Here is a 62,145-nt window from a genome sequence, read left to right on the forward strand (position 1 = left end):
TGTAGCGGGGGGTTTATTGGTGGTTAATACCGGAAAACGGGATTTACCCTATAATGTCGATATCGAGAATAACAGAACAGGCTTCACATATATTTTGTTGTGTACTTTGATATTCTGATTTGCACTTCCTGAACACTTAAGAGTGTTGACCTATCTTAAATAATTTGTAAGCTTCCCTTCGGGTGCCCCTCGCTTAATTTACATGAACATGATGAAAGTATAAAAATACGACGGAACCGGTGAACAGGCAACCGTGCAGGGCACAAGACAACTTTTGGGGACAGGTATCCATACCCTCAGGAAGGGGAATTTTCCGTCGTTTTGAGACAAAAAGGGGAAGTTTTTAGCCATATAAAAATTACTACTTTTCACATTATTAATACTGTTTTCAATCATTTCTAACTAATGTAACTATATTGCAGCAGTAATCTTCCTTAGAGGCACTATAATATAACTTTAAAGAGAGTTCATATCTAGTTGTGTCAAACAACCTATTATCAGGGGAATTTTCTTCTGAGAAAGGGAAAAAAAACATATTATTTTATGAGGGGAATGGGGCCCATATTCGGCCCCAAAAATGGCCAAATGAGTGCCCTCCTAACGGAACCGGACAAATCGCCTGCAAGTAACTTCATCTGTTTTTTTTGTTATTACCGATATATTTGACAATAAATAAATATTGATTTTAATAAAGGACTTTACACCTAATTAATATAATCTATAAATTTACAGATTTTTCAGTCTGTAAATTTACAGATTGTGTGTATGAAAACTGAGGCCTAAATTAAAATTAAGTTTGTTTGACCTTTACCGACCCAGTATTTTTACATTGGGTAGGTAGGTAGGTAAATAATTTTATTATATTTTAGTTTTTTTTTAAATGTTTGTTGTCTCAGTAATAAAGTCTATTTATTAATACCTATTGCTTGTAGATAATCTCGGAAGATGCTCTGTTAAATGTATACTTGTAATAAACCCCTAGCCCTATTCATGCACACACAATATTGGCACAGATAAGACAAAGTTCACCAAGTCTTTGAGTATCTTTCATTTCTATACTTTTTCTTTATATATATATCAAAAGTGTTTTCACTACATCTGCGCTTAAAAGTACAAAACGATATAGTCGCGAAAATACGCGATATTTGGCATCTAAACACACTATTGAATTACAGCTTATTTTCAACAAGTGTTTGATGCTTAATTCAATACATAATAACTTGTAATGAGTTTTAGAAGGTTTTAAAAATTTTACAACGGTTATGGCAGTATGCAAGCAAAAGTGATGATTTTTTAGCTTCAAGCTACTTGCACGTATTGGTCATGTTACTAAAAACAGAAACAAGATCACCATACATTTATTATGCCATTGTCCTGGCAAAAGAAGTATAAGATTTTTATAGCTCTTTGTTCTGGCATTACAAAATTAAAATATTAAAACTATCTAGCTTGTCATATATATTTCAACACATTTTTTGTCAAATTCTTGAAATTCGAAAACTGAGATTTTCTCACTTCGAACAAATGCATTTCAAAACGATCTCTGATTAAAGACATTTTGAAATCAACAATTAAGTCAGTTTATAATATATTTTCACAGATAATCAAATTTCCCACCACTCGCCTGTCAATTCCCGTAGAACTGTCACTGTTATGAAAGCAGTATTATGTACAAGCAAATTTCAAAGTAGACAAATAATATTCTCATGTACATTACGTTTCCTTTGTAATCAATCATATTTGTTCTTCTTAAATTTCCTTTTCACAGCAGACATTTTTCTTTCACTGTATTTTTGTAATCTCCACCACCTAGTTGCTCTCCATAATAACTGCATCGATAGTATTAATAATCACAGTCTAGCCCCTACCGTATTTTCCAAAAGTGTTAGGACCACAGGCACGGGTCCAGTGTATATTTTTTTTTGTTTGATATGATTTTTCTCACACAAATATACTTTATATATGTTAGTCAAATGAAAAAAAAAAATCGATGACAAAAAGTCCGGTCACAATATCACATACATGGAATGTATAAAAGGTTAATTGTGTGAAAAAAAAAGGATTTTTTATATTAAACAAACAAAAAAAGAAAAATAAATAAATAAATACTGGACCCGTGCCTGTGGTTAGGACTAGTTATTTTCACTTTCTCAAGACTTATTTCCCGAAAAAATGATTATTTTGTAAAGTGTCCCAATAATATGGACACAATAATCATAATCCACCCAATGTTGAAAGCGAAATAAAAAGCATAAACGACTATCGGAAATTATTCTGTTGATAAACTTAGTCCTTGTCCTTGTTTTCATTATCAATTAACACCCCCCGAGATTGTCATTGAATTACGTCATGTTTTCGCGCCTTATGACACATCACTGTTTGATCGTACCGCCTCGGTTCTTTAAATTAATCAATAAAAAAGTTTCTTCTTTAATTTCTTAAAGCGAATTCAATATCCTGTATAAACTGACAGGTAAATGTGTCAAACGATAATTGTGGATATCCTACCTCTGTGAGCTATTTTGCCGCACTAACATAAAACTGTTTGACAAAAGTCGTTTTACGTCATGTATTTAAATTGCTGACGCTTTTTCATTATTTAAGATTTTTTATTCTGTTTTTGTTTTTTTGTACCTTCTGGTCAAACGTCTGAACTTTATGCCCATAGAATTTATCATTTATTTACTCTTAGAAAGAAATAAGTAATTAAGATCGCACTGTTTGAAATTTTACAAAGAACTAAATTTAAATTTGACCGTTTTTATAGAATTTTGCCTACATTCCTGTCGATATCTTTTTAAAATCGTTATAGAATTCAAACTATATTACTTCTTAAGCGGTGCTAAAAATATTGATACGATAATAACAAAAAATGAATGCACTACGCGCATTTTTTGTGTATGTGTAAACAAAAGTAAAGTCGAGCGATGGAAATTATATATTACGATAGCTCGCACGTGCTCGTGGAATGAAAAATTACCGGCATGACGTTTTGGTTTCTTTACCATGTTTACGTTTCGCGGGTAAATTAGATACTAGATTTGTAAAATTATGTCCTTTCGTCAGATTGCCTTCCGGTTATAAGCGGTTTGATTGTCGTCTGCATCCTATGGCCTTAGGCAACGTTATATCGGCATAGTTGACACGTTTTTGGAATACACGAGATAATAAACAGTCCGCTTTATCGATTTTCTACTAGCTGACCGTGGGTTACTTTCTCACTTGCCATAATTATGTACGCATTTGTTAAATAAAATAATCGCCTGTTTCAAGTACCAAAATAAGTTTTTCCCTTTGATAAGAAAATAAAAATTTTTTTTTTCTCTGGAATGCAATAAAATTATTTGAGTCGGGGCAATTTTATCGGGTCGGTAGGTAAAGGTCAAACAAACTTAATTTTATTTTAAGCCTGATGAAATTACATTTATTCTCAAAACCGCAGCTTGGAATTAGTTGGTTTATTTACAACATGCATAAATAATGGTCATTTGTGGGTTTCAGCCATTTTTGTTGACTGAGTTTTTGGCCTTTTAAGAAAAACCAAAGTCAAGAGAAATGACTGAAAGTTGCAAATGACCTTTATTTATGCATACCATATGTAAATCCATTAATTTCAAGCTGCAATTTTGTGTCTAAATATAATTTTAGCAGTTTTCAAACACTTGATCTGTAAATTTACAGATTGAAAAATCTGTAAAGATAACCTGTAAATATTCCACTTTCCTAGACCTGTTTAATTTACGCACATTGATATAAAAAGTCCGTCGGAACTAGCGAAAAAACTGTATCATACAGCCTAGTCCAAATAATTGTACTCAAGAGTTAAATATCGTTATATTTTTTTGACTTGTCGATATCCGCCTCCGAGTACAAACCAGAAAAGGTAAAGAATGTGATAGCACTGTCCTCTTCTTTGCGTAAATAACACCCAATGGAATCCGTTGGGCGGGAATTATGTTAAAATAATGCAACGGATAAAAAAAAGAAATACATACATAGAAAGCCTGTAATTTTTCCTTTTCAATGATGTATATATTACCGAGATTTCTTGAGAAAAATTCAAACTATGGCAGTTAAAAAAATGCCAAGGTTTAACACGAGTGTACTACATATTGGAAAATGGCCGATCACCGGTAAACACATTACTGCACGAAGCGTTTTCATTGGTCACGCCTCCGACCGCCATTACACGAAGACAACTGAAACGTTACTGGTTTCCCAGTAGTTACCGGACCCAAGTAGTTTTCCGGACCTTTCACATTTCGTGCTGTATAGACTTTATGCCGTAGTAAAACATCTGGGTAACAATATCATATTATCTAGACATTTGTTGCCTTTACCTAGCAGTGAAAACCTAGCATTACCGAACTAGTTTATTATTTGAAAATCCCGGTTGTTTTAACTTAATTCGATGTAATGTTTACAAAAGAGATTGTCAAGCGCAGGGGAACTCCAGTAACAGTGCGCATGCGCAGAAATTGAGGCCCCTTGAAGGTAAACATCAGTCAACTGATGCTCCCATTTACAGACGATACAGTAAAAAGATACTGATAGTAATAAGATAAAACAATGAAAGTCAGAAAAAATCGACCTTTTCACTTAAATACGGCATTCAATCATCGATTAAAAATAGGAACCAAAATAGACAGGGATTTACCTACGATACCGTCTATCAATAAAATTTTAGCATCAGTGTCCATGCCCGAGTGCTCAGGGCGTTAGACTACCAATTCTGAGACCGGTCTTGTTGTGTTTTAGAAAATAGTTGTTAATTGTATTAAAAGTTTTTAATTTCTTTTTTGTAATATTACCAGTTCGCTCAATATGTCCCGTCATTTTAGCGTGACGTTTCAAACGTCATTCAAACGTAATAAGATGTAACTGTAATGAGCGTATTATAAATCTAGTATTTGTTAAATTCTTGAAAAAATACTTTTCAAAACATCATCACACCTTAGAATTATGTATTGATTTTGAATATATATAACGAAATCGGAAATGTTTGCTTTTACAGAAAGGTTACAACTTTTACAATGAAAGGTCCGGAAAACTACTCTGACTAACTGAGATATTAATGGAATTAATTGCTCCTTTTGAGGCCTCATCTACATTTGTGTTATGAACGCAAGTGTAATACGAATTCTGCATGGTGTTAACGAAGAACCCAGCTTTTTTCTGTGAAAATTTTATGTTTCTACTATGTTTTGTTTGAAAGTTACTGACAAAAATTAGCGATTTCGGTCCGGAAACTACTAGGAAACCAGTAGAGGTTTAAATTTTTTACAACAGAAATTCTTGATAAATATGTCCTTTTCTTATGTTTTTTATTTACTATTTATGATTTAAAACAACAGGTAAGCTGTTAGGGCTAAAGAAAAATCGTGACTACCGATAAATCGTAATTTCAATCGGCCACAGTTTCCACCACAGTTTTGATTGTTTCTGGTTGAGACCTCTAGGTAGACAACGTAAAATATCAAAATGTAAAATAGGTCTACCCGAGGTCTCATTATTTAGACTACATACAGCCTGTCTGAAAACATCATTTTATGCCATATAAGATTAAAATGATATTGAAAGTGATAATTTCCGAGATGGATAAATATACCTTTAAAATTTACAAACATAGAATCTTCGTAAGTGACACGACTGTGGTTTTTCCAGATAATGGCGTAGTTCAAACAAAGGGAAACAACTTGATAAAAACGGTTGTTTCTAATTCCTGTACTGTACCCGTACTGTAAACAAACGGTTTCGTTCAGAGAATAGGAAAGTTCTGTTTGCTTTGTTAATAAAAGGCTCGAAAGCTTAATTTACCATTCTCAGTTCAGTTACATTTGTTTGACGCTGTGGTAACACCTATATTGTTACATGGCAGTGAAGTATGGGTATAGAAAATACCAAAACACTGTGTCAGTTTCAGTTGAAGTTTTATAAGTTAATTTTAAATGTTAAAAAGTCAACTCCAGACTGCATGGTTTATGGTGAGCTTGGTGCCAAACCTGTATCATTATTGGCTAAACATAGGGTGTTGTCCTATTGGGGCAAACTGTTGAATGCTAAGGATGACACAATTTGTAAAGTTCGATAGAACTGTTCTGGGTCTTTATAAGGTCATAATAAGCTAAATAATTTTCCCTATATATTCTATATAAAACTGACCTTTTTTAAAGAGCTACCAAACATAACTAGACCCATTTCAGAGAACAAATCCTTACCTCATTTTAAAGAGTTATGATAAAACTGATATAAAATGAAGAGAAAAGTAGGGGTCATGTATCTTCTAAGAGAGATTTTTCTGGTCACATTTGCTTACTGTAAACTGACATCAAAATCACACTGCTGTGACCTGGAAGTACTACTCATACTAAAATTGAGCTTGACTTCACCAAATACAACCTGCTCTCCCATTTTTCCTACCAAAATGTCAAAAATATACCCACAATGAAATTTAAACAGAAACTAGCTTCAATTTAGACATCTGTTGCCATGAAAAATTAGTGTTCAAATACCTGGCAGCCATTACGCGACTAGACCAGATGGCTCCCACGCTGGTTCCTTTAGTTTAGTTAGGCCTATAATGGCAATGTATTACAAATCCCATGGGTTACTTATGTTCACAAAACTTTAGATGAACTTGGTTTATCGGATGTGTTTTATAGTCAGTCAGTCATTAGTACAAATAGTTTCAAATCAATGGTTAAAACAAAGAACTATAAAATACATTAATTTTTATTGCTCTTTGGTTAAAACCAGACTTACTGATCAGTTTCTTCAGAACTCGGTTTATAGAATGTATAAAGCTGAGTTTGGTTATGAAAAGTACTTAGATATTTTACCTAAAAGTTTAGTACATGCACTCTGTAAATTTAGAATTATGAATCATAAATTCCCTGCTGAAAAAGGTAGGGTTTTTTGGCATTAAACGGGGTAAACGTACTTGTCAGCTTTGTAACTATAATTGCTTAGGTGATGAATTTCATTATTTGCTAGAGTGTCCATTTTTTGAAAATTTAAAGAAAAATACATTTCAAATTATTATACAATACATCCAAATTCTCTAAAGTTAAGTTAAAGCTCATGAATGATAGTAGTAAATCTAGATTTGTTAAACTTGCTTTGTTTTGTAAGAATGTTTTAACTTGTTTTAATGAGACTCATTCTCCACTGACAAAACTGTATTTAACATATTTTCTGGTACATTTTTAACCTGTGCATTCTGTACGGCTACTTTGTGCATTTATACATTCCATATTTAGTCTTGTTCATTCCTTGAACAATACATGTGCTGTTTCATTTGGTCTCATTTTCTCACGTCTTGCTCCTGTTTTTCATTTTTTTTGCTTCACGTGCTTGTAATAAGCCTTGATATTGAATAAACTTGAGAATGAAAGAAAAGTACAGAAACTTCTTTATTTTAGCAATATACTTCGCAGTTATTCTTTTATTATAGATAGATCTACGAAATATTGTAAATGTAAAAAAACCACCACATACTGAGTAGGCCTACAAGCTAAAATATGGTACAAGTTAACACAGTAGGGTTTCTTCACTAATATGAGTCAATAAGTAATAGTTTACTTACTTATTGGCATTGTTTCCTAAGGTTGAACTACGTAGTTGTGAACCGCAACCACCACAATAACGAACATATTGAGAATTTCATGCAGAAGTGAGAATTATAATTATAAATTGATTGGATTTTTTTTTTTTGTTTAACATGGGTTGTTTTATCTTCGTTTATAGATAAATAGATAACCGATCACTTGAAGAATGACTTTATGGCCTCTTCAACACGTTTAATAAAGTCGATAGTATACAATTATCGACTTTTTCATAGGTTGATATCAGGATTTATCAACCCGAAAAGAGTTATATTCACCGAGCCGAAGGGGGCTCGGTGAATATAACTCTTTTCGGGTTGATAAATCCTGATGTCAACCTATGAAAAAGTCAATAATTGTTTTATTACATGAATAAATGTATAGTCAGTCTTGTTATTACAACTGTATCTTTAATAAAGAAATAAGGAATAAATTTAGACCAAATCAAGTTGATATTGGTTTTCCAAGCACCTACTTCGATCTTTTTTATTTTCGTACTATTTATAACCCAAGATAAGTTGATATGATATGTACTCATTACTTTTCGAACCGTTTTCAGCCAATCAGAGAAACAATAGAATACAGTCATGTAATAAATGCCAATATATGCTTTTATTCATTTAAACGAGCTCGTCCAATTTCACTGAAAAGTCAAAATTAAATATGCACATATTTTTTTAAAGAATTTACAAACGAGCAAATTCGTCATAAGGCAGCAGAATCATAACACAGACAATATCATTACTTTGTCAAACCATTATCATCGAAACAATTTAACTTTCTTTGATATTTCACCATATTTTAAAAATGGGTAAAAGGGTAGAAAAGAAATCGCCGTAACATCAATGTTCGGATTTCGATCACTATTTCTAATTCAATTTTTACTGTTCACAATATAAAGAAAAATAGATCGTGTATCATTCCAAGTATCGGCATGCACGGTATATCCGGTGAAATTCTAAACCGTTGCTATAAGTTAACATGTAAACGCGTTTTGACTTGAATTTAAATAAGTATAGTACAAGTGCTAGCGTTACTTATTAAGCATATGTTTACCTGGCGTGCGTAAACTTTTGAGTATTTCCACTTCTGATTTGGATATCCTAACTTCCCTAAATGGAACAAAGATCTCTTCCAGTTCAGTCAATATTTACACGTTTACAATAAATTGAAAAAAAAAATTAACGTGTTTCCAGCAAGTGCTTGTACCAAGTACGATTGATTGCGTCTTTATCATAACTTGCTTAAATCATGAATATTGATTTAACATAAACTAGTTTAAGCTCCACAGGACCGTTCTATGGCGGTACTCTACTGTGTTCCTCCTTCGTGTAATGTGTGTGTCTGTTTGTTACTTCTATCTTTTTACTGCACTCGTTTGTCACGGTGAGGATGCGTACACCGGATATTGGCATTGAGTGATAAGGTATTTTCCGAAAACGTGTTTATTTTCCGTCAACAAGGTAAGTAAAACACCTATTTACTATCGTATTGCACTACTATAGAAGAAAAGACCATTACTTTTAATAACTAGATACTGTGAATATGCTCTCACAAGCGTAAAATGAGTCAATCTTATGAAGGAACGCTAAAATTTGTGATAAAATGGCAACTTTATCATCTGATAAATGCAGATCGGGCACACATTTCTCCAATATCGTCACTTATTGTCTTGTGATAAAAATTCTGAATCGTATGATTTGTTTAGTTACATACAAAGAAAAGATGTGCAAAATTTCAGCTTTGTAAATGTTCAAATGACGGAGAAATCGATGATAAATGAGCGTCGATGGTGTACTATGTATTGCAAATGTATGTACTGTGCATTGACCTGTGTCACATTTTACTGTACTGTGTATTGTTAACATTATCGCTGAGTTTTATAGAATAAATCTTACAAAATGTACATTATCATTTCCTTTTCAAAGTATAAACCAGTAATTTCTTTATCCCTGAAGATACGTGATGTTTTACGTTGATATTTATAGCGTTTACTCTGTTTTAATTCATGTAATAAGCTCTAAACGTAACACACAGTCTCCATATTGCAACAGTCGGCAATATTTTTGTTATGCTTACCAGTTGTAAATGTATATAATAATATAATATATATTATAGTCTTCTACTGAGCATTGTTTAAATTGATATTACATGAATTATCTCAAAAACAGTTAAAGGTATCTTTCAAAATTTTGCATTAGGATGCCGCTAGGACTTACTATCAATATCTTGCAGAAAGCCTGACCCTACTTATAAATACTATATCAGTATATTTTGATCTTTTTTTCGTTGCAGATTCAACTTGTTTATGTGTGTTTATGGCTGGCTCTACGAACGAATTTAAGGCCATTGTATGCCATTTTGTCGAACACCACCCAAATGACGAGAATAATTATTATACTACGCTAACGACCAAAACCGCCCCCAAAGTAAATTACAAGGTAGAACCAGACATATGCAGAGAAAAAAGCAGAAAAAATATTATTGACTCAGAAAATATCAACATACATGTTTCAAAAAGGAACCCACTTACAAAATGAACCTATTTGCAATAGAAAGAAAATAGAAAAAGTGGAAACTCCACAGGTCGCTCAACACAACAAAAACGAAAATGTTGCAGGCTCGGTTTGATTGAGCCTGTTCATGGACGGTAGTGGAAATGCATGCTACCGTCCACGCCCTCTAGCCCCGGGTTGAGCAGAACTCAACATTTACACATGCTAAAAGTACAAAAAACAATTTAAAGACATCCGCAGATGTGTTCATACGGCGGTGCACATGGAACATTCAATGCTACACTAGTGACCTTTGACTTGGGAAGATGATGAGGAGCCCGTTCACTGGCGGCAGCGGAAATGTATGCTACCTACCACGCCATCTAGCAGAACTCAACATTTACACAATGCTACCAATACAAATATATACTCTAGAGACACATACACGGCGGTGTATATGGATCTTTCAATGTTACACAGAGTGCAATTCCATGGACAGGCAAGGTTTTCGGAAAGTATTGTTATACAGTCTATGAAAGAATGTGAAAAAATAGATGGATGAATAAATATTAATCAGTTTGTTTGCCAAGAAACATTCTTTTACTGATATTATAGCTTCCTATATTTCTTGACGTCGCAAAATATTTTCATCGGCAACTTGGTTAATATAAGTTATAGTAAAGACTGCAAGTTGTTTTGAAGAGCAGGCTTATAACTCTTCCAATGATTTTACAATTATACAACTCCTTGCATAACAGAGACCGCATTTCTGATGCTACATTGAAAGGACAGGGACAAGCAAGACAGACGAATACTTACTGACATTAAAAGAGCAGCTAGTTACTGCATAAATGTGATGAGTGTACATTACTTCCACATAAGACTGGACATTGATACTGAAATAGGTTCTGTTGTGACAGATTTATTTTACCAAACATTATTTGACAAGCAATATTGTAAAAGCCATGTTTTACTTTGATAAAGAACAAAGTCATGTACATTTAAATGTTTATTAAACAAACTTGAAACGTAAACAAAAATTCATAAAATAGCAAAGATCATAATAAGATAGTAGTAGAACTCATATAAGATTTGTCTTTCGTTCTAAACCTTTCCACCAACTGTACTTGTTATGTTAGTATATAAATATAGTTATGTATATTGTTGGGAATAACTATGTTTAAACCAAAGATCATAAACATTTTACATTCAACAGTTTGAATACATGAAAAAAAAAATCGGAATGATATTCAAGTCAGTTCCCGATCGTTTGTTATAGTTCGAATTTGACCTTGACAATAACTATACTATTTTGGCCAACAGGGAAGTTGATCACAAAAAAAAGTGATAACGAACTATTTGCATAGAAATGACATATATCTTGCAAATGAAGTATGCAAAATATATTTCAAGAATAACACATGGCACTGTTTTCTCTTACTTTTAAAACAAATTGCTCAGCGCATATGACATCCATTTTGTTTCGTATGAAGCAAGTGGTGAGCTAATTACCTTTCAGAACAATGCATCGAAAGCAATAAAAATAGCTTTCACTATATTATTTTAAGAAATTTTCAAGTGAAACTAGTTCGAAGGTTTTACGTCAAATGAGTCTAAGGTTATTGAGGAGAAACCACTTTAAAAGTTCAATGCCCCTACGACCTTTACCTTTGAACTATTGACACCATAATCGATAAAGGTAATCTATTGACCAAGGTTTATGTCTCTTTGTAGTAAGAAGGCAAAAGGATAACATATTTTCATGTTTGCTCTTCTTAAAAGAGGAGACCTTTTCCACACTTATCGTCATCATTTCCTGTGTTACATTATTATAAATCTTCGCGGCTGAAATTGTGGCTGGGTCTTAACTCGGAGATGACTAGTCTTTAGACAGTTTCTCGGAGTGACTATTGGCATGCCGCTGTAATTGTAAGTTGTAATATCAGTGTTCAAACTGGTGCTTGTTATTTTCGCTGTGAAGTTTAATGTTTTATTTGGGTTTTACGGCGCACCAACACAGTATAGGCTATATGGCGTCATATTCTATTATTCCAAATTTAACCTTAGATGGGAATTTTGTAGATAGATGAAAATGAATCAAACAGGACTACAAATTTTGGTTGCACATCGAAATAAAAACATGAGGTATGGAATCAAAATTTGCATATCTGCTGGAATCACAGAGTTACTGCAAAACCAAGTGTTAAGACCCTATTAGTCGCCTCTTACGATCATGCAAGGGTACGGCAGTGGTTCCAATTCATTTCATACACAGATCGTCCCAGAACCACATGGGGCCATCTGCAAACAGAAAAATACATCATTTGGGCCAATGGAATTACACGCCTTGTCTATCTAATGACCATAAATGCTGAAAATATGCACGTTTTTCAATATCAATACTCAGTACACCAAACTGCGATACACAGTACAAATATTACTTTGAAAACTAAATACACAGTACACCGTCGACGCTCATTTATCACCGATTTCTCCGTGATTTGAACATTTACAAAGCTGAAATTTTGCACATTTGTTTTTGTATGTAACTAAATAAATCGTACGATTCAGATTTCCCCCACAATGCAAATAGGTTATGGTATCGGGACAAATGTGTTTACGGCATGCATTTATCAAATGTCATTTTATAACAAACTTTAGCATTCCTACTTAATTTTACGCTTGTGAGAGCATAAACACAGTATCTAGTTATGAAAAGTAATGCTCTTTTCTTCTGTAGTAGCATAATACAATAGTAAATCGGGGTTTTACTTACCTTGTTGACGAAAAATAATCACGTTTTCGGAAAACCCCTTGTCACTAAATGGCAATATCCGGTGTACGCATCCTCACCGTGACAAACGAGTGCAGTAAAATGATAGAAGTAACAAACAGACACACACATTACATGAAGGAGGAACACTGTAGAGTACCGCCATAGAACGGTCGTGTGAAGCTTAAACTAGTTTACTGTCACTAAATCGCCCTATGACACCCACCATGTTCCTATATTACAAGACAATGTAAATAAAATTATTCCACTTCAGATGAATCCCTTACACACAGAACTTTTAACGACAGTAACACATTGTAAAATACAAATTCTAATATGCATTTTTCTGTCAAAACACTCTTACGCTAGAATGACGTCACGTTAATGTGCGGTGACGTCAATGTTTTTGTTGCAACCAAGAATGAGCGCTACTATATTTTATCTACTGTTTTAGATTAATGGCCTAATAATCGAAATAATTTATAGCAAAACCATGTTTTAACACTATTTATACACTCGGACGGTAATACGTGAAATTATTACGCCCGACGAATAACCGCCCATAGTGCATTAACAGTGTTAAAACGTTCTTTTGCTATAAATTGTTTCTTATTAATATTCATTTATAGATATGTCAATCAAAACCCATGGAACCGAAAGCATAAGCACTCGATGACTTTGCAGAAGCCACAGCAACCAGTCCGTCTCAATTTGTGAATTTAAGAGCTAGCTACTACGGAGTTCCCTGCCTGTCCCGCCCTTGCACAATCACAGGTAAAAGCGAAGTTACCAATTGTAAAAAGAGTTGAAAATTAAACATGCAGCGTATCTTGGAACAATAGTCATAACCTCTCGCAATTAAACGTTTGATTATTTTGATAAACTATATTCTAAAATGACTAAGTTTGTAAATCACATCTCCATAAAAATCAAATTGTGAAATAGGGGTCATGCATATTTATGAAAATAGTCCGACAGCATACAATACGGAAGGTACAATACGAGAGATAATCCTAAGAGGACATTGGAAAAAGTCACGAACTTGTGTAGTAACCAAATTCTGATTTACCTATCATATTTCAAAATTTCAATGATACTTATGTTTTTGTTAGGGTGAGGTGACCATATTAATTAATGCATACGCGAGTTGCGAACGAATATGAATTTAAGGTCCGTGTTTTGGATACAGTTTTGTTATATTTGCTGGGATTTTGGAATCATGGGTTCCATTCAATATCCGTGCAATAGAATTCCGCTTAAGTCAGGGTTAGGGAGTGTGAGGGGTGCTGCACTTCCATTATCGCTCATGAACAGGCTCGGTCAAACCGTGTCTGCTATTATTTTGCTTGGTTGCATTCTATGATTTGTTTGTTTGTTTTGGGTTTAACGCCGTTTTTCAACAGTATTTCAGTCATGTAACGGCGGGCAGTTAACCTAACCAGTGTTCCTGGATTCTGTACCAGTACAAACCTGTTCTCCGCAAGTAACTGCCAACTTCCCCATATGAATCAGAGGTGGAGGACGAAGGATTTCAGACACAATGTCTTTTATCAAATCGTCACGGAGAACGACCGCGCGATCCGTAGACCGACGTTCTCCCTATTGAACTAAGCGGGCGGGTTTGCATTCTATGCATCCAAAGGAACTTCTTATAGGGTGCTCAGACTTTTTCACCTTCCATATTGATATTATTGCGGATAAACTCCTTTTTTTCACCTGTTGCTGCCTTATTGATGTATGTGTTCTAAGCATAAAATCTGCGATAAGATAATTTTCTTGCTTTCCGCTTTTCCCTGAATAGTCAGGAAGTGCTGCTTCATTACCAACTAAGCACGTTGATATCTTTAACATACAAGAAAGTAGTATTATTATAGGAAAGACTGAGAGTGTGTGTACCATGTGATACATTCTTTTACCAAAGGTTGAATAAGTTGAATAATCATATAGAAGAAAGGAAATCATTCTAGTTATTTTTTTCAAATAAACGCCTATCTTTTATACTGGACAATATTTGTGTGTGTGTGTGTGTGTGTGTGTGTGTGTGTGCGTGTGCGTGTGCGTGTGTGTGCGCGTGCGTGCGTGTGTGTGTTCGGGTTTAACGTCTTTTTCAACAATTTTCAGTCATATAAACGACGGTGTCTATTTGTAGCAGTGAGCACAATGCCCAATTTTATAGTGCTGCCTCACTGGAATATCATGCCGTAGACACATGACATGATACCCCACACAGTCACATTATACTTACACCGGGCTGACCAGTCCTAGCACTACCCTCTTAATGCTGAGCGCCAAGCGAAGAAGCTGCTAGTACCATTTTTTTACGTCTTTGGTATGACTCGGCCGGGGATCGAACCCACGACCTCCCGCACTCGAAGCGGACGCTCTACCACTAGGCTACCGAGGCGATATTTAACAATTTACTAGACAAATTATATGTTGAAGTTAAAGCATTCTTAGAGTCGGATTACTACAATGGAGTCGAAATTCGATCAAAAACAGTTTAGTAACCTGATATTGAAAATGCATTGCAATGACAAGAAAGGACAGCAAAATGTATACCAAAATACATTGGTCCGTTAACAGTATCATTTAGTCTGCAAGGAAATATTACTTACTAGTGTGAATTGAATTCAAATACATTCGCAATGTTTCTAGACACAGCGGGTGCTTTTGATAATGTTAGGCATCACGGATATTTTTATGATATTGAAGAAATTTGAAATACCGGGATGGTTTTTCAAAGTGTTTACAAACAGACTGGTCATACTGGGCGTGTTCTGGTAATCGGAACTATATCTGAAAATTTCAAAATTCTGCAATGTATTGGTCAAGCGGGTAATATTATCAACGTGGCTATATCTTTTTTTTATATATATGAACCGCTCCATTCATTCCAGTCAGAGTAAAAACGGGCCATCCGAAAGCAAACACAGAAAAAGAACAAGAGAATGATTGTTCGTATATATATTGACAATTTTAATAATTCTTTGACCTTGATTCATTTCGAACAGTTTCAAACCTTTAATCAAATATATACACGTGAAAGTAACGCATAAATAGAAAGAAATATGTAGTTTTAAGCAAATATTGAAGGTCTTCAAGACTGCTTCAAATGGAAATGTTTATGCTTATATCAAAGCGCAAAGATAAAAAATAAGATTGAGTTTATTATGAAAAGTTTTAATTCGATATGATTTAGCGCTGTTAACAACTGCGCTATACAGGCAGTCTGGACAACACGAAACATTTTTGCAAGCTTACTGTACTGTCATGAGACTTACATGAAAACCTGGTTTTGCCAAAAGAGCTTTTTCGGCGTGCCGTATTAAGCACGGTTTTATGACCTCGTATGACCTTATGCCGCCTGAATAATGTACCAATCGGATTGCTTGGTAAGGTATTCTCGGTATTTTCAGCCATAATGAGAGATTTTGTAAGAGTGGCGCTGATTGGAGGAAAGGCTGAAAATGCTTCTCTCTGAGTCATGTGTGACACTGAGTGAAATGACAACGCGTTCGTCATCTATAACCTCTATAAGTACAGCACCATCGGGTTGTATGCGTACCACTTGAACAGGTGTGCGTAACCAAATATTCATCTGCTCATCCGGACACATTTCTGTTGTGTTAAGTTTTCTTGTTAAGTTATTTCTGTTTTGTTAAGTTTCCTTTCCATAAGTTTTGTTTTTACAAGAAGGTTATTTGTTTTATACAGTCATTACCCCTTACCATGCATTACAGCAACAATTTCTAACCAGTGCAAATCATTACTAACCAGCAACAACACGTCCGATACTGTTAAATTTTAGACTCTAAATTTTAAATTAATCTTTCCGGTGAAAACAGTACTGTACATATTCTGTATGATAGACAAATTTGATAATAAGCTGAAGTAGGGTAAGGGTTCATGTTGCTTCCAACAATCCCAGAAATAAAGTATAGAACGTATTTCAATATTGTTTGCTTACTGTTACCATCTTTTAAGCACCAAAGGCTCAAAGTGAGCTTTTGTGATTGTTTGGTGTCCGTCGTGTGTCCCTCCACAATTTCTAAACACAGACTTCTTCAGAACTACTGTCCTCATTTATACAAAACTTCACAGAGGCCCCTTTCAACATTGCCAAAAGATTTAAAATACAGGTTTCTGCACATATATAACTTGTGCTTCAGTTACATCACGCCGAGCATCTTTTTTACAGATATTTCTTGTTAAGAATACACATGTTAAAGGAGAAACATTTACCTTTTCTCTAATGATAATAAGAAATGTAACTTTAACCTGAATTTTATTCACTGCTTCATTATGGAACAACTAGCAGACATTCTGTAAGGTAAAATCCTGACACCTTACATGTTACTGCTTGCTCAACTGAGACAGTCGCAATCAAAGACACATCACAGTTACAGTAACCAGGATTCAAACACATATCCTTCGGCACTATAAGAAAACATCTTATTCCTCTCGACGTAAATTTCAAGAAGTATTACCGATTTAAATATGTATATGTATGTTAAAATAAAAGGAACAAATGCCATGTATCCAGCAAGTAAATTTTATTACCTTGATATGTAAGTGTCAAGAAATATACAAACATTATAAAGAAATTTAATTTATCACAAATTCTTACAGAATCCAGGGCCCAGTTGTTTGAAACTTTAACCGGCTGTTAACCTAACCACCGGGTAAAATTTGACTAACAATATTAGTCGTGATTGGAAACACTATTTTGATATTTTTATTTGACTTTATAGACATATTAGTGTTCATAATGCTTAACTCATGCATTTAAAATGTTGAAATATAACACTAAAAAATAATCGACCGTTAGCTTAACAACCTGTTAACACTTCGAACAACTGGGCCCCGTTCTTAAACTTTTCGTAATTTGTGTCAATACATTAGGAACATAGCTGAGGATGACAAACAGGCCGTCTTAAGAGAGTTATCGCGCAACTAATGTTTTTTATCATCAATCGCTGCAGTGAGTGTGTGACGCAATTATATATGTACAAGGACAGAAAGCAAGCAACAGGCATGCGAAATAAAATTTGAACATGGTGAGAATTGTTTTTCATTGTAATTACTTTTATCACTTGTATTTTTTATATTTGAAAATATATACAACTGGTGTCCATTAAAGTCAACATTTTATCCATTCTCTCTTCGTTCCAAATCTTTAGATTGGTGTGACAATCGCAATATTTTATCTATCCTGTATCTGTTCCAGAACTATGAGCGGTTCACAAAAATTATTGTAAGAATCACAGCATCGTGTCCATTCTTGATCCATTTAAGAACCGTGAGCGGTCCGCGAAGGTTGTTGTGAGAACCGCAACGTTTTATTTACTACACCTATACTATCTTTCATAAACAACAATCTTAATACAGCAAACAGATATTGTGGAAAAACAAGCATGACCTGACATGAGGAAAACAAGACCTGACATGGGTATGGCTAGAAAAACAAACATGACTTGATAAGATATTGAATAGATATGCAAGGAAATTCTGACACAGTCATGGCTTGGAAAATAAACATTGCCTGATATGACATTGGAGTTAAAAGGAAAACAAGGCCTGACATGAGTAAGAATAGGAAATCAAACATTGCCTGAGATGACATTGCATTGAGATACAAACAAGACCTAACATGGGTATAGCTAGAAAAATAAACTTGTCTTGATATGATATTGGATAGATATGCAAACGAGACCTGGAATGGTCATCGCTAGAAAACAAACACGACCTGAAATGATATTGGCTGGATAAGCATGGCCATGGCTAGAAAAACAAATATGACCTAATTTGACATTGGATGGATATGTAAACAAGACCTGACATTGTCATGGCAGGAATAACAAATATGACCTGATAAGGCATTTGATTGATATGCTAACAATACCTGATATGGTTGTGGCTAGAAAAACAAACTTGGCTGGAAAAACGTTAAAAAGCAAATAAAATCTCACAAAAACCTGTTCAGAAAAGAAGTATTAGTGCCCATACATCAGCTTACCTGGGAAAGCTTATATCAGCTTATATGACCTTCATATATTACCTTCATAATCTTTCACAACCTTTCTAGAAATACGAAAAGCAAACACAACTTCACATGTGTTTGGCTCGAAACGCCAGTGCGGCCTCACAACAACTCGCGGACTGGTTCACTGGGGGCTCATGTAACAAACAAGTGACGTTTCACGCACCAAGTCTGTTCCGTTATCTGACAAACAGGTTTGAAAACTATCTATGATTTTAAATCGTTGTCGCCAAGAGAGTACGATATCTTTGTGAAAATGTGGTGTTATTTTTTTGTGAAAGTATAAACACTCGATGTTGGTTTTCACAATTATACACTTTTACAGATTTTAAAAGAATGTTAAAGGGTAATACAGGTGTATACTAATAATGTCAAATTATATTGCAAAATGTTTTTGCCACCATATGGACAAAGTTTGAGTTAACATCTTTTACATCTAAAACGTATTGGGAAAAATACTTGAAGGGTATCTTTAAAAACTATATGATTATATCGTGCACTCTTAAAGCAAAGGTCAGTAAAATATTTCATTAAATATATTCTTCTGTTTTATCAAGTATTAATGTATTATAATTTTACTAAAATATTCAGCAGTCCTTCTTTTGTTAAAGACATCAATTTAGTTTACTATATATCAAAGTGGGTTTAGTTTACTATTTACCAACGTGGGTTTAGTTTACTATATATCAAAGTGGGAATAGTTTACTATTTATCAAAGTGGGTTTAGTTTACTATTTATCAAAGTGGATTTAGTTTACTATTTATCAACGTTGGTTTAGTTTACTATTTGTCAACGTGGATTTAGTTTACTATCCATCAACGTGGGTTTAGTTTACTATATATCAAAGTGGGTTTAGTTTACTATTGATCAACGTGGGATTAGTTTACTATTTGTCAAAGTGGGTTTAGTTAACTATTTATCAAAGTGGATTTAGTTTACTATTTATAAAAGTGGGTATACTTTACTATTTATCAACGTGGGTTTAGTTTACTATTTATCAAAGTGGGTTTAGTTTATTATTTATCAACGTGGGTTCAGCTTACTATTTATCAAAGTCGGTTCAGCTTACAATTTATCAAAGTTGGTTTAGTTTACTATTCATCAACGTGGGTTTAGCTTACTGTTATCAAAGTGGGTTTAGTTTACTATTTATCAATGTGGATTTAGTTTACTGTTTATCAACGTGGGCTTAGTTTACTATTTATCAACGTGGGCTTAGTTTACTATTGATCAAAATGGGTTTAGTTTACTATTTATGAACGTGGGTTTAGTTTACTATTTATCAAAGTGGGTTTAGTTTACTATTGATCAAAGTGGGTATAGTTTACTATTTATCAAAGTTGGTTTAGTTTGCTATTGATCAAAGGGGATTTAGCTTACTATTGATCAAAGTGGGCAAATGTTACTATTTATCACAGCGGGTTTAGTTTACTATTGATCAAAGTGGGTTTAGTTTACTATTTATCAAAGTGGGTATAGTTTACGATTTATCAAAGTGGGTTTAGCTTACTATTTATCAAAGCGGTATAGTTTACTATTTATCACAGTGGGTATAGTTTACTATTGATCAAAGTGGGTTAGTTTACTATTGATAATGTGGTTGAGCTTACTATTTATCAAGTGGGTAAACTTACTATTTATCAGTGGGTTTAGTTTAGTATTTATCAAGTGGGTACGTTTACTATTTATAAAGTGGGTATAGCTTACTTTTTATTAAGTGGGTTAGCTTATATTTCTCAAAGTGGTATAGTTTACTATTTATCACAGTGGGTTTAGTTATTATTTATCAAAGTGGTATATTTATATTTATTAAGCGGTTTAGCTTACTATTATCAAGTGGGTTAGCTTACTATTTATCAAAGTGGTTTATTTACTATTATCAAGTGGGTTTATTTACTATTTATCAAAGTGTTTTATATTACTATTGATCAATGGGGTTAGTTATATTTAAGTGGGTTTAGTTTACTATTATCAAAGTGGTTTAGTTTCTATTATCAATGGTTTAGTTTACTATTATCAAAGTGGGTTAGTTACTATTTATCAAGTGGATTTATTTACTATTTATAAAGTGGTTGTTTATTTTACAATTTATCATTGGTTTAGACTTTATCAAGTGGTTTAGTTTACTATTATCAAAGTGGGTTTATTTACTATTTATCAAGTGGTTAGTTTACTATTGATCAAATGGGTTTAGTTTACTATTATAAACGTGGGTTTAGTTACTATTTATCAAAGTGGTTTAGTTTACTATTATCAAAGTGGGTATAGTTTACTATTTATCAAAGTGGTTTAGTTGCTATTGATCAAAGGGGTTTAGTTAACTATTGATCAAAGTGGAAATTTACTATTTATAAACGGGTTTAGTTTACTATTTGATCAAAGTGGGTTTAGTTTACTATTTATCAAAGTGGGTATAGTTTACGATTTATCAAAGTGGGTTTAGCTTACTATTTATCAAAGCGGGTTTAGTTTACTATTTATCAACAGTGGGTATAGTTTACTATTGATCAAAGTGGGTTTAGTTTACTATTGATCAATGGGATTAGCTTACTATTATCGAAGTGGGTAAACTTTACTATTTATCACAGTGGGTTTAGTTTAGTATTTATCAAAGTGGGTTACGTTTACTATTTATAAAGTGGGTATAGCTTACTTTTATTAAAGTGGGTTTAGCTTACTATTTCATCAAAGTGGGTATAGTTTACTATTTATCACAGTGGGTTTAGTTAATATTTATCAAAGTGGGTATAGTTTACTATTTATTTAAGCGGGTTTAGTACTTTATACTATTTATCAAAGTGGGTTAGTTAAGTTTTATCTAAGTTTTATATTACAAAGTGGGTTTTAGTTTATAATGATCAAATGTGGGTATAGTTTACTATTTATCAAAGTGGGTTAAGTTTACTATTATCAAAGTGGGTTTAGCTTACTATTTTCAACGTGGGTTTAGTTTACTATTTATCACAGTGGTTTAGTTAACTTATTTATCAAAGTGGTTTAGTTTACTATTTATTAAGTGGGTTTAGTTTACTATTTATCAAAGTGGGTTAGCTTACTATTTATCAAGTGGGTTTAGTTAATATTTATCAACGTGGTTTAGTTTACTATTTATCAAAGTTGTTTTAGTTTACTAATGATCAATGTGGGTTTAGTTTACTATTTATCAAAGTGGGTTTAGTTTACTATATATCAAAGTGGGTTTAGTTTACTATTGATCAACTTGGGTTTAGTTTACTATTAATCAAAGTGGGTTTAGTTAACTATTTATCAAAGTGGATTTAGTTTACTATTTATAAAAGTGGGTATACTTTACTATTTATCAAAGTGGGTTTAGCTTACTATTTATCAAAGTGGGTTTAGTTAACTATTTATCAAAGTGGATTTAGTTTACTATTTATAAAAGTGGGTATACTTTACTATTTATCAACGTGGGCTTAGTTTACTATTGATCAAAGTGGGTTTAGTTTACTATTTATAAACGTGGGTTTAGTTTACTATTTATCAAAGTGGGTTTAGTTTACTATTGATCAAAGTGGGTATAGTTTACTATTTATCAAAGTTGGTTTAGTTTGCTATTGATCAAAGGGGATTTAGCTTACTATTGATCAAAGTGGGCAAATGTTACTATTTATCACAGCGGGTTTAGTTTACAATTGATCAAAGTGGGTTTAGTTTACTATTTATCAAAGTGGGTATAGTTTACGATTTATCAAAGTGGGTTTAGCTTACTATTTATCAAAGCGGGTATAGTTTACTATTTATCACAGTGGGTATAGTTTACTATTGATCAAAGTGGGTTTAGTTTACTATTGATCAATGTGGATTGAGCTTACTATTTATCGAAGTGGGTAAACTTTACTATTTATCACAGTGGGTTTAGTTTAGTATTTATCAAAGTGGGTACAGTTTACTATTTATTAAAGTGGGTATAGCTTACTTTTTATTAAAGTGGGTTTAGCTTACTATTTCTCAAAGTGGGTATAGTTTACTATTTATCACAGTGGGTTTAGTTAATTATTTATCAAAGTGGGTATAGTTTACTATTTATTTAAGCGGGTTTAGCTTACTATTTATCAAAGTGGGTGTAGCTTACTATTTATCAAAGTGGGTTTAGTTAAGTATTTATCAACGTGGGTTTAGTTTACTATTTATCAAAGTTGTTTTAGTTTACTAATGATCAATGTGGGTATAGTTTACTATTTATCAAAGTGGATTTAATTTACTATTGATCAACATGGGTTTAGCTTATTATGTATTAACGTGGGTTTAGTATACTATTTATCAAAGCAGATTTAGCTTACTATTTATCAAAGTGGATTTAGTTTTCTATTTATCACAGTAGGTTTAGTTTACTATTCATCAACGTGGGTTAAGTTTACTATTTATCAACGTGGATTTATTTCACTATTTATCAACGTGGGTTTAGTTTACTATTTATCAAAGTGGTGGGTTTAGTTTACTATTTATCAACGTGGATTTAGACTGTTTATCAACGTGGGTTTAGTTTACTATTTATCAAAGTGGGTTTAGTTTACTATATATCAAAGTGGGTTTAGTTTACTATTGATCAACTTGGGTTTAGTTTACTATTAATCAAAGTGGGTTTAGTTAACTATTTATCAAAGTGGATTTAGTTTACTATTTATAAAAGTGGGTATACTTTACTATTTATCAAAGTGGGTTTAGCTTACTATTTATCAAAGTGGGTTTAGTTAACTATTTATCAAAGTGGATTTAGTTTACTATTTATAAAAGTGGGTATACTTTACTATTTATCAAAGTGGGTTTAGCTTACTATTAATCAAAGTGGGTTTAGTTTACTATTTATAAACGTGGGTTTAATTTACTATTTATCAAAGTGGGTTTAGTTTACTATTTATCAACATGGATTTAGCTTACTATTTATTAAAGCTGGTTTAGTTTTACTATTGATCAAAGTGGGTTTAGTTTACTATTTCTTAAAATGGATTTAGTTTACTATTGATCAATGTTGGTTTAGTTTATTATTTACCAAAGTGGGTATAGTTTACTATTTATCAAAGTGGATTTAGTTTTCTATTTATCAAAGTGGGTATAGTTTACTATTTATCAAAGTGAATTTAGCTTACTATTTATCAAAGTCGATTTAGTTTACTATTATCAAAGTGGCAGTACTGACAAACTGACAAGTTCATATACTTTTAGTAAATATAAGGAACGTTTCCGCCCAATTGCATCTTAGATCATATTAATACATCCCTCATTTACCTATTTGGCTAACTAACTGAACGGTACAGCAGTTGTTAATATACCGTAGTGCACTGGATATGAAACTTCAATATATTGTGGCACATGCAAAATAATGTGACGTAATGTAGGCGCCCTTTGTATATTCTGACTGTTATTTTTTTTTTAATTTGTAGTTTTTCAGATTTAATATGCATTGTATAAATATCTTCTAGATTCATTAGACAAATAGCGGATAATTTTGTTATGACAGCATACTAATCCGACATAAAAAGTATTGAAACGCACCTGTTTATTCACGATTTGTCAACATACAAGTAACCGACTAGAATTACAAAGTCTGTTGAGATAAAATAATATGTAAGAATGTTAATTTCTTTCTTTATACTGACACTGATATTTTCTCAGAAAACCATTTTATCTCTACTCTCATTTCAACAGCGTTGAGTCAGAGGTAAGAGATTTTGTTTTTCAGAGAGTGCTATTAGAGAGGATTGATTTTATGGCCTAACGACTGATGCGTGAACGTTGTTACCTACTTATATATATATATAGTTTCAAACATGTTTCATCAGATACGCAATACTACGTGAAATATGACTTGTTTGTTACATTGCCCCCACACTAGGCCCGGTACGTCCTGACCTTTTCCTTAATGTAATTGTTGCAAACTGGACAACGAGTAATGTTTTCAGAGCATTTATGGCAAATGCGGTGATGTGCACATGGCAAAAATAGTATATCCGGTTCTTCCTTGACACACAACATACATTGGACCATCTGGGAAAGTCGCTCATTTTCTTCAGCAATTGCTTGCAAATCTATATAAAAATATGATAGAGACATTCAAGAAAGTGCATTTTGGACTATATGTATCTAAGCAAACTTTCTGTAACAAATACTGTTATGTATATATTCTCAGTAACTACTTATTTATAAAATCAATGTTTCTGTTAAATATTGATAAACACTCCTAAACCAATAGATTTTTAGAGGTATTTTCCAACATTCATACATGCAAGTCTATTGTGTTCTCTCAAGTATTCATATATTTTTGTTCTATATTTATTATTTTTCTATAATATTGACTGATCTTTCTTCCAGTGGCCCCACCTGATTTCGCACCAGGTAAACGTTATTTTGTACTGTCGCTACATTATTGATAATATTCAAATTGAACAAATTCATTCTGTTTGTTTAATATAGGTATCATATTGTCAGTGGAATGTTATGTAAAGCTGGTTTATTCAAATAGAAAAATTACCTCCCGGTCATTATTCTATAGAAAAAGTGACCCCCCGGTCATAGTATTATGACCTCCAGATCATAGTACTATGACTCCCCCACGTGAAGTAAACTGAACCTCACGAAGAATATTGACTCCCATAAAAAAACGACCCCCGGTCATTTGGTCAAATTTAGTGATAACTCATGTATCTAAGGCCTAATTGCTGCATTTTATGCCCCCACTCGGGGGAGGGGGGCATATAGATTTGCCCTTGTCCGTCCTTCCTTCCGTTTGACCATTAGCCCCAGATACCATCACTTGACACAGAAATCAGAGCATTCCGCAACGGGAAAAGGGATTCTATTTCTAGACGCTGTATCTTGGTGTATACATTTTTTTTTCAGGAAAATAACAATTCACAATACGTTCACAAAACACACCAGTGTCAATAATCCCTGCAAACTGCGGTATGAAGTAATTCTTCAGAAGAAAACTGCACAAGAAACTGCTAGCATACAATTTAGTATTAATAGAAGTTGCAATACTTAGCAGTGGCAGTAAAGTACGGTAGCGGCAACAATAGAAAGTAGTAGTAGTAGTGGCAGTTGCAGTAGCAGCAGCAGCAGAGGAATAAGTGACAGCAACAACAGCAGCAGGAGAAGAAGAGGTAGATGTACAAGACGTATTAGTGGAAGCAGGTATAGTAGCATCAGAAGTAGCAGTTGTAGTAGTAGTAGTAGTAGTAGTAGTAGAAGTAGTAGTAGTAGTAGTAGTAGTAGAAGAAGAAGAAGTACATGTAGTAATAGCAATAGAAGTAGCGGCACCAGCAGTAGTAGTACAATCAAAATGTTAACTATTGGCAATGGAGGGTATTAGAGTTGTAGATCTAGTAAAATTGTCCGTTAGGTTTGGTGGGGATCACTTTTTAATAGATATTATCGTCGAAAGTCTTTTTAGGAGTCGGTGTTTTACACGGAAAGAGTAACTTTTTTAAATAGAATAATGTCCGGGAATCGATATTGTATGAGAGTTCGAATGTAGTAATTTCGGCAGTGAGTATTTTACATGGAAGGAGTCACTTTTTCTATAGAATAATAACGGGGGTTGTTATTCTATGAGATTCGAAGGGAGTCATCTTTAGGGAGTCAGTATTTTACTTGGAGGGGGTCAGTTTTCCTATAGAATAATGACCGGGGGTCGTTATTCTATAGAGTTTTCAAAGGGAGTCAGTTTTTTATAAGGGGAGTCAATATTTTACAGGAAAGGAGTCACATTTTCTATAGAATAATGACCGGGGGGTGGGGTCGAAATACATTATTACACCGGCACAGTGGTTCCCTAATCCTGATCATTGGAATTGTGAGGATGTCCCAACACCTCATAATGTGGAACTCTGTCCGACGAGCTACTACTTAACAAATAAAATAAAATTATGCAAATCAACACAGCTCCGAACGCATGAAACACTAAAAGTTGTACAAAATATATGATTCTTGTGCTGTAATTGACAGCATAATCGATAAAGGCAAAGACTATTAGTGATCTAATAATTTAGACATTATATAACATAGACATACAATCTTTTGTTCTAAACTTGCACCTTGACCCGTCCAACCAAAGGCGTGAAGTTGAATATCGTTTCATTAAGGTAATTAGAACAAACCTGTTTGACTGGCCTTAATGCCACATCAAAATTATTAGTATATTAATGCAAAATGTTTGTAAATATTCACAATTTCACGTTGTGATGTTATCGTTCTTAGCAGTGGGGTACAGTTTATTTCAAAATATTAACGCAGCTGTATAAATCATTCCCTCAGTGATATTTCAATTGATCATCATTGTTTACGGATATGTATTTTACATGTTCAGTTTCAGTTACCTTCGGGATCACTTTCCGCTGAATTAGCTGTATCAGTTGCTTTGTGTTGTATATCAAGTATCGTGTTCACAATAGCTTCAACACTGGGATTAGTATCACCTAATCAATCATAAAATCATATGCTACAAATGATATATAAACAGAGAACAGAACATATTTTTGTTCGGTTTAATTCATTTAAGTCATTCAGACACTGTTATATATATGCTTGAGGAAGACCCCCTCTTTGCATTATTTCATAACACACGGACACCTGGATTGAGCCACCGATCTTCCGTGAAAGACGTCTATAACCGAGCGAAGTTTCGAACCAACATCCGAAAAGAGTAAGTGATTCGAGCCAGTGATCTAGTCACTAGGTCATGGTGGCCCATAATTAATCAAACCAGAGGGAGTGTTATTGTTATACATGCTATTATTATGGCATTTTCACATTTTGTTGTTTACTATCGACAACTTTAGATTGTGCTTGCATAAAACTGAAGTAAATCAAAGTGTCTATTTATTTGGCATGCTGTCAGTTTTAACAGTCATGTTTCTATGATACTTTGGAATCATACCATTTTTCTTCAATTCTGCTTTCGCTGTTTCCACGTCACGTTCTGTATAACCCATTCCTGTAACCTGGCTTACTTTTCTAGAATCTGAAATTTCATTGAAAATCCTCTTCATTTGTAAAATATTTCTAATTGGACTTTTTTTATGAATTACGTTTTAAAAAAAGAAAACGGTAGTACAGTGAAACATAATTTATGATACACGTGTCTCTTTATACGGTTTAAACGTAACGTTTTATATGAAAGGAAAAAACTCAGCAACGTTTGTAATAACGTTTTTCGTAACAATTAGATTTCAATTGTAGATATCTGATATTCCTAACAGAGAAATTGCCATTAAGATTTACAGCGTTACAATAAAACGATGATATTCTTTGATTTCCGAATATATAATTAGTCTTAAATTACAAAAATATGTTGGCAAAATGAGGCGAAGTAAATAATAATTTTTGCTGTGATTCAGTAGCCTCAAACAAGGCCAGTGCAGCATAAAGTTGTTGTTGTTTTTATTTTTCAAAATATAGATGACGTAGAATTTACCAAAGAACATTAAAAAGACGTCTTTTATGAACATTTGGAATCTCTGCCGTCTTCCCTGGAAAGAACCAATACTGACCTCCTAGTTAAGTGGGAGACACACAAGAAAATCTCACAAATTTCAAAACTCAAGAGCATCTCAGAAATATCCATTGTCTGAACCAGGATTCGAACCCCGGGCTTTTTAGATTGACGGTCAAGTGTGTTACCTATAGACCACCGGTTTTGACAAACAAACATTAAAATATGCAATCTGACGTATAAATTAGGCTCATGAAATTTACGCCATGTTATCATACTTTGTGTTTGTAAATGTTCACAAAAATGTCCTTATTAAAGTTTTTAATGTTATACAGAATATGTACTGAAAGCGTAGGAACCTGAACATATCTGATATACGTAGTGATCAATTTTTGGCTCAATATTAGGATCTTCCTGGAGGCGAGGCGTGTACCGGGTCTGTCTCCCTCTAAATACTTCTTCGTGATGCATATTTCAATATATTCTCTTGTTTTCGAACATGCAGTTGCGTGTATTTAAATTTGATCTTAAACTAGACCGAGTGATATTATCTGTTTTTAAAAATAGATAAAGGTCATAAAGACTAAAATATAGACGGATCATAAAGACAAATTGTTTCATGGAAAAGAAACCTTGATATTGATTTAGATACTGCGTAAATATGTGACAAAACCCGTAAATTACTAGCTAATAAATTGTTTCTGACGTGGTGTTAAAATGGGAAAATGAAAATAAATATTGCAATACTAGCTGGTAGCTAGCAAACAAACGCATGCATTCATCTGAGAAAAAGTGTACTACTCTCAATTTATACTAACGATGCAAGTTAAAAAGCGTTCCTCTTTCATATCAGCCCCACGCCACGGTCCGTTTCAAACACAAACATTATTTTCCACAATGTCAACTTCAGTTCAATTTGGTACAGGGCTATCTTGAATGATATTTTGTTTACGTTTACTGTACCGTTGCCACAACATATGTGAGTGGTGTGAATGGCAAAATACGTATTTCGCAGATGAGTGAGGTGTGTAAAATAAAAGTAGAATGACTGGAAGTATTGATATCGAACGGCGCTAGCTGTAAATACTAACAGAGACAATCACACATTTTGTACTTACCGTTACTGCTAGAAATGTCAAGACTGTCCATTGGCAGTAACGCGGAGGCTTCTGGTTCCTGTATTGCCTGAGAAGTGTCACCTTGTGCACCCTATAATAGTATCGCATTTAATTTTTAGTGTTGAAATAGCAACCGATTCATGTGTGGGATTGAAAGTTTTATTATATACTGTGCAAGTGAGAACTCAATGATATTTTTTTTTCGAGCAAAATTGTGGTTATTGTTCAAATTCCTTCAAGTGTCAGAACAGTTTACTGTGTTTGGCCAATAAAAGCTATAAAGCACGAGTAGTACATCGCCGAAATCAACGACTTTTATTATTTTCTACAGTTAAATGGAGTCAGTGGTGGAGTGGTCAGTAGGTTGTTCTACAGAGCTAGCAATCCGGGTTCAACTGACTGATAACCCGACTAGTTTTCACTGCTAACTGATTTCTTCAATTGGTATTATTTCCAGAAATGTCAGCCTAAATTGGGTGCTGCGAGGGCTCAGCTGGAAATAAGTTGCTCTTGCCATTTTTTGACTTCGCACGTTGAATAAGAAAGACTTACCTTTGCCTTTTACAGCTTGTAGTTTGGCAAAAAAAAATCCAAAAATCTTTAATGATATGTATGATATATCTAAACGTCGGATGATCGAACATTACTACTACATTAAGTGTATTTAGCCACCTCATTTCTAAAGATGTAAACTAATATCAGAATATGGATACCTAAATTTAAAACACTGTGTTACATGCATTGTTTCTGAAAGAGATACGCTCTCATCATCCAACAAAAAACAAAAAATAAACTTTAATGATATGTATGATATATCTTAACGTCGGATGATCGAAAATTACTACAACATTAAGTGTATTTAGCCACCTCATTTCTAAAGATGTAAACTAATATCAGAATATGGATACCTAAATTTAAAACATTGTGTTACATGCATTGTTTCTGAAAGAGATACGCTCTCATCATCCAGGCATGTGAAATATCGCAACGAAGATAGATAATCAGCTCGAAAACAAACGGAAAACCAATTTTGAATATTTTAAGTTGTTTTGGTTTAATGTTTTATGCAAACATGTTTGTCGTAAATTCTAACATAAGTGAATATTGATCATTATCGTAACACGTATAATACGTTTTCTCAGATATCGGCCGGGTATATTACTAAAAAATGACAAAACCCAAAACTAATTCCAACATAAAGTTTTATTGATGATTTATAACCTTAAGTTCCGTATGCAATGCAGAAAAAAGTCCTCAAAAGAAAGCCAAGCCAAACTTAGATGCAATATAGTGTATGCAGAACGGGGATCCCGTGCGATCGGAAAAAAGATTAATGGCGACATAGACCAAACTGTTAGACAATGTATGAAGGTCACAAAAGACATGTCGCCAGTCTAAGTTCCGCGACTGGACCGATCTATGACGTCATCAAAATGGCGGCCAAGTTTGAAAATATAACTTTGCGTATCTCATAATTTACTTAAGCTACACAACAAAACTTCATCTTATTATCTTTTGATAATACATCCTAGAATATGTACTGTCAATGTAATAACAGTATTGAAGTAAATAAACAATTAAACAATGTGAAATAATCAAAATCCATCTTACCCCACCCACTGTATTTCAATAGATTATCTTCTTGTTGAATATATTTGTTTTATATATGCTATACCATTAAAATATACGAATATCATCATATGGTGTTGTTGCTTTTTACCTTTGCTTTAAACTATCTCAGAGTAATGTATATATGTCATTTTCGATATTTATGTAGCATGTATAAATGAAATAAAGCTCATTCTCTGCTACACATGAACATTATTCTGTACCAGTTTGCAGACAATATGATTTTAAACATCCGCACTTAATTAAATGCGATGATTAGCATTCATGCAAATAAGACCTTGCCTTTATTCTAACGTTTCCTTCCCGGCAGACATATTTTATTTTGATAGAGGACTTTTAAAAGTTTGTATTAATAGTTTCCATAGGATCTCAAAACTTTATTGAACAATAATAGAGTCTTTGAGCAATAAACTTTCCATAGTCCATAGTTTTGATTGTTACCGTCATTTTAGAATATGTCGGTCATTTTCACCCAGACTTTTGCAAGCAATTTGCGAGAAGAAACCTTTTCATGATGGGTATCACGACTGGATGATGAAACATTTAATTGCCATCGTCTGGCATTCGGATTGACTCTTGAAATGTTCTGGTATAATTTTATCAATAATCAAGGGCTGGCACAACATACAAATAACATTTTTGGAGAATTTAACAATAGTTCTAGGACAGAATTCTTGCTGTCAAAATTGTCTTTCTTGAAATCACAATTGTGAATGGCAAAGAACATATGGCGACCATTAAGAAAGTTTCTTGAAATGTAGACAACTTAATTAGGGAACGGTTGCTGTATATTATTATGGGCTAAAAGTAGTCTACTTAAATATATAACCCGTGTAAGAAGCATTTTAGTTCTGTACTTCTTGATGTTGAATGTATATTATACCGACTGCAACTTGTAAATGTTATTAGTTATGACCACGAATGGCTACAATAGGTTTGTGCATGTATGTGTACTTGTAAGGATCGAGCACGTAAGATTCTGTGACGAGTTGAGAACGTGACTGTCCATGACATGTTCAAATTTTCACTCTCACTTGCCACGTATTTTTTTGTTTGGTTAAAGTCGCACCATTATAGGTCATATGGCGACTTTCCAGCTCTGATGGTGAAGGAAGACCCCAGGTGCACCTCCGTGCATTATTTCATCACGAGCGGGAACCTGGGAAGAACCACCGACCTTCCCTAAGCCAGCTGGATAGCTTCCTCACATGAAGAATTCAACGCCCCAAGTGAGGCTCGAACCCACATCGGTGGGTGGCAAGTGATTTGAAGTCAGCGACCTTAACCACTCCGCCACGGATGCCCCTCGCTTGCCGCTTAAGGACCCAGAATTAACCAAAGTAGAAAATATGCAATGAAATAGGAATGGACTTCCCAAGATCTTGATTATCAGCAGTAACTGTTACTGATCCTATAAGTACCAGCCTGAGGGATGAGTTTTATTTTTTCTAAGAATTTAGCTGTAGAGGAAAGCTCTTTTCCGTCCAAAAACTGTAATCTTTTCATCGACAATAGTTCTATTTGTGAAGTTTGTGTGATTTTTTTTTGTATTTGTCAAGTTATGTAGTTAGTAACATGTTTTCTCCAATAGTTATTACAATATCGATATTACTTACATTGGTGAATTTGGTGTTTATTGTCGAATTTAGACGTGTTTGAAATATTATAAGACTTTTTGATCATAAACAGAGCATTGGTCTCTGTGAACAACTAATATTTCCAGTTGCCTTTCTTGACAGAAAACAAACAGGTTTTTTCTCTGAAAAGGGTCAATATAACTTCTAGTTAGTACTAGGGCGATTTGTTTTATTTTTTAGAGTCACATTTGATTCTATTGCTTTAACAACAATAATCGTTTTACTTCATCGAGATGCAAAGTCAGTCTATGGTAGAAAAGACACAGTCATCATATTAAATGCGCTCTCGAATAGTAAAAATAGTGTTGTTTAAGCGGTAGGACCAATTTTGATACATCATCTTTACTGGTATAAAACAATAATATTCAAAACAACAATACAGAGAAGATATTAACAAACAGAAGTTAAACAAAGTCAAGAAAATGTTAGAGGCAAATGTATTGATGTGTTTCATACAGAGACTAAACATTTCTGAAATGATTATAAATGCTCCACAGACATTATGTTTCCACTGGATGTTATGTATATTATACGGAAGAGCGATATTTCATGGTTAAAGGGCTTAATTGTATAAATGACGTTCCTTTTATTCAAAACACTAGTAACATAATGCGAGATAATTATGTGTGTGTATGATGTAAACTACAAAAACACTCTACACTTTTATTATCAAAAACAAGTAACTCCAATCAATCATTTGAAAATGATAAAATATTTCATTTTTAAAAAATGGCTGCCATTTTGATGGCGTCATAACTCGGTCCAACCGGCGACATCGCGTAGAAAAGGCTGAACACCACTAAATCCAGCTGTTCTTTATTTCATATAAAATCCACTCACTTCATAACGGATTTTCGACATTTTTTAGCATATCAGATTTTCAGAGACTTATATTCCCATAAAGAACTAGATCGCTACTTTAGAAAAACAAAAAGAAAAGGAGGTGTTAACTTTTATATAAGAAAACTACAGTTCGTTAAATACAATCCGCTGAATTTACTACTTTTCGCTTCTTTCAATTTCTCTTTTCGTGACATTCTTACGCCGCCATTTTTATCTAGCATGCGATAGGAACATGCCGATTTCAATAGAATGCAAAGTGATACATACTGAAACGCGGTAGGGTAAAAGTAAGCACGTTACTGCCGAGAAAATGCACCAGGAAAGGAAAAAAGATTAGTACTATTTATATTTGGACTACTTGTGACTAGACCTTAGGAGGCTTACATTCTATTTGGTAGTGATCAGCCTAGAATGAACTTCAGACATTACGGAATAGATTGATATATGTCGCAATTAATTGTTTTTCCAATTGCACGGGACCAAGTTATGGCTCCAAGCGAACACACTAATATCTCAAAACTGTGTCATAATATTTTTGAGGAATTTCCATTTCCTCACGCACCATTTATTCAACACCAAAAAGGTTATGCTGGAATTAGTTCAACTTAAGTTAAAATGACCAACCTAATATACTTACCGGAGATTGGTTATTATGTCGTCTTTGCTGCAGTGTTCTAACATAGTCCCGTCCTTTCAGCTGATTAATATAATCGCAATTAGGAAAATATGTTGCATGTTCTCTGCAGGGATCATCTCCTGTACTCCAGTCCTTGAGTCCGCCGTCACATGTAAAACACCTGCATAAATCTCCTTGGCCTACCAAACATGTATTTGAAAAAAAATCTTACATATCATGTATATTTTGATGGAGCACATTAACGTTGACGTCACGTGGACCTATACATAGGGATTTATCTAATATTTTACATATACAGAAAACATATAAAAATTCGTTGTAAAATCTACAAAGAAGTCCTGTGATAAAGCTAGATTGATACTTATTAAGGACATTTCTAGTTTCTCATCAGGTTTAAGATTTTATACTACTTTTCAGTATACTGTTTTTGCCTATTTCCATGCTCGTCTTATCTGTCTTTATATATGAACTTCAAGTTTCAAGATTCAAATTTTATTCAATATCAAGGCTTATTACAAGCATGTGATAAGAATAAGATAAATACAAAACTGAAAAGCAGTAGCAAGGTATGTGTGACAAAAATCGTTGATTATTTACTTCCTGTTTTAAATCTATATGTATACATATTTGGCAATGTTATTACAGTGACACAGTGATTGTCAATACATCTTCAGCATTTATTGACCTACCTTCAGATCAAGTACAGGTAAAATAAACACAATCTTTAATCAAATGTAGGAAACAGTTTTGATCTTATGCAAAAATATTTCTACTGTAAAATGATATCTGTTTCAATGAAAAGAACAAAACTTGTAGATTTTCACTATCTTATGTTCTGTTCAATAGAAATTATTTAATCAACAATCATTTTCATAAAACAGGACAATAACCTGTAAAGTATAGTCCAGCGACTGCTAGCTCTTGGTGCGGGATTCCAATGTTGCTGGAAAAGGATTTGAAAGTTGCAAGTCTTGCTTCCATTGTTTGATACTGAGGAGATCGTATCTTATACGGCAGCTGGGAACCAGAGGAACTGACTAGAATAGATACGAAACAATGACATTGTGCTTAAATGTTATCTTGTCCAACATCTCTAATATAATACAATTTAGATGAATGTACCATCAAAAAACTGTCATATATGTGACTTTCATAAAAATTCATACTTCTCCATGTAAGATGACGCGTTCAAGATATGACGACATCTGAAATATTCCTAGACCTTCCACTTATTTTGGAAAAAACGCTAACTACTTACAGATAATGATACTACTACTTATAAAGACCCTCTGTTACGATACAACTCATCTAGACAATATGTCAGTCTTCAATAAGGTTCCTGAGAAGAATAGCAAGCTAATTTAAACGATTAAAAACCAATTAAAAATGAAATCTAGTATCCGAGAGCTACAAGGAAAATTATTTCATTGAAACATGATATTATACTATGATATAAAACACGCTAATTTATGTACATGCGGTATAATGATTGCGCACACCATTACAAAGACTTGCATTTCCAACGCAAATGCAGGAAGGTGCGTGCATAAAGGTTACTGAAAGAGTCAACAATTGATATTCTACCTAGATTTGATGTTGCTGAAAACGACGAAGAAACCAAGAGAACTAATAGTAGACTCGGTTTGATTAAGTCTGTTTGTGAGAGGTAATGAAATATGCAAAACCTCTCACGTCCCTTAACATCGGCTTAAGTGGAAGTCAGTACTAGTAAAAATTTAATTTTATTCATGATCCCAAACGAACAGAAAATGTAACAGCCAGAATTGCATATTTTGCTGCAGAACAGCTGAAAATATGTTCAATCTGAAGTAACAGACTCTAGTAACTTAAAACGCAACATCCATTTATGGCCATTATTTCATTCTTAGAGCGTGTATAAAATATTTCAATACACACTTATCAATGTCCATAAAATCCGATGTAACAAAGAAATTTTGTTTGTGATACTCAAAGCGTAGTCTTTTTAGCTTGTGATGCAATTCGCGTAAATACAAAATCCATAACATTGTCAGAATAATTTGCATATCTGATATATTGTTAACGTAACCATAAGCACAGATAGTGCTTGACACTCTTTTCATGGTGTCATTGCTATAAATATTGTTGTATTGCTGTTTATAATAGGATCTGGGTCATTTGTGGCTGATTTAGGTTCATTATGTCAATAGCTGGATCCTAGCACACACATTATGCCATATACAATAGTTAACGGGAACCAGATATTTGTCAGAGCAAGTACCCGTTGTAAAGCCCTATGTATAAATTTGGACCAATCAGAAACAGGATTTAGCTGACCAAAAGGTTCCTTCTAGCACATATGCAATGATTCATCTTTTAAGAAATTCTGATTTTAGCATCATATTACAGATGTTAAATATAACAGTTATGAAAGTCTGTTAGTTTACTTTATGTTCAATATTAAGATCTTCGAAATTCTGTGCAGAAGTAGCACTCCCCCATATGTTTTCGTCACGTGATTAACACAAGCGAGCACCTGTATTATTATATATTTCACATATTCATTTACGAAACGCAAAAAAGAAAGATCCAGACAGGTTAAAATGAAAAGAGGCATTTACAAACCTGAACTACATCCTTTGCAAATTGCATAGATTTATCTGAAGCTATAAAACATCACCTTTCATAACATAATTATTTGGGACGTGTCTATTTTTAGATCATTTATTTGATAACATGATTATTTGGCAGGAGTCCATTTTTAGAGCATGCATATTCTTTATAAAAATCTTTATTCTACAGTATCAAATATTCAGTGTAAGGGTATTAATGTACTCTATACGAATTATTTTTCCTCGTCAGCTTGTTGTTTTTAACATATATTTCACAATAGATTTACGTAAAGATATGCGAACATACATTGGCATAAAGGCTATTTGTAATGAATATACATGAGTCTAAGATGGCGTCGCCCTACTGGTATTTGGATGCCTTTGACAGTACCATTGTATCCATTACCTGCTCAGTCAAATGTGAAATGTTGACCATAAGTGTTTCTTCTCAAGTTTTATAAATAGCACGTCGGCAAAGGTATAAATAGGCAGATGGATGACAGAGAGATCATTCTGTATCCAGCGATTGAAGAAGACACATCAAGGATTCAACTAATAATTTATCCCAGTACCTTGATAAGGAAGTTATTGCAACTACACTGTCAGGGCGGATAAATTATTAGGAAGAAGACGTTTGAAGTTCATAGACTAAAGAAGAGTTGAAGAATTTCAACAAGGTTTCGAGCTACAGGGCCAGCGCATAGGAGTTTTACCTTAAGGGTAGTTAAATGCTATAGATGATAGCAAATATAGGCTGAGCATCGGAAAGCTGAGACAGAGACTCAGAGTTTAGTAATCTGCTGAGATAGTAGGAGAGTTCCAGCTTATAGACGGTTCAGCGTTATTGGCGAAGTACAGCCAAGGCATCGGGGATATTCCTATATAGTCACCTTAGCGATTGGACCCAATTCATTGTTCAAGATACTGAAGGCGTAGGCACTTCCCAGGGTCATATAACACGTATCCTGACAAACATGTATATACAACATTCAAACATAGCATGACTGGTAGTTACATGAATTACAACACGAGCTCCACGTGAACATGTGACAAAGGTCATGCATCGAATTTCACATAGAGTGGGTGTTGCGTTTTCACGTTTCTTGAATGTAGCTGCAAACGATTAGCAGAAAACAGACAAAAATGAAGCAGAAGTAGTATCAAATTTCAAGTGCCCGAGATGTAATTTAGTACATTGTCACCATGATGAGATATCAAGTATAAAACAGTTAAAAACTTAAAACTAAACATACCTGTCAAAGAATCTCTCTGAAAAGGATAAATACGAAACTGTTTATAAAACACTTTTGCAACAAGTTGTACCAAAATCAATTTTGGAGGATGCTTCGTAAGATTTTAAGTAATAACATTTGAAACAGTATTAAAGCATATTGTTGAAAGAGGTTATGTCCCGACTGTTCACACTGCGTGTTTCGTGGTTAGACACTACTCTTACTTCTTTCTGACGGACTCAATGAGCACTTACGTGTATGGTTCGTTGGACTTGCTACCCTTGGCGGGAATAACTTTTACACTGTTCTGAAATTTTGGAACATGCTGAAGATTCAGGGTGAGGTTTGGTACATCATTAACCCGTTTAAATTCCCAACTGAAGGATTTCTGTATGAGGGGATTGGTTATTTTGTTAAACATGGCTGTTCCTACTACAACTCCGTTAGTGGTGAATGCAAAAGGAGTGCTGCTTTTAGCTATAACATACTCTTTTTGAAATGACCACTCTGATACTAAAACAAATTACCGGTACTGCAAGTGCTTACATGTGTACTTAAACGTTCACATGTAATGACTATCTAGGTATCCTTGAGAAGCATATATGAATTATGTAATGTACCTCGGATCTATTTTAGTACAAGAATATCGCCCGTATGTATATTTAAAACCTATAACAAATTTATTTTGTTTTCTTAAAGAAACTATTATTGAAGTTATAAATGTAAAGGATATAATCAAATTCTTTTCTTGCAAAGGATATCTTTACCATTCATATAATGACACTGATATTTTAGAAGCAAGTGTATAATGGTTTTGTGTTACGAATGAAACAGACAATTAACAAAGACATTAGAATTAATCTAACCGCAACAAACACAACGTTTGATTAATAAAAATATCAAAATAATGTCATACCTGAATACGATCAACTTTATTTTTGCCAACGTGTTGCAATAAAAAGTGACATTTTGGTGAATGTTTCACGTGCTCCTGAAGCACGTCGTCATTCTTCACCCAGTCTTTCAGACCAATGCCACACATATAGCATCTCACCAAATCGTCCCGACCTTTGGATTGTATAAACATTAAACATTATAGATAAGCATTACGGCAGCGTATGATTTATCAATACGATGGTACTTCGCCGAATATTCCTTCAAATGTTTCAATATAGTGCTATTTTCCATCCTAGTAAAGGCCATTTTCATGCCACATATATGCCTATTGATATTTGATGGTAAAGAGAAATGCTTGCGGATGATGTTAAGCTACGTTATGTTGCTTTCAAGTTTATATCGAAGCTGTTTGATAAAACGGGAGAGAACGTGGGTATTTCCTGATGTTTACCTATGCAATATGAGCTTTTTCATTAGTGTCTGAAAGATCATATTGTCAACCCCATACTTCTCTTTATGAGTGCCTAAAGTTCAAAACAATGGTGTCTCAGACGTGAAAGGCTTGAAATGCTGATAAAAACAATGTTGTTCATTGATATTTTGACATAAAAATAGTAGTGGATGTATTTAGTACATTCTAACCTATATATACATACTCATTTTAAACACTTGAACGTGACGCCATTTCTTATTACTTAGTGTATGGTTACTCCGGCTAGTGAACAAACATATTATTGTTTATAAGTATAAAATGAAACAATCATCCCGTTGTTGCAAAAAGAAAAGTAGACTGGAAATAAATAAACTTAATTTGTTCTTTAGTGAAAAAATATTTGCACATGAGCAGTATATATTTTGATATTTTATTTTAAACAAACGTTAACTGAATATTCATTTCATAAAATGATATTTCATTGGTTGAAATATATTCTCTGGAAGTTTTATTTTAACTTTGAAATGTGTACGATACATAGTCCATCAAAACTGGGGAACATACCAGTTTGGTATGTTAATAATCCTTTTAGTACATAAACAGTTTATGAGTATCCCAATTGAAGTGTTTTGTTTCCAGTCTACCATTCTTCTAGCAACAACCGGCTGGCCAACCCACGTTTTTCGGAAGATATTCCAAGGAAAGCATATGTTTCTTGTTCAGGACGGCCCTGGCACGTGTTTCAAAAAATATTCCAGAAAGAAAGCAGAACTTTGTTGTTCAGGGCGGCCAACCCATGTGTTTCGGAAAATATTCTTAAGAGAGCATAGCCTCGTTGTTTTAGAAAATATTCCACTGAAAGCATGATTTGTTGTTCAAGGCGGCCAACCCACGAGTTTCGGAAAATATGGTGCCCTGCATACTTGTTTCGGAAAATATTTAAGAAAAACATATCTTTGTGATTTCGTGCGGCCAACTCACATGAGTTTTCTGTACCAAGCGTGATATATCGTTCGTTTTACGGCGTTTAGTCGAGTGCCTTAGGGATATATAAATGGGCTGTTTCTGTTACAATAGTAATTTGATATTGATAAGATTTATGGAACAATCAGGACGGTCAATACTTTTTAGCGAACGACTACATATGGTCATGATAAGGGATTTATTATTAGGCTTATTACGGTCATATGTTATGAACGAATATTTACCAATTTCCGCGGGGTATACCACATGCAGATGCGTAACACTATTAATAGAAGTTTTTTAAAGATCTGACATGAAGCATAATATTTTCTGAAAAAAAAAATGATATGTTTTGAATTAAAAATTACAAAAAATACCTGTAAAGAAAAATCCCAGATCTGCAAGTATACCTCTGTCAGGTTTTTCATTCACTAGCCACTTAGTTGTTTGATATGTTGATAGTCTTTTTCCATACGCCATATAATCTGCATATCTAGGTACAGCTGGAATAAAAGCAACCGAATCTCTTGACTGACTTGATCTTTGTGTAAATGGTGCATTAACAGCAGACGAACTGATGTGTCCAGACTGATACGAAACACCTGATGGTAAGCTTGTTTCACCACGTCGGGAAAACATCGACTGGGCGCTAACGGCCATTTGCATGCTTGGACAGTCCGTATCGACATCTGTCGCCTGTATAGGGTATTTATCTTCAGCGGTTTGTGGATAAGATGGGTTCTTGTAATTCTGCTTTCCATTTGGAGCTGTTACAAATATTAGGCCATGCTGATGACATTTTTTTGCTTGTACTGTCCTTGGCTTGACAACTTTGATACTTCTGCTGCCTAAAATAATGTGCTCCCGCAATAAATGATGTTCAATGAATGAATGAAATATTAGTAAAAATGAAACAGTCTTTCGATAATTTCAAACGTTTTTTTTTCAGATGTACTTTAATTAAGAAATAATAAATATGTGCCTATATTTTATCAGTTAATAAAATATGGGCAGTCGTTCGGAGTGATTTAATATTCGCATCCGAACGACTGCCCATATTTTATTAACTGATAATTTTTTTTTTATTGGAACATATTTATTATTTCGATTCTAACCACGCAAATTCTTCGCATTTTACAGCACTACATTTTAGCTCGATATGTCATTCGCCTGTACGGAATTTTACAGCTGTAAAAGACCTGTATTTTTGATCAAAATAACAGTCAAGCTTATTCCAAATTTACACCTGTAGATTTTATATAACAACATTGATTTTACAGTTGTAGATTTCAATTTACAGCTGTCAAACGACTGTAAAACAGTTCGAAATATGCAAATGAGCTACACCTGTAAAAAAAGTTACAGCTGTAAAAATGAAAAAAAAATTACAGCTGTAAAAATGCCCCAAAGTTACAGCTGTAGAAATATTATAGGTGTTGAAAAAGAGAGCATTATTTTAAGGGACGAAAGTAGAGGTGCAAAAAGTTTTAGGATGAATTGCAATTCTCTAGATAGGGTAGCAATTACTATGAAAATGGCAAAATAAATGATCTAGTACGTAAAGTGTATGTGGTATGATTACAGTATAGCAACAAAAAAAAATCAAGGGTAGGATACAAAGTAGGACATATGCAGATCTTGTTTATAAAACTTTCTTTGTCAGTCATGAAAACATATGACAATCTTGTAATTATTTCTTTTAAACTTATCGGCTTCAAGTATAGAGTAAACTGTTAATGTATGTACTTATACATGTCCTTTTACAACTATAATAGACAATTAAACATCTGTACTTACTCCATAGCGCTTTAAATTCCAAAAATTTACAAGATGTGTTGTCTGTGTGAATTTCAGTCATATCCCGCCAAAATGCATTAAAGATGGCTGACAATACTCATGTTTCCCTCCAAAAATGTTACAGTTGTAATTTTGAGACATGACCATTTTACAGCTGTAACTTTTAACAGTAAAATTTTTACAGCTGTAAATTGAGACCTTCATATTTTACACCTGAAAATTTCAACTGTATTTCTGATCATTTTTCCACTTACAGGTCTTTTACAGTTGTAATTTCAAAATACAGGTCTTTTACAGACGTTTTACAGCTGTAAAACAGGTTCTTTTTTCGTACAGGTCGGCTGGCCATATGCTATTATAAAAACCTCCCCACGAATGGAAAGCGTTGCATAAAACGGAATTTTTCCGATATTCAACAAATTTTAATTAAAGTATTAAGTAGTTACTGCTGTAAAAATGTTATTTTCTATAACATCTAAGGTCGGATATAGAAATCAGAAGTAAATACTTCGTTCAAAGTTTATATATGCAGTTTCTAAAAATAGTGCACGTCACCTACATGATGGCACTGAAACATACACGCCAGAACATTGCGGCGGCATATAAACACGTAAACACAAGATTGGAACATGAATTATAATTTATTTACTGTCAAAGTAGAATCTAGTTGACATTTGTGGTGCCTAGACAGCGCAGAAATTGTAAACTACACATACGACCAGACATAGATGCACTGGTGTTGAAGTTGAAACTTACCGGGCTGAAACATTTTCTTACGGTAAAATTATAAACAAATAAATTCATCAGTTAGAAATTGTTTGTTTCAGAAAATTTGATGTACTTTTTATTACTACTACATATCACTGAAAAAGTCGAGTATTTAGTCGGTATTTAACAGAAGCAGAGTAGAATCTCACAGTCGTGTTACAATCGTAGCGTGGAATGGAAGAGCTATATTTTATCGTAGATTCATGTATACTTTATTGTATAGGCGATTTCGCTATATGTTTATATAGCAACTGCTGCGGATCGTGTTAGAATTAATGGTATTTGCATAGATGAAATTTATTCCGTTATGTTATATTTCAATAACATGGACTGCACGTTTATTATAAAATCATTCTACCATTTTTGTTTGAATTGTATATAAAGGTAAAATTTCTTGCACTGATATGACCTTTTTCATTATTATAATACGAGGGTCTTGCAAAAAAGGCTGCCACTATAGGCTTCGGAAGTTTTATCCCAGATATTTTTAAAACGCTTCATTGCATTTGAATGGTGTGTCCAATAGCTAACGACACTAGCGCCAGACCAGAAAGAAAATGCCTCTGTACATGTTATACCCTACCCCTAGGTATTCTATAAGAACCATGGTCATGAAGTGGAAAATATACTAACCCGTTTCAATCGCGCATGTCATGCCTAAAGCACGCAGTGCGGTAAATGTGTACTATGGATATCAAACAAGTGGTAATTTATCTTCCATTGTGTACCGGTCGCATTTCTTCAATACTATTTATCTTACAAAAACAACGCGTAGTTTATAGTTTTTTCAACGTTACACAAATGTGATTTGAACGTAGTGAAATTTATTTGAGTCACTCTAGTCACCTCGCTTAGGTCCCAGTCTAGAAGGTGGCATCTCGGACGACAACGATCTTTCTATCGATTCGTTTGTATTCATAATTAGCGTGGGTGCATCACGTGATCGCCCACTGCTGATAACGGAACATTGCCGCAGCTATTTAATTTTGAACAAGAATTTGTCTTTTTTGAGACAGTTATCGTCAGGACACATAAAGCAGCTGAGTATTTGTTTCATTAAAGGGTAACGGTTTGACTTGGCACTGGTGACTGGGTCCATTCTTGTTGCGAGGAGGCGGTGTATCCAGGTACTTTTGTGTGTAAACAAAGGAAGTCGGACTCCGACTCGGAGAACAAAGAACACGATATGGCCTTATCAGTGGCAATTTTTGGCCACAGTTTTGTAGCACGGCTCGAGAAAATGATTGACAAAGGCATGATGCCGCATAATTTAGGTGTTGATGATAAATATTCTATATGGTGCAAGGGAATCGGGGGCCTTTCTTTACGGCGCCGCATTCAGTTGCACTCGCAGGATAGCTTCCTTGCAGGAAGGGATCTAGTCATTATTGACATTGGTTCGAACGATATATCTATTCGTCATTTGTCAGTAAATCAATTTGCAATTAACTTGACAAGTTTTGCAGCATATTTGATTCAAGGTCTTGACGTGAAAAAAAGTGGCTGTATGTCAAATTATTCGGAGGGACGCTGAACCTTTCAGTGGGTATAATGACCGTGTCATTGATGCAAACATTGCAATTGAGGCAGCCATTAAAACGACAGGTCTGCCAATTGTTTTATGGAAACACCGGTGTGGTTTATGGAATCCATCTGGGGATATTTTTGAGTCTGACGGCATCCATTTATCCAAGTCAGTTGGGTATCCAAAATATTTGAGGAGCATCCGGGACTGTATTATTAGGGTGTCGGCATGGAAATTGTAATATCATCATACTGTGTAACTGTGCGTAATTGGGTTGTGCATTTATACTGCGAAATTGCTGACCGACATTTTTGCACAACAATGGCTTTTGTATATTAATAATTATGCTTTTTGAGATATAGCTGATTGCTATTTATTGGGGCATGTGAGCTATGCTTTTATATACATTATAGCTGATTGCTATTTTTATGTGCATAACTGAGTTATGCTCTTATATTTTGAGATATAGCTGATGGCTATTTTGTTGTACATAACCGAGTTATGATTTTTCATTGTGATATAGCTGATGGCTATTTTTGGGTACACAGCTGAGTTGTGTGTTTTCAGTACATTTTAATTGTGCATAATTTTAGTGGGATTCTTGTCGATTTGGGGCGAAAAAGAGAAAAAAAATTAAAATAAAAATAAATAAATAAATAAATAACATATACTGTAGTTTTGAAGTAGTGGTGCAATTGTTGAGGCTAAATAATTCAAGGGGAACAATCCAAAACGCTTAACTACAATAAAGCTGTTGCAGTTATTTCCCTTGCATTTTTTTTTCGTATGTGGGCAGCCAGGCTGTTTGCACATGCAGCAAGAATACGCATTTATTCCTGATCTTATAGAAAAATGAATAAATAAATGAAATAGGTGAACAAATAATTCTACAGGAGGCTGACGCTATGTTGCTATTTATTGTTTATTTTATTTCAGACATGGCGAGTTCAGCTAAGAAAAGACGTGAAGAGAGGGAGCAGAACCTTGTACAGTCAACAGTAACGGCTGTATTAAAAGCACTGAAAGAACAGGGGATTGTTCCTGAAAAAACAGATAATCAGAACAATGAAAAACAAACAAGCAAAAAGGCTGCTCAAAAACAAACACAAAAACACAGCAATAAACATGTTCACGCTGGATAAGTACAACAGACAGACAGTCAAAAACACGCAGGAAGTCACAGTGCAAACTATTAACAATGTCAACGCAAACTCTTCGAGTCAGGGTAAACAGACGGGGGAAGGCGATATCCGTGAAGACATTACAGCCCTACTGACAGGCGGTTGCAATATACATATTCCCTCCCCAGGTATTGTGCCGCAAACGGATTTGTTTGCTTGTGGTGCCGCTCTGGGGTCATTGGTGCCTCTAAAACTTAAACAAGCAATTTGGAACAATGACTTTGTAGAAATGTCTGACATTCTCTCAAAGAAAGAAAATAGAGATCTGAACCTTAAAGTGTCTCCCAAAGGTAGACTGTCACTGGAAGCCCCGGCACCAAAGTCCCAGAACCTTAACATTACACAATGGATAACAGCATTTTTAACATTTATAGATGTTTATGTTCAAAAGCATCCAGCCGAAATTTCTGGTTTATTGGTGTATGTTAATTTAATAAGAGATCTGGAGCGGGTATATGGAGGTGAGGTAGCAAATTTCTATGACCGCAATTTTAGGGCGCACCGCCAACATCAAAATTTACCCTGGGGTCATCTGCAACAAGAACTATGGCTGAAGGCCACCACCTTGATTGCTAGACAAGACGGTCAAATAAGAGCGCTAAAACCAACCAGACCTTGTTTCAAATATAATAAACAAACTGGTTGTTTCGACAAAAACTGCATGCATCCACACATTTGTTCTTTTTGTAGAAAATCACACCCTGAGTACAATTGTTTTGCCAAACAAAGGAGCATGCGTTCTCCACCTCCACCTCCATCTACAAACTCCGGTCCAGTAGCTGTTGGGGTTAAAACGCGTTATTTTCGTCCCAACACCGGCAAAAAGTAATATTTTGGATATCTATTTGGTTGGCTACCCAGAACAGGAAAAATTATTTCTTATAGATGGGTTCAAAGAAGGCTTTAAGATTCCATATCAAACAGAAAAACTACCCGTACCAAAATCTTGTAAGAACCACCCTTCAGTCCTTCAAAATGAAGAAATAACTACACAGAAAATATTATAAGAACTTCAAAATAAAAGAATTTTGGGGCCTTTCGAATCTCGCCCAGAAAATTTGATCTGCTCTCCATTAGCCCTTGTTCCAAAATCTGAACAGGGTAAATTTAGGCTCATACATGATCTTTCTTTCCCAAAAAATAAAGCAGTAAATGATTGCATAGATAGACAGATTACGGAAGTTAGTTACGATTCGATTGATACAGTGGTAGAAAACGTTAAAAAATGGGGTAGACATTGTCTAATGGCGAAAACTGACATTGAAAATGCATTTCGTTTGGTACCTATTCACAAAGAATCACAATTTTTGCTAGGATTTTCTTGGAAATTGGGTAATAAAAACTATTACTTTATTGACTGCTGTTTAGCAATGGGCCTAAATATTTCTTGTCAAATTTTTACAAGATTTAGTTATGCCTTACAATGGGTAATGGAGTCAAAATTCAATGCCACTATGAGCCATATAATAGATGATTTTTTCTTTGTCGGTCCAGCCAATACAGAAGTATGTCACAACAGTTTGTCAACATTTTTAGAAATGTGTAAACATATCAATATTCCTATAAAACAGAAAAAAACGGTTCTACCAACCACTTGTTTAACCATTTATGGAATAGAGGTGGATTCAGATGCTATGGAAATCAGACTACCTGAAGATAAAATTGTAAAAATTAAATCACAACTTCAGTCTATTAAACAACATCGTAAGGTCACCCTAAAACAATTTCAGTCTGTTTTAGGTTTGCTAAACTTTGCCTGTGGTTGTGTAGTCCCTGGACGTGCATTTCTTCGCAGATTGTATGACTTAACAAGGGGGGTATTGAATCCACATCATTTCATAAGGTTAAACACAGAAGCAAGGGCAGACATTTCCATGTGGTGTAACTTCATAGATTCATTTAATGGTCGTTGTATGTTTTTGAGGGATGAATGGATTAATTCGGATGTATTGCATCTAAGTACGGATGCGGCATCAACAATAGGGTGTGCGGCAGTTTTTGGGTCAGAATGGGTAGCAGAAAGGTGGCCAGATCATTTTCATTCTCATCATATTAACATTTTAGAACTTGTTCCTATTGTTATTGCAGTAGAGCTTTGGGGTGTTAAAATGGCTAACCATAAAATAATATTTCATTCTGATAATGAAGCTACCGTTCATGTGATAAACAAAATGACTTCTAAAGACAACATAATGATAAACTGGGTTCGCCATTTAGTTCTTTTATCAATGAAGCACAATATCATTTGTAGGGCATTGCATGTACCAGGCCAAAACAATTTGGTAGCTAGTAGATAGTCTTTCTCGTTTTGAATTTCAGAAAGCTTTCCAACTGGCCCCACACCTGAAGCGCAATCCAATTCCAATCCCAGAACATCTGTGGGAAATTTGACTGCTCAGACCAAAAGCATACTGTCGCACGCCATTAGTGAAAGAACAAAGAAACTTTATCTATTATATTGGAAACGTTATGTTGGTTTTTGTGAAGACAACAATACGCTACACCACCTGCCAGTATCAGTATCAAATTTGTTTTAAATTTTTGGCTAGCCTCATTTATAAAGGGTACAAAAATAATACTGTTGCCGCACATTCTTCAGCTTTAGCGTATATAAATAAAGCTTTTGGGTATGGTGACTTCAGTGGCTCATTCTTGGTGAAGCAATTTTTCAAAGGGGCAAAAGATTTTAGGGATTCTGAGACAGGCGACTCTCGTTTACCAATAACCTATGAAATTTTACGACAGCTTGTCACAGCCTTACCTAAGGTAATACCAAACCTGTATGCACGGGTTGCTTTTGCAACGATGTGTATACTAGCATTTCATGGGTTTTTGAGAATTGAGGAGATTTGTGTGAAACCAGGTAAAATAGAAGACTCAGACTTACAATTTTCTGATGTCAAATTAGTCGACATTGATGGGATAACTGTTGGTGTGGAGCTGCGATTACGGAAATTCAAACATAGTAAACAGGCGGTTACTTTGTTTTTGCCTGTGTACAAGCGCAAGTCATATGTATGTCCGGTAGCCCGCCACACAACTTTATTTGTCAGTTGCTAAGCATGTAACGGGACCTTTTTTTCAATTAGAAAGTGGTACAGCGATAACTTACCGTTTTCAATGATTACCTGAAAGCAGCGATAGGTTTTATAGGTTTAGAAACATCAAAATACAAAGCACACTCCTTCAGGATTAGTGCTGTCACTCATTGTGCTATTCAAGGCTTTCATGAAGATGCAATCAAAAGAATGGGCCGCTGGAAGTCTAGTGCATTACAGAATTACGTTAGATTACCTACCTTAAATCTATAAAGCTGAACTATATGTCTCTGGCTATTCTAAAGGAGGGCAGTACAAGACTGCTCCTGCATGACTAGGTTTAGATGTATAGTTGTATTATGTTCATACCAAGAAGTTATGGTGCTTTATTTTTGGAATATGCAGAATGATTGATATGCATATAGTTTTCGCTAATGTATAAGGGACGGGGGCCAGTATAAGACTGCTCCATAGGAATGATTACCTATTATAACAATTAGTTTGTATTAAGGAGGCCAGCATAAGACTGTTTCCTTAAGATAGATGTGTATTATCAATTTGTTAGTTTAAAGGAGGACAGTACAAGACTGCTCCTTAAGAAATTATTTATTATGAAAAATTTAATGTTGAAAAAGGCCAGTACAGGATTGTTTCCACACAGGAAATTATATGAAATGCAGAAGAAACTGTCAAGTTTTATTGCCACTGATTGTTCAAGTTATCCTGTTTGTTGTACCATAATAGAAATCCTAGTCATTTTTTCATGTTAGTATAGAATTACAAGAGGTCAGCAGAAGTCTGCTCTTGTTTTGGGAACCTAGTACTACACCAAAAAAGGTTTGCCAGTTGCTCTGTTAATTAGTGTTAGGCTACGTGCCATATGAGATTATTATGAGCTTTTCGCACGGCATAATTTTACCTTGTTTTTTATATATACATAGTACTTTTATCTTGCAATTTAGTTAGAAATTTGTTATAATTGACCTACATAAACTAGTCTGGTTTCTGGGGTGGGGGCAACTTGCATTTGCAATCACAAGTTGTTGTGGCGGTTTGGACCCCACGTATGTGTGTTGGTTATATGCAGACATATGTCCGGTGTATATTTTCTATATTTTCGTCATATAAAATAAATGACATTTCCACTGCATATGCCTTGTATTGATTATATCACACATATGAACCAGTAACCAGACTAGTGCCTTGTCTTATTTTAAGGTAGTGGTATCTGTGACAGGAAGGGGTTCAAAAAACTTTCTTGACCTTCCCTGGTGAAGTTCCGTTCTACATTACAAAACCATTCTGATTGGCTGTTGTGAAAATGTATGTAAATCGTCATTTTACTACGCGTGTTCGCTAATATGTGAAAATGCAGCATAAATGTGCAAATTGAATAAAATAAACAGAACAGATGTAGACCAATGTATGATTTCAAATTAAAAATCATATACAAGATGAATTTCATTCATCATTTCGGGTTTTAGTGTAAAATTGTGATTTCTTTTTAATTCTGTTTTTGTTTGTTTACGTTTCGCCTAACATGTGCACACGGTCGTGACCTCTAGACCGGATGTTCATTAGGAAAGGTCACGCAAGTTTTTTCTGTAACGTTGACGAAAGCATAAAATATATTGATAATCTCAGCAATATGGAATATTGAGACAATGTGACTGGTGCACGTTGGAAGATAAATTATCGCTTATTCAATATACTAGGTACTTATTCGCCGAACTGCGCGTTTAAGTTGAGAAATGTACGATTGAAACGGGTTAGTATATTTTCCCGTTCATGAGTCACCATGGTTCTTATAGAATACCTAGGGGTAGGGTATAACATGTACAGAGGCATTTTCTTTCTGGTCTGGCGCCAGTGGTCATATACACCGACGAATTTACTTATCACATTTTAAAATGGACAAAAAGACTGAAATTCGTTGCTATATTACATGACGCATTAGGCTTGAGATAGATTCAAGTAGATATTTGATGAATTGTGTGTTACATACGGACCTCAGGCCATTTTACTAGGCACAGTTTTTAGATGGGTTAGAGCTTTTAAAACTGGGATATGATACCAGTTCTGGTCGGCCTAAAACCTCGGTTACCGAGGCAAACATCGCTGCTGTAAAAGCTGTGGTCGAACAGAATGCGCGATTGTCAGTAAAAGATATAGCCAGATGTACTGGCATATCAAAAGGCAGTGTGCAAACTATTCTGAAAAAGCGTTTGGACCTAAGAAAGGTTTACGCTAGGTGGATACTCATTTGGTCACTGAGGAGCGAAAGGAACAACGCCTAAAATGTGTCCGAGAACTTATGAAAACATACACATACTTGTTCTAAATATCATAAAAGCAGCCATATGAGACGATTATAAATATAGTGCACTCTGGTGTTTCCGAACTAGTTTTCAGAAAATTATCAGTAGACTAACGCTTCAACATTTACAATTTCATTTTTATATTTTTATGAATAGACCATTATATTGCCAATAAAATGACTTTATCAAATCTATGAATATAATATATTTTCCAATCTCCATGAACTTGACTATTTCGAGTATTTATCAACATTGCTGTTATTCTTTTCTGCCTACAGACACTTTAGTGAAATGTACGGTGGCACAGAGGTGACATCCGCAACACTGTATTTACAATGTATATTGTATTTGTATTTACTTAATAACTTGTGGCCACAACTTAGTAAATCGTGGCCACAACTTAGTAAATCGTGGCCTCAACTTAGTAAATTGTGGCCACAGTTTAGTAAAGTGTGGCCACAACTTAGTAAATTGTGGCCACAATTTGATAAGTTGTGGCCACAATATAATAACTCGTGACCATGACTTATATTAGCCAATCGAAACTATAAATAGATGGATAGACGGGCGGACGGATGAATAGATTGGATGGTACCTACGTACTTACCTATTTATTTAAAAATAGCATCTCCAGTCAAAATATGGCAATCTTATATTGTGTATAACGCTTGAAAAAAAAATACAAACCCACAGTTGTTTCAGACAGTTTAAGTTTACAAAAAAATATTTTTATTTTTTTGTCAGAATATATTTGTTGTCATCAGTTAAGACTGATTCAGATCAAACACTTATATTTTGTTCTGATCTTTATATCATTCAGCAGGCCCGGATTCAGGCCTGGGCCGAGGGCCCTGTGCCCCACACCCCCAGTTTGCTGAGAAGTGACCTATAGTCATCAAAGATGCACCCAACGTTTTTGGCAAAGAAATCGTACTTTCTCAAAATTTTGACCCAAAACGCACCAGAGACCACCATTTCATACCTATATTTCAAAATTTTCCAGGGGAGAGCCCTCTGAGTCCCCTAATGACAGGGATAGTCCCATACATCAAAATTTAGACCAAAAAATGCACTAAAGCCCAGCTTTCATACCTATATTTCAAACTTTTCCTGGGGGACAACCCCCTGACCCCTCTAAAATGTGGGGAATACTCCTCCAGTACCTCAAAATCAAGACAAAAATAATGCACTAGATGCCACCATTTCATACCTGTATTTCAAAATTTCGCAGGGGGTTAGTCCAAATAATAAGACGTTTCGGGACAGCGTGGTAACATGTCGCTGTCTCCGTCACTTCCAAACTTATTCTGCATATTTTTGTTAGGAAATCCCTAATGAAATCCGTTGGGAACGTTTTCTGGTACATGTACAAAGTATTTGTAATGATTACATCTCTGATAATGATAAAGCATAAAGTTGCCTCGCTGACATTTTTGAATGTATATTTGCAAGTTAGTGTCATCGGCAGTCTGTTTTTACTGAAACCGGTGTCAGGGTAGATATCTCCTCGCACCTGTCACGACATATTTTCGAAGATTTAAGTCTCTTATTTAAGATTATGAATTAAATTAAATTAAACACATAAGTTTCTATATGAATATTAAAGTCTGACCAGTATATTATGACTTTTTTGGATTTTTTTAATGTCTTCGTTTTACTAACATTAAAATGCAGATACGGGTAAGGCTTAGTGGGATGACAACTATAAAATATCAGATCATAAAATAAGTCATACCGATTTAAGCCAAATGAGTAAGACTAGCCCCTGACCCCCGATAAAATGAGGGGAGTACCCCTCCAGTACCTCGACATTTAGACCAAAACATGTACCACAGGCCAACATTTCATACCTGTATATAAAAAGAACTTTCAGGGAAAGACCCTACTCTTCCCCCAAATACGGACAGAGGCCCCCGTACCTACCCCTCTCGACGCTATGCACCTCGTTTTTGTTCTAAACTGGTGACCCCCTCCACTACCTCCCAATCAAATATTTCTGGATCCGGGCCTGTACGTGGTTAACTGACATTGTTTATTTATAACGTAATGACTGTCTAAAAATAAATAAATGACGTATATTTGTCTTGTTTTTCAAAACAAATTATGATAAAATATGGTACTATTTATCTGAAAACGTGCCACTTAGCTGATTCTGTATAAACACTAGAGTGAACCAAATACACTAAAAAAATATTTTCATTTTATTTACTGATCATTGTTACAACGATAAATGTGTTAGTCTATATCGAAAGTAAATAATAAACGTGTATCTTTCTTTTTCCTAAATTTTTAGTACAGTTTCAATTTATTGACTCGTCTGCCGAATAGGAAAATCTCCCTTATTTAGGTAAGAACCAATATCGTACTGAATAACACTACCTTAATAGCGGACTGTTCCATTATCGATAGTACAAAAGTGTGAATGATTATAGACCTTTTTACCCAAGTTACGGTTACTATGCGACTTCCACGGATGTTTTGATTTTAACGCGCATGTGCTCTTTACGTGTGGCAAAAAAACTCTCAACGATAAGAAAACCTACACAAACTCATCATTTTATTACGAATTGTTTTACCACTATAAGGTTGATTTCAGTCAAGTAATTTATTATACAGTATGCTTTGATTAAAGCCATGAATGTTTTTAATCATATCTTACCTGGAAAGCCTGCTTTATTCATATTTTCGTCAGAAAAGAACAAGCATTTCCAGTCCATTTCCACACATCATACTAATATAAAACTTGTTCCTTACATTTAAAAATGTCATATTTTTTCATTATATCTATTTTTCCCACAACTTCAAATAGTTGTTGTATATATTTTTCTCCGACCTGAATGATATCTACATACATGGGGTTCGCAGCTCCATGTCACTGAGGTTGCTGTTTTAAGTGATCTACCGGAAATCGTTACGTAACTATTATGCAAATGACATGATAAAACATAGGACATCGTGGTAATAAAGATCCTTTCAGGGGTGTCCCCTAATTAGAGCGGATCATAAAATTTACTGAAGCATATAAGATGGCTTTGATGTGATGTACTTTAATGCATTCGGTCATCAATGCCATAATATAAGAACAAACTCGGATTAATATATCACGTGGCGGAGCCGTTTTGTGAATCAAAAATAAACATTTTACGAGGTACCTAGTATTTTAAGTTCTATAAGAATATATTTTGGAACTTTAATGGACATTTTCATTTAAAACTATAAAAGTGTAGTTACAAAAATCTAAATTCGTAAGTTATGAATCAAATCCAGGACTATAACTACACACTGTAGGAAAACACCTAATATAAATCTCTAAATTTTTATTTCTTATGTTTACATCCTAGATCATTTTCATATCGAAAATGTATCGTGAACAGAAGTCATTGTCCGTAATTTAATAGAATAATTATGATAAACTTGAATTCCGCAAAAAATAGAACAGAGTAAGAGTGTAAATGTAGAACACCCCTCCCCGCTACACGCACCCACTCTATTAAATCTGACCGCGTCCGAACCAGTTCAATAGTGTCATATAAAAACTTTCAAATTCGAAGAATCAATAGAAACAAAAAATAACAGTTTTAAAATGATTATTATTATATTTATGATTTTTATTTATTCATTTTTTTCTTTGAATTCGGAATGAATTAATCAGCATGATTGGATAAAAAAATCAAAGGCTGAATTTTGTTATTTTCAACTGCGACATTTAATTTTATTTTAAGTATCATGTAAGCTAATTGCGACATGTTGTAAGTTATGTCAGATCATGTTAAGAAATAAAAAAAAACTATCAATTCATGGAAAATACCTTTTTTTTATTTTTCTTAACCTGAATTTGTCGAGAACAACATTGCTGAAAGAAAGTTTATTAATCCAAAATCATCAAAGATAATGCGCATTAGTTAAACTATATCAGCTGTGGGTTTGCAAAGATCTAAATAGATATTTTCCTTTGTCATTCAGTGGATATTTACTATAAAACAAACTTATTATTGATCGAATAGATTGAAATACAGTATAACTCTAACGTAATTTATATTGTGCAGTCATGTCTTTTTGCCCTACGTAGAGTGCGCATGCGCGAAAATTGTTTCCCGTTGCTAAGGAATTAGCACGGAGTGAAAAGGTCTATACACTTCACCGATATCATATTGCCTAATGCAATACTTCACGTAACATAAAACTATATACATTTGTGTACCTAAATGCAATCTTTTCAAGAAGATTGGAGTCTCAGTAATCATCATGTTGTTAACTATGTACATTTACTTACTTCTATCCGCAAAATTAGACTGGTTTATTTTTCTACTACTACAACTTGGGCTGATACTATGCAATAATTTCACCATTGATTTGCTGTCTATCCGTCTTAATTTCCACTGTTTAGAAATGATATTCCTTTTCACTTTCGATTCAGCCACTGCAATTTCTTCTGCTTTGTTAAGCAACATTGTTTTACGGCCAATTTTAATAACAGTTATCCTTCGCTGTTCTTTGAACTTTTGTTCAAGACTCAAACTGTCGGTACAAAGTTTAGCACAATTTCTTAGAACATTCTTTTCAAATGTCGATGAGAACGGTGATGCGCACATCATAATACGATTCTGTGAGATATTGAAAAGTGTTGATACATTTTTATATCCTGGTTTCACGATCAGGCTAAACAAATCTTCCACATCATCAGTACATATATCCGCACGAAAAACTATTTCAGTCACCATTTTGTTATTGTCCTAGATTAGTTTTTTCTTTAACAATGGAGTTGTCACTCGTGTAACTCGATCATGGAAGTTTGCCAAATAATGATATTATTTCACACTGAAGATAATCAATATCCATTTACTTTAAACCTATTATAATTGAATCTAATATTAAAATGTTTAACTTATCTTAAAAGTATGTACAGTCGTGAATCATTGATTCGCAATAAATAGTTAAACTTGGAAACCCAAAAACTTGATATGCCCCAAAAATAAAGTGCGTTTATTTATCTGATAAGATAGACTACATTTATTCGACGCCGCCAGAAGGCGGTGTCGAGTATATGGGATATTTTGGACCCTGTAAAGATGGTAATGAATAATTTCGGAATGATAAACTGAACACAGTGAATAGTTTGTAAAAGGACACACGATACTGCACAATAGATTTTAGTGAAGAAACAAAAAGAAATGGCAAAAAAAAACAAAAAAAAAAAAACATAAGAAATGTATGTAATGCAACTTATTATGTGATATAAAACAATGTTATCTGTCTTTTCTCTCTTTATTTGTAGAGCAGAAAAATATTTTTTTTTATAATTTCGTCAAAATGTTGAACCGATTTATTGACAAGGGAGGTTACTCTGTAAGTCAAGTTTTCTATTTCTGACCTAAGCATTACCTATTTACCTATCTAATTTTCTATAACTAGAACACACCGCAGATATACCATACTGCAAAGCGCGAGGTGTATTGCGGACAAGGGAGCCAATCTGACTAAAGTACCCGATCTTCTAAACGAAGATCTGAGAACGACCCATTCACATTCGTCTTCTGTATATTTTGGATTTCCAAGATTGCTATTTTTATTTTCGCAAATCTATTTTTGTTTGAACCAATCAGACAACTTGTTCGAATGTCAAAGAGTAAGAAAAAATTGCAGTTATTCCAGGGCTCGAACCCGAGACCTCTCGCTTACAGAGTAAGTGCGCTACCGACTGAGCTAACCGGCTATCTGCCATCTTTCGACATAAAAATTGTTGATATCAAATACCAAAGCTTTTTAAAGCTTGCAGAATGTTGTAAGTTAACTTTTGATTGGCTAGCGGAAGGGTTGTCAGAACGAGGCCATCAATAGCTCGTTGTCAGATCCTATGCGTAGCGTAATAGGAGATGTACTTTAGTCAGATTGACCAGGGAGCGTTCATGTATTTTACAATAAGTAAACTTCGAAGAGAATATTAAAACATAAAAATACGGAAAATTACACTTTGCCTGCATAAAATTCATTGAAAAAACATATTAACAAAATAAATAAAGGAATCAATATGCATATATAACATATATTGTATTATGTGCTAATGTTGATCATTTGTAACCAGTCAGAATAACCAAACTAATAATTAGGTGATTTCTCATTTTGCAATAAATGTACTTCAGACACAACACTTGGCGGCGTATTTGATGCCTGCATCAATGAATTTCCTTGTTTGTTAGTTCATAACTAGAAGTAGTTCCGACATTGTAAGCGAAGGTAACGATTTACTAACAAGCGGTTATGCATATTCTTTATTTGGATAGCGCCTTTACTGTTTTAACATGAAATTTAAAGTACTATGGAATTTTTAAATAATTTTTATTATTCTCCAGAAACGTATCAGCAGCCACAATTCGTGACCTGCGTAAAGGTTATCAGTTAAATTAATTTTGAAAATCGAAAAGTTGTTTAAAAGCCGAAATACTTTTTCGGCAAATGTTATTAACCGCATATCATTTACTCATACATAAGATAATTAGGAGAACCGAAAGGAAAATGTTTGAGGAGTAAGTGCTTTTTCTTCCCAACAACATAACGCGACTTTAGCATACATAAACTTTATCATAGTGACCGTGGTCAAATATGTTTATAATAGTAGATTGCGGTAGGTAGCTGTTTTAAGAATGTATGAACTTGTACAGCCTACCTTTCCTTTTTATCGAAGGCCATTATCAGCTTAGGATTTTTGTCCCATTTTGCCTGTGACAGCTTTGTTTCTTTAAATATGTGAGAGGAGAAGTTGATACTGCTTTAAATGCTGCAAAATCATTATAGAGATTTACTATGCAACTGCAGTGGATATTTTCTTTGTTCTTCAATTTACTTCATAAACAATAACATATTTTATTTCGCTTCAGTTTTACTGTGAAACAAAATGCAATAATCTAATTGCATATACATACTCTTTCAAAATGAGGTGAAAATATTCGTTATGTCGGAAAATGAACAGAAGACACATTTTCTTTCACAACTCTGATATACATAATTTCAAAAGCTTGAAACAAGCAATTCAAATGATGACCTTTGACTTTAAATATTTTGAAAACAAATCTCGAACACAGACTATCGGTCAGTATTTCGCCAAAAATCGCATTAAACGCTGCGATCTGCAGACTTCCTAAGTAAGACCAGTATGCCGAATAAAATACACTGTTAATCTCAGATGCAGTAAATAACATTAACATGGAAAGGACGCATAGACTTGGAAATAAATAATGATAGTATAAAAACCAGACCCATCATTATAAAGTTTTATAATTAACCAGATAAACTATTTACGACAAGTAAATTTGACGAATTGGTATCCCCCAACGAATAGGTTTGTGGTGAGGAATGGCAAAGAATATATCCGGCAAAAAGTTAAGGGTATTACTAAGAAGCAAATAATTTCATTAGTCTAAATCAATTGAACAGAAAACGAATGTTTAAAGTGTACATAATAAATGTATGTTACGTTGATCCTGACTAAAGAAATTATTTTGAATGGAATATGTTTACTGTAATAAGCTTAGCTTTTAGAATTAAATGGAGTTATTTGAAATGTGAGCTTGAAGTGTAACTAGAATTAAATATTGTCTTCGAGTAGTTTGGCACCAAGTGTTGCTGTTTCACATGTACATTTGAACTTAAAAGAACAGATGTCCACAATCAAGTAAGATATGTTGAACACATGGCTGGCGGCGGGGTGGGTGTGGTTACAACTTCACATGTTGAAAGGTTTGAACATTTTTTAAAAACAGGAATGGAAAAAAACATTTTTTAGGTGGGGGGGGGGGGGTGTTGAACGGGTGAGGGTACAAAACTTCACATGTTGATTATAAATATTGATGGAAACTTAAAATTGAAAAAAAAACTGTTCGGAGGGGGGGAGGGATGCATGATCGGGTAGGTGGGCATAACTGGGTGGAGGAGCCAGGTGGGGGAACAGTATAACTTTGCATGTTGATAAATATTCATGGAAGGTTTGAAAAAATCTGAAATAAGGAATAAAAAAATTGGGTGGGGGCGGAGGTGTGACCAAGGCAAGAGGGCGACCAGGTGTGAGTACACAACTTCATGTTTATAATAAATGTTCATGGTGGAGAATGAAAGAAGTTTAATGAAATTCTACCAAATGGTAAGTTTGTTATGTACAAATATGTGGATTTTTAAACAATTAAAGGGCAATAACTCTGAAGTTACTGAAGAAATCCGGACGAAATTGTGTGTGCACAACCGCATTATAGTGATCTAAATTGAGTTTAAGTTTAATAGTTCTAGGTCAAATATATCACAAGTTATGAAACAGAAATTGCCATATTTATAGTACTCTATATAGTTAACACTAGAAAATTCTAAGGGCTATAACTCTCGGGTTACTTAGGCAATCTGACTAAAACTTGACGGGCCGCATAACCTCATAGTGGTAAAGATGTATATGAAGTTTTATTTAAATATTCCCAACCACTTCCTAGATATGGCTCTGGACGGACGGACAACGCCAAAACTATACCCCACGACTCCGTCGGGTGATAATAAAGGAGAAGGTCTCTGATTATGCAAAATCTCTTCAACCCTGGACAGCTTCTCAAGGAATTTCAGCGGATTCACTATGGGTCAGTCAAAAGAAGCGAGCCAGCAAACCAATACTAGTCAGATGACGGGCCCCAACCAACACAGCCAGGGGTACAAGTTAACAATCATATAGGAGTGTCGACACTTGTTGATACCGGCAAAGGTAAAAGCCAATAATGATGGAATGCTCACTTATCTTATGATAAATTTGTTATTATCAAAACGATGTACACGGTAAACAATGTGTCCACTTCTGGCTATAGCTCGGAAGTTTATGAGAAACGGTTATCTTTTCTGCTTTTGGAACTTTCAGGATGTAAGTTCAAAATGAAATGATTGTGACTTTATAAACGTGTAAGTGATTTTGACAATATATTTTGAACCCTACTACAATAAACCATTTGGAAATTATCATTTTTAACATTATACGAAAGATGACTTGAGTAAGCATTTCACTAGATTACAATTATCGTTTCATAACATCGGTATAGAAAGTGGTAGGTACAGCGATACAATAAGAAATAAAAGACCATATCCTGTAAACAAAAGGCAACTGAATCTGAATATCATTGTTTTGTTGTGACAAATTCAGACCAGTTTACAGGAAATACCTTTAATATATCCTGTCCTTGTATACAGAAATTTAACACGACAAAAAATGAAAGTTTGCAAATTAAAGTATCTAAATGTATTAATTGAAATTCACAAGTATAATTTGAGCGGAAACCATGCTGGAAGGAATTAATCAAGTTGTTACAATATAGTTTATTTACAATAATAATACATTTGTATCAAACACTAAAATATGCTCCATGTATTCGGATGTGAAGTTAAAGAGATAGGTTTGTAGTTTCTGTCTTTACTGCGTTTCTCCTTTTTGTATGCGGGTCCGTGGGGGAGGAGCATTTATAGCCATCCTCCAGTCTTCAGGTATACTGCCTGTAGTAAGATATGTAGATCTTTGTCAAATATGGTGCAATTTATAAGCTTGTTTCTTTTAAAAGTCTTGATGATATTTAATCTGTGCCTGAGGCCTTGTGAGGATTTAAGTCTTCAAGCAGTTTTTGCAACCCTTCAATTTCATTGACAATATGAGACACAACATCCTGTGAAGATTGGAATTTTTCATATTCCAATTTTGATAATTCTGATAATAAATTCAATGTTTTAAGAAAACACTAAAATTGTTCCTTCAATATTTTTTGTTGTTGTTGTTGTTGTTAGACAAGTAGGAGTTATTCCATCGGAATGCAGTGGAGCTATTCCTGAGTTTTCACTTTTCTCACTAGCTTTTCACTAGCTTTCCGCATGGTTTTGGGACATTGGATTACAGTCTAAACATACCTCATAAATGATACTAGCCCATGATCCGCTAATATCTTGGGAAATTATGAACATTTATTTTATGCTTTCACGTGAAATACATCTACTGGAAATAAGTGAAATAAAATTGATATTTTAACTGTTTCAAACTAGATCTACACTTGGATGCGAAAGAATATGAATTAGAGCTATAAATAATCGCAAATTATTTGCAAAATATACTCCAATATATATGTATATAAATACCTTCGCGAAAATAAAGATGTGCAATCAATCGTTATAAAATGTAAAACAAATCCAGAAACCTCATAGAACTTTTTCCATTTTTTTAACATAGATATCGTGGCATCACGACATTATGACGTCATAATGCAATGTATGTGAAGTTGCGCGGTAAAATTGGGTTTGTAATTTGGTAGTTTGGTTAAAACTATTGAAAACTATGAAATAAAATGAAAATCTGTTTGCTTTACAAGTAAGATCGAAATATATTTCTGGTGTCTTTTCGGTTAAATATAGTTCGATCTTACACTGAAACAAACAAATATCCTGTATTTTCTGAATTTGCTGTTTCTTTTGTTGCTGTATTGTTACTTTTTCCAGTTTGACAATATAATGTTGCGAAGAACTCTTGTAGATTTTAATAATCTATTTAGAGAAAGAATGCGAGAGAATATGAATTATCAGGCCCGGATCCAAAAATATTTGATTCGGAGGGGTAGGGTGTGTGGGGCGGAGGGGGGGGGGGGGGGTCACCAATTTAGAACGAAGTTTTAAGGCGTTACCGAAGAGGCGCATAGCGCCGATTTGGGGTAGGTACGGGGGATCCACGGCTCGTGTTATGGTGGACAGGGGTCTCCCTCTAGAAATTTCTTGTAATATAGGTATGAAATGGAAGCCTCTGGTGCATTTTTTGTCAAAAACATTTTACGGTACAGGAGAGGGGGCGGGGGCGGGGTGGGGGAGGGGGGTGCGTCAGGGGATCCCTAACCTTCTATGTCTAAATTTTGAGGTACGGGAGGGGTACTCTCATCATTTTATAGGGGACACCCGCTGGAAAATTTTGAAATTTCGTTATGAAATGGTGGCCTCTGGTGCATTTCTTTCTCTAAATGTTGTGGTGTGGTACGGGAGGGGTACTCCCATCATGTTGGGGGGTGGGGGTGTCAAGGGAATTCCCCTGGATTGGTTTCAGATATAGGTATGAAAATCGTGGCCTCTGGTGCATTCTTTATCTAATCTTTCAGGTACGGGAGGGGGCACTACCATCAATTTAGTGG

At 34.3% G+C, this 62,145-nt stretch overlaps 1 protein-coding gene and 1 non-coding gene across 2 annotated transcripts; both read right to left on the minus strand.

Moving 5' to 3' along the window:
* Positions 1–15,204: 15,204 nt before the first annotated feature.
* On the minus strand, positions 15,205–15,276 carry Trnas-cga (transfer RNA serine (anticodon CGA)). Its single transcript has one exon. It is a non-coding gene; the product is annotated as a tRNA-Ser (tRNA).
* A 6,737-nt stretch (positions 15,277–22,013) lies between these two features.
* On the minus strand, positions 22,014–55,861 carry LOC123544126 (E3 ubiquitin-protein ligase XIAP-like). The gene is made up of 10 exons (XM_053534392.1): positions 55,245–55,861; positions 40,722–41,192; positions 38,968–39,119; positions 38,073–38,088; positions 35,119–35,265; positions 34,229–34,407; positions 29,483–29,573; positions 27,810–27,893; positions 27,250–27,348; positions 22,014–24,960 (listed from the first exon to the last, which is right to left on the minus strand). Exons 1-10 carry the CDS (start codon positions 55,690–55,692, stop codon positions 24,764–24,766), a joined length of 1,884 nt encoding a protein of 627 aa, XP_053390367.1. The 5' UTR covers positions 55,693–55,861; the 3' UTR covers positions 22,014–24,763.
* Between the last annotated feature and the right edge of the window lie 6,284 nt (positions 55,862–62,145).

The sequence above is a fragment of the Mercenaria mercenaria genome, unplaced genomic scaffold, assembly GCF_021730395.1.
Source record: "Mercenaria mercenaria strain notata unplaced genomic scaffold, MADL_Memer_1 contig_3651, whole genome shotgun sequence".
NCBI classification, from domain to species: Eukaryota; Metazoa; Mollusca; class Bivalvia; order Venerida; family Veneridae; genus Mercenaria; species Mercenaria mercenaria.

Excerpts from the sequence above, each read along its gene's own strand:
- LOC123544126 (XM_053534392.1), bottom strand. The coding sequence starts at position 55,692 with ATGGTGACTGAAATAGTTTTTCGTGCGGATATATGTACTGATGATGTG. Across the intron at positions 34,408-35,118 it reads CGCTGGACTATACTTTACAG|GCCAAGGAGATTTATGCAGG; the intron begins GTTATTGTCCTG and ends CATGTTTGGTAG. Across the intron at positions 29,574-34,228 it reads GACATAATAACCAATCTCCG|GGTGCACAAGGTGACACTTC; the intron begins GTAAGTATATTA and ends ATACTATTATAG.